Source organism: Coffea eugenioides, chromosome 4 (assembly GCF_003713205.1).
Source record: "Coffea eugenioides isolate CCC68of chromosome 4, Ceug_1.0, whole genome shotgun sequence".
Lineage (NCBI taxonomy): Eukaryota > Viridiplantae > Streptophyta > Magnoliopsida > Gentianales > Rubiaceae > Coffea > Coffea eugenioides.
Genome location: NC_040038.1, coordinates 36215738 through 36287826, shown reverse-complemented (window position 1 = coordinate 36287826; position 72089 = coordinate 36215738). Strand labels below are relative to the sequence as shown.

Sequence of the window (72089 nt, the reverse complement as noted above, 5' to 3'; positions counted from 1 at the left end):
ATCTGGCTTTATTTCTTACAACAACACCTTTATCATCCAACTTATTTCTAAAAATCCACTTTGTGCCAATGATAGGCTGATTTTGAGGTCTATCAACAAGTGTCCAAACTTCATTTCTCTCAAATTGATTAAGTTCCTCTTGCATGGCCAAAATCCAGTTTTCATCCTTTAAAGCATCATTGATATTTTTAGGTTCAAAAAGAGAAACTAAAGCAAAATTATCAATCAATTTTCTCGATGAGGAACGAGTGTTTACCTTCTCGGATGGATCACCAATTATAAGTTCTTTTGGATGATTTTGGCTGAATTTCCAAGCCTTGGGAAGATCTTTGAGTGGATCATCATTTTTGTCTTCATCTTCAACTTCTTGATCATTTTGAACTTCATTTTCCATTTCAGTTGCTGCTGGTTTAGAACTTCCTTCATTCCCAATTGATAGCTTTTCCATTCCTTCTCGAACACCTACATCATCATCCTCACACAAACTTTTGGAATTATCATCATTGGCTTCATCAAATGTTATATGTATAGCTTCTTCAATCACAAGAGTCCTTCTATTAAAAACTCTATATCCTCTTTTATTTTCACAATATCCCAAAAATATTCCTTCATCAGATTTTTTATCAAACTTGCCAAGATGTTCCTTTAGATTCAAAATAAAGCATTTACAACCAAATACTTTGAAATAACCAACCGTAGGTTTCTTATCAAAAATCAGTTCATAAGGAGTTTTCTTCAAAATAGGTCTCAAGAGAATTCTATTCATTACATAACATGCAGTGTTTACCGCTTCAGCCCAAAGGTATTTAGGCAATCTACATTCATTCAACATAGTTCTAGCAGCCTCTTGGAGAGTCCTGTTTTTCCTTTCTACAACACCATTTTGCTGTGGAGTCCTTGCAATAGAAAACTCATGAGTTATACCATTATAATCACAAAATTCTGGAAATTCACAAAATTTGAATTCAGTTCCATTATCACTTCTAATTCTAACAATTTTTAAACCAAGCAGATTTTGCACTTTAGCAAACAATGAAGTAAAATTCTTGAAGGCATCATCTTTATGAGCAAGAAATATCACCCAAGTGTATCTAGAATAATCATCCACAATCACAAAACAGTATTTCTTACCACCCAAGCTAGAGATTTGAGTAGGGCCAAATAAGTCAAGATGCAAGAGTTCTAAGGGTTTTGAAGTAGATACACACTTCTTTGTTTTAAAAGAAACTTTTGTTTGCTTACCAAATTGACATGCATCACATATTTTATCCTTTTCAAAAACTGATTTTTGGCAAGCCTCTAACTAGTTCCTTTTTCGAAATTTCCTTTAGTAAGTCCATGTTAAAATGACAAAGTCTTCTATGCCACAACCAAGGATCTTCATTTGAAGCTTTAAGACATTTTAAGCTAGAAGAATCAACTTTATCAAGAATCACAATATATATGTCGTTAAACCTCTTACCTTTGAACACAACATTGTATTTGGAATCAAGTACAATGCATTCAAGCTTTTTAAACAACACATACAAGTCTTTATCACACAATTGACTAACACTAAGCAAGTTATAACCTAAGTTATCAACCAAGAGCACATTATGAACAAAAGTTTCACCATCCTTACCAACATCACCTATTCCAATTGTCTTAGCTTTCACATCATCACCAAATGTTACCTTTCCACTTGATTTTGATTTCAGCTTTATGAACAAGGAGGGATCACCGGTCATGTGCCTTGAGCAGCCGCTATCAATAAACCATTTGGACTTGTTTGATCCTTTTTCCTGAAAAGATAAGGTGTTTGGTACCCATTTTAATTTTTGGGTCCATAATAGTTAGCATTGTATCTAACTAACCACATGCATTTCATCCCTTTGTTCAGATTTCTTTTCACATAGCAATCTCCTTTCAAATGCCCTCTTTGACAACAGAAATCACACATAATGAAAGAGTTCTTAACATGTACTGGTTTGATATATCTCAATCCACCTCTTCTATATGTTGTGAAGCCATGTGCAATTTTGTTGTGAGCAAATGTTCTTTGACAAGCAGTAAGATGGGTAGATGATATGTTTCTTTTGAGAAAATCCTGTTTTCTTGATTTCAAAGTTTCATCCAAGATGTCCATTCTTTTCTTCAAATCACCATGCTTTTCCTTCAGCATTTCACAAATATTAGTCTTTTTGTCAAGCTCGTTTTGAACATCACATCCGGCTCTTACAAGGCATTCATTGTCAGTCTTTAGATGTTTATTTTGTTGAACCAGACTTGTATTTTCTTGAATGAGAAAAGCAATTTTCTGTTTTAACAGCTTGTTTTTATCATAAGATTCCTTCAAGGCATTATGTAGCTTTTCAACAAAAGATTCAAGATCATCATCTTCATCATCATCACTTTCAGATTGCGAGTGAGTGGAAGTTACCTCATTATTTCCAATAGCCATGAAGGCCATTTGAGCTGATTCCTCTTCTTCTTCAACTTTCCCTTCGGAGTTGCATTCATTCCAAGTAATCTGAAAGTTGTTGAATCTTGGCTTTCGATCAGCTTTTCCATCTTTCATCTTCTTCATGGGGCATTCATTTGCATAGTGTCCAATCTGTCCACATTCGAAGCATTTGTCCAACTGTTTCTTGTTGAAATCTTGTTTTCCTTTGTACTTTGCGGTAGATGGTTGATTCTGGAATTGATTGCTAGGACCTCCCCTTCTAAACTTTCTTTTATTCAAAATTCTTTTGAAGCCTCTGGTGATAAGAGCAAGATCATTATCATCACCATCCGAGTCTTCATCATCCAGGTGAGCTGGATCATCTTCACCTTGAGTAGTCTTTAGAGCAATGTTTCTCTTTGCTCTAGCATCCTCTTCCTCCTGCACTTTAGATTTCAGTTTCAACTCATAAGAGGTTAGTGAGTTAATGATAGATTCAATAGGCACAGAACTTAAATCCTTAGCCTCTTCTATTGCAGTCACTTTATTTTCCCATTCTTTGCCCAATGCATTGAGAATTTTTCTGTTCTTCTCTCCCAAGGTGTACTCTTTGCCCAACACCTCGAGATCTTTGATCAAGTCAGTGAACCTGCAAAACATTTTGTCAATATCCTCAAGAGGTTCAATCTTAAAAGATTCATACTTTGTGACCAAGATGGCCTTTCTCTGTTCTCTCACATTGTCATCACCCTCATGGATTTCTCTTAACTTATCCCACATTTCTTTGGCTGATTTACAGCCTTTCACTCTAATTGATTCATTTGAATCTAAGGCACTATAGAGAACATTCATGGCCTTGGCATTCAATGTGAGGTTAGTCCTGTCTTGAGCATTCATTTCAGCTCTCATTTTTGGCCGAAGCAGCCCTGTATCTGCATCAAGAAAGTTAGCTTCATGCGGTCCTTCACTCACGATAAACCACAGTTCAATATCAATAGATTGCAAAAAGATAATCATTCGTTCTTTCCAGCTAACATAGTTAGAGCCACTGAACATGGGAGGCCTAGTAACAGATTGCCCCTCAACAAACATAGCATGACTGGTTGTCATCTTTACTCCAAGCCGTTAGAGCTTAATCTCAAGGAGACCAAGCTCTGATACCAATTGTTAGTCCCACAGACAACCAAGAGGGGGGGGTGAATTGGTTTGATTAAAATCTTAACCAAGTTTATGCACTTTTTCGTTAATGAAAATTTACCTTCCTTTTTAGTAATGATCAACCAAGTAGATTAGAAGACAATAGCAATATTAATCGGAGAAGCAAGTATAGATAAGCAATGAAGATTTTATTAAACAGAAATGTAAAATGGAGAAACAAACCAAGTGTCTACCAAGCTTTACCCAAACTTGAAGACCAAACACAAGGAAGAGCAACTTCTCTTTGATGAAAGTCGATCAACTAGATGTACAATGGAGGGAGCACTTCCTCCTTGCCCTAAGCCTCACTTAGTCAAGCCAAGAAGTTTTACAATCACTCAGAAAACCCTCAACAGAGCTACACTAAAGATCCTTTCACTCACAAAAGAAAAGCTCAACAGAAATTCACACCACTTTAAAACAAATCTGCTTTGGAGACTATTTTCTAGCTAAAATATCTCACTAGATCTTGTAAACAAAGTGTGCAAAAGTCCCTACTTCGTTCAGACCAGTTTGATTTTAAAGAGAACCAGAAATGGGCTTCATCAATGCTTCCAACGGATAGAAGGCAGTTGAAGAGTCAACTAGCCGTTGGGGCTGTCGGACGTCCGACGATCGAATCATCGTCCGAACCAATCGTCCGATGATAGCCAAGTTGAGGTTCGGACGTCCGATAAGTTCTTTGTCGTCCGACAGCACAGCGTCCGACCTTGGGCCGAGAGCTAGCAAGTTATCTTGGAATTTTTCGGACGTCCGATGCGATTGATTAGCGTCCGATGGCAAGCGTCCGATCCTTCCGGACGTCCGATGCTTCTATGTGAGCGTCCGACGGTGCTTCCTTCCTGATGTTCTTCATCCTTTCGGACGTCCGACAGTTTCCTTTCGGCCGTTCGACCTGATTGTCCTGTTTTTGCTTCACATTTTGGTTGTTTTGCTTTTGATGACATATTCGAACCTGATTCTTGGATAGACAAAAACACTTGTTTTTGAAGAAGATTAGATAAACATTTCAAAGTGCCAAGAATGACACACTTAAAAGACAATATCTTTGATCGGAACAAAACAATGCTTTCTTTGTTCCATCAGGCCTGATCAAAGTATTCACTTTCTTGGACTGTATTTCAAAGAACTTTTGTGATCATTAAAACCAAGAATAACACTGTATATCTTGTGTATCTGGTTAGCTACCTGGTCTGCCAGTGCATTCGCCTTCCTAAACCTATTTGTGGTCCGCTCAAACTTCTCAAGGTACAAATCTCTATATAACCTTTACTTCTTCATAATATAGGTCATATCGCATCCCGTCAAGTAGATTAAATAGGCAAAATCCTAATTCTCTGCCTGCATTGGATCAACTATTTTTTTACAAAATTACAATACTACCATTAGTAATGACTTCAATTTAAATCAAATGCATGGTCCCTTCAAGTATAGTTATTTTAGCTACCCTTATCGTTTTCATAGTATATGATTTTTCTAAATTGTCATTCATAACCTAAAGTATGATACCACTAAAAATGTCACGTCCCAAATTCGCACGTGTTAGACACTAGACATTCATTGTATCCTCCAGACTCTTTTAAGAACACAATGCAATTATAATAATCTAGAAATGCTACTTTAAAAGGTAAATAAAAGAAGCTACTTATAGTGTGGTTATCAATAAAACTTAGAATATAATATTTAAGGATCGAAGACAACCAAGTGGAAGAGATAAGCAGTGTAAAGATCACAAACGTAACAATAAATAAATAAAAAGGAAAGAATTGCAAACCAATTAACTACCAAGCTCCTCTTAAGTTTGTAGATTAATTCAAATAAGCTTCTTCAAGTTGATGAATTACAATCACTCTTGCGTACAAAGGAAGGTTCACCTCCTCCTTACCCCGAACACCACTCGGTCAAGTCAGGAAGTTTTACTATCCCTCAGGACAACCCTCACAGAACTACACTCATGAAGTATTCACTCACAAATGAAAAGCTTACAATGAACCTCACACCACTAAGACTACAAATCTTCTTTGAAGAGTATTTTCTCACTAAAATCACTCTAGATCTTTTGTATCTTCAGTGTGCAAAAGTTGTTTAAAGTATCTGACCAACCACTATTTATATAGGACCAAGAAAGTGCCTCATTAATGTTTCCAACGGATAGAAAGTAGATGAAGAGTCAACTAGCCGTTGGAGTGTCGGACGTCCGATAGTCCTGTTTTTTGCGTCCGACAGCAGGCAGTGAGTTTAAGAAATTTTCTTCAATTCTTTCGGACGTCCGATGGAAGCTCTTTGTGCGTCCGACAGTAAACAAAGAGATTTGAGAAATCATCTTGTTTCTATCGAACGTCCGGTGGAGACATATTCAGCATCCGATGGTTTCATCGACTTTGAAGGATCCTATCGGACGTCTGATGCTTGCGTTCGATCGAGGTCAGTGATCCAGGGGAAATGTCTTATTTCTTTCGGACGTCCGGTGGTGGAGTTCTTCATGCATCCAAAGTTACGCAATGATTATCGGACGTCCGATCCAAGCGTCCGACAGCTTTTAGCAGCCTTTGTCCCTTTCAATTGCATTTGATCTTTGAGTCTGATTGCTGCATAACTGAAAGTATTTCTAGAAAAGATATTAGTATTATCCATTTGTTTTGTAAACATTAAAAGTTAGGAACCAGGGTCAGTATTCTCCCCCTTTTTGATGATGACAAAACAATGGATAAAGGAAAGAAAAAGATTGTGCATATGAGCATAAGCTTCCCCTCACCTATTGCATCAGAAAAATTTAAGAAACAAACATATAATCTCAGAATAAACTGCCCCTTTCACAAAGCATCCATTTCTCCCCCTTTTTGTCAGCATAAGATGAGAGTAAAAATACCATAATCCAGCAACATATTACAGAGAGTTGATACAAAAATAAATACCAACATATCACAAAGAGTTTAACAAAACAAATCATCATTAGATCAGAATTGTTCTTTTCTCTCCCTTTTTGATATCATACAAAATCAGTAATATTCAAGAACATCAAGGAAAAACTCAATTCAAAGCATCAGATACATCAAAAGAAAAATACAAAAAAAAATATTATGAACAAAAATCTCATCAATCTTACCAATATCTCCTACTTGTTAGAGTTAGTATCATGTCTAACTATCCACATGCATTTCATGCCTCTTCTCATGTTCTTTCTCACATAACAATTACTTTTCATGTGACATTTTTGACAGCAAAAATTACACATAATCAAAGAGTTATTTACATGAACAGGTTTAATAAACCTTATTTGTCTTCTCTTATAAATAGCAAATTCATTTGCATTCTGATTCAGCCTTATCTGATGAGTACCAAAATTTATCTTCTTCTCATAAGTGCCAAAATAAGATTTTGTTCCATTTTTTTGAAAGCAGTTTTGTTTCTTATATTGTAGTAACTCATTTAAATCATTCATTCTTTTTTTCAAATCACCTTGTTCTTTTTTGAGTGTCTCACAAAGACTTGTTTTTCTATCAAGTTTATTTTGTAAATCAATCTCATTCTTTTTCGAAGAATCATTTTCAGTTTTCAGTTTCTTATTTTCTTGAAAAAGACGAGCATTGTCTTGAAGAAGAAAACTAATTTTATATTTTAATTCCTTGTTTCTAGTATAAGATTCTTTCAAACTATCATGCAATTTTATAATGAAAGATTCAAGATCATCATCAGTTTCATCATCACTTTCAAATTGAGAGTTGGAAATTGTTACCTCATCATCTCCAATGGCCATAAAAGTCAATTGAGCAGATTCTTCTTCCTCTTCAATTTCACCATCGGAGTTGCACTCATTCCATGCGAATTGAAAGTTGTTGAATCTTGGCTTTCTTTCACCGTTCCTCTTCTTCATTGGACACTCACTCATGTAGTGTCCAAGTTGGCCACATTCATAGCATTTGTCACCTTGCTTTTTGTTGGCCTCATATTTTCCTTTGTTTCTTGCATTGTTGAATTGATTAGAATCTGAATTGCTAGATCCTCCTCTTCTAAATCTCCTTTTGTTGAGCATCCTCTTAAAACTTCTTATTATGAGAGCAAGATCACTGTCATCAACTTCCATATCTTCTTCATCCAAGGAGGCCGAATCATCTTTATCTTGAAATGTTTTTAGAGCAATGCTCCTTCTTACCTTTGCGTCCTCTTCCTCTTGCACTTTGGACTTAAGTTTCAGCTCATAAGAGATTAGAGAATTAATAAGAGATTTAATAGGCATAGTATTCAAATCTTTAGCCTCTTCAATAACAGTCACTTTACTTTCCCAATCTTTAGACAAAGCATTCAGAATTTTTCTATTTTTCTCACCTAGAGAGTATTCTTTTTCCAACACTTCTAAATCCTTAATGAGATCATTGAATTTACAATACATTTGATCAATATTTTCATGAGATTCCATCTTAAACGACTCATATTTAGTGACTAAGATAGATTTCTATTGTTCTCTAACATTCTCACTACCTTCATGAATTTCTTTCAATTTATCCCAAATTTCTTTAGTTGACACGAAACCCTTGACTCTAATAGATTCATTGGAATCTAAAGCACAATATAACACATTCATGGCTTTTGCATTTAAGGTGAGATGAGCTCTATCCATAACAGTCAGTTCACTTCTTGTTTTTGGTTTAGATCTATGAGTATTTTTATCTATAAGAGAGGCATCATATGGACCTTCACTAATAATAAACCACAATTCAATATCAATTGATTGCAAAAATATAATCATTCTTTCTTTCCAACTCACATAATTTGATCAATTAAATATAGGTGGTCTAATGACAGAATGTCCTTCAAAAAATATGACATTATTGGTTGTCATTTTTACTCCAAAACCGATTGAGCTTAATCTCTAGGAGACCAAGCTCTGATACCAATTGTAAAGATCGAAAACAACCAAGTGGAAGAGATAAGCAGTGTAAAGATCACAAACATAACAATAAATAAATAAAAAGGAAAGAATTGCAAACCAATTAACTACCAAGCTCCTCTTGAGCTTGTAGATTAATTCAAATAAGCTTCTTCAAGTTGATGAATTAGAATCACTCTTGCGTACAAAGGAAGGTTCACCTCCTCCTTGCCCCGAACACCACTCGGTCAAGTCAGGAAGTTTTACTATCCCTCAGGACAATGCTCACAGAGCTACACTCATGAAGTATTCACTCACAAATGAAAAGCTTACAATGAACCTCACACCACTAAGACTACAAATCTTCTTTGAAGAGTATTTTCTCACTAAAATCACTTTAGATCTTTTGTATCTTCAGTGTGCAAAAATTGTTTAAAGTATCTGACCAACCACTATTTATATAGGACCAAAAAAGTGCCTCATTAATGTTTCCAACGGATAGAAAGTAGATGAAGAGTCAACTAGCCGTTGGAGTGTCGGACGTCCGATAGTCCTGTTTTTTGCGTCCGACAGCAGGCAGTGAGTTTAATAAATTTTCTTCAATTGCGTCCGACAGCAAACAAAGAGATTTGAGAAATCATCTTGTTTCTATCGGACGTCCGGTGGAGACATATTCAGCGTCCGATGGTTTCGTCGACTTTGAAGGATCTTATCGGACGTCCGATGCTTGCGTCCGATCGAGGTCAGTGATCCAGGGGAAATGTCTTATTTCCTTCAGACGTCCGGTGGTGGAGTTCTTCATGCGTCCAAAGTTACGCAATGATTATCGGACGTCCGATCCAAGCATTCGACAGCTTTTAGCAGCCTTTGTCCCTTTCAATTGCATTTGATCTTTGAGTCTGATTGCTGCATAACTGAAAGTATTTCTAGAAAAGATATTAGTATTATCCATTTGTTTTGTAAACATCAAAAGTTAGGAACCAGGGTCAATATAATATAACATTTTATTGGGGCCCGCAGAATGTAAATTAAAAAGTATTCAACAATTTAATACATGTCCAACACCACTTAAACATTAAAATCCTAACATTAGGGTCTATTCCCTATAACCACGCAAAGTTAGTAGAAGTCATTTTCGGGGTCTTCAATGTTGACAACCTCGTAATCCTTAGAGGTCTAAGAAATAGTAGAAAAAAATAGATTGAGCAACACAACGTTCAATAGACAGCAATTACTCATGTGTCGGATCATATAACTATATATATACACTATATTCTAATAACAATTGTCACACTATATTACATATATAATTAATCGAAAAATGTTGGCGTTATTTCTTCATATATATAAATATATTATTAAGAATTTGAGTGGCATCAAAATATATAACATAACATGAGCAAATTTATAAAAAAAAGCTTAATCATTGAATAACATGTCAAACATATCATTTCAGTTCATAAGGGTATTCACAGTAGATTACAATCCACAAGGTATAATAATATGGGTCCACATCAGCATGCCATATCAACATTCCACTATCTCGTCTTTTATTATACTCTCACTCACCCTGGATTACATTATACACGGTATAATAGCATGGGTTCACAATCAAATCAAACATTTATTTTAATAATATACAACTCATATCTCGTAAATAAATAAAGTAATTTTTTAAAAATAATTTCATTATTTTTAAAAAATAAATTATTAAATTTCACTAAATTTTTTACCTTTTGAATTTTTTAATTCTGAGTTTGAACAATATATCTTTTTCTAAAAACACTCATGCATGTTGGTTGATCTGATTATCATTCCACCTGTTATGATGTTCTCCAACCAATTTGTTGTAGTATTGGTTGAATTCATTGACCATCTGACTCAACTAATGCCAATATGATTTCACAGCTTTATATTTTTTTGGTGGCCCAAATTGCCGATTCTTATTAAAGTAGTCAGTGACTCGTTTCAAAAAACTCTTATCATTTTGGGAGTTACTCAATGCTACAATTGAAAATTGTGAGCTAAGGACTTGCAAGCATCTTATCATCATCCAAAGTCCATGAAACGCCTTTACAATCAAATTTTTCCTCCACCTCATTGGTGAGAGTAATGTTTTCCATCCCACGTTGTGTTGAATACGGTGAAAATTGAGAGTCCGACATTGATTTCATTGGTGTTTTATTTTCTTACTTGCTGACAAAATTAAAATCCTTTCTCATCTCTGACGAAGTTTTTGAACCTCCACAACCCATACCAAGGTTATGATAGTCTGATGTATAGTGATTTTCCATAGTCAAATTAAAATAAGTAGGTGGTAAATACATGGGAATTGGATATGAAAATATTGGTAAATTTTAGAAATTTGATGGATGGTTGGAAGTGGATAAATTTAGGAGATACACATAATTTTGCACATTTATAGGAATAACAGAAAATGAGAAATTTGGGTAATTTGAAAATTTTTTGTGGTTTTGATTTTGTGAGGAGGATGAATATTCTATATTTGGAGCATTTAACATAATTCTAAAACTACTAAAATTCTCATCCATAATCACAAAATATTGAAATTTTAGAAAATTATGCAAAGAGGTTGAGAAAAATGAGTGAGAGAGTAAGAGAAATAATAGAGTAGGATAATGAGATACGAAAAAGAAAGGTGTCTTGGGTGTTTATATAGAGAGAACCAAAAAATGACTATTGAAAACAAAATTGAACATTAAGTTGCCCATGAAATTTTAGCCATTGTCTATATTTAACCAAATTTATCTGCTATAAAAACGGGCCCACTGTCTTCTTTTTTCAGTAGCATTTACACGCATCATCCTGATAATGTGTGCAATGAGTCCATGTCATGGGAGGTATAAAACACGCTATTGGAGTTGTTCTAAGTATAGTTCATAAACAAATATATGCAATATCCGCTGCTGAGTACTCAACTTAAAGTTTAACACCTTTTAGGAGAATAATAGATCAAACATTTTTCTTGATCTTCACTTGATCTATCCATACATGGGTCAAAGACAGGGCACATGGCTACAATTCATCATTCATAACCAATCAAGCATTTTCCTTGATTTTCACTTTATCATTATACATGGTAGGACCATAGCTCTTACCATCTATTTCATGACAATTTAAAACTTTTTATAACATAAATTTATTTCATGCATCCCATGCATTTTTCTTTCATTTTATGAAAACAGGCCAATTACTCATATTTTATAGTATAGTAAAGTATTTTAAATAAGTATATATGATCTACTTTATATATAACAAAGTAGGATTTTCATGTAAAAAAGTCATATTTAACATTATAAAAAATACAATGGGTAAGCACCACTTACCTTTGTGCTTACCTCAGACTGCTCGCATTACATTACCTTAGCGCTTCTTAGAATTACCTTGTACCTATAGTAAATACATTTTTGTCTTAGTTAGTTTGCATTCCATACTCATAGAATACAAACAAATTAGGATCCAATACCTATAGTAAAAAGTTTTATGAAATTGTATAAAATTGTATTTTATGAGCATGGAATGTAAACTAACTGGGACCCAATACCTATAGTAAAAGTTTATTGTTTATGTGGAAATAGTATAGTTGGATCTAAGAAAAAATACATTTTTGGTTTGGTCAATTTAAATATAGGCCTAGACAATAAACTTAAATTTTCATACCAAAAATAGTATTTGGTCTTTATGGTTTAACCATAGTAAAATGTTTGCACTTATTTTTTAAACTTGTTAAGTAAGTCCAATTACTCTTTTGAACACTTATTAGGCCCATTCAATAATTTCAACCCAAATAGACTATTTTTTTCTAAATTCGGATAAATAACCAAGGTTGGCCCTTTAGTGTTATTTAGACAACTTATATATTGGTCCAAACATTTTAGTCAACAGCCCAATTAAATAACCCATCCAATATTTACCCATCTCAATTAAGTACACCTGACTTGTCTACGCCAACCGACCCTATCCGTTTTCAAAATAGGTCTTTTCTTTTCGAAAAATAGAAAGCTTAATTCCTTTGAAACCCTAATTTACAAAACCCTAATTACTACTACCATCTTCATCGTCATCATCCCTATTTACACCACTGTTAGCATTTACTATTGGCCCCCAGGAGAACGGCAATAGCAACCGCTGCTACTGCTACCACGACTGCAAAGTGTAGCAAGTAGCACAACCACTAGTTGTGTGCTGCTACAACTACCATCCTCCTCACCGATTCTAGCCGGCTATTACTATGGAAGATGGTTGCCAACATTGCATCGGCGACCTTACAATAGGGGAGGATCAATCAATCTTCCCTCTTCTTTTCGTGATCTATCTGCTCTTTTTCCTTTTTTTTTTTCTAAATTTCACCATTCCATTGATAGTTCCTTCTACCATAGCCCTAACTTTTCTAATCTTACCGCAATTCAACCTTAGAGGTCATAAGTTGTAAACTTAATTAATTTTTCCTTTATAAAGTCATCCAAAACATGTTTGATCAACATTAACCAAGTTCTAGAACAAAAATCTTATCTAGACACGAACCAACATAATTGATACATGATGATCTCATATGAACATTTCCTAAGCAATTAATAATTAATATAAAAAATTGACAAATTTTGAAGTAGGAAGGAATGAAAAATACTAAATCAAGTACTTACTTGTTTAAGTCTTGGAAGATGTTTATCCTAATTGGGATTCCAGTTGATCCTCAAAGTCTCTCTCCTCCTCACCAATACTCCTACTTTCTCATAATTAGAGATAATGAGAGAATTGAAATATGTCTTAATTTTTATCTAAATAAGAGAATTAAAAAAAAATGTCATAATTTTCATCTAAATGAGAGAATTGGAAAAAATGTCGCAATTTTCATCTAATGTTTGGTAATATAGCAATGTTAAGAAGTTTAGTTTTCTTGTAATCACTCTATCCACAACCATTCACTGGTCACATTTAATGCTAAAACTTTGGTGGTTAAGAGATAATGGAAGAACCACCATCTATCCTTTTACCTAACGTTGTCCTATTAAATTTACTCTATTTTACTTTTATCCCTAGTAAGTACAACTTATAACATACTACTTAAAATAAATAATAAAAAAATCAAATACATTTTATTTATTATTATTATTATTTAAAAGTTGTTACAATGTTCAACATCCTTTGTGTTGAGATTCTCAACCTCAGATTGCAACTTATGCTTCTCTTTCTCCAGCTTCTAAAACCATGAGGTCAAGTCATGGTGCTTACCTTTAGATGTTTTAACTTTTGGCTAACCTTATTCTATTTATTCTTTTATGTAGCACACTTAGCTAAGCTATTGACTATGCCATGCTTTTTCTATATATAATCCTCTACTTGTAAACACAAACCAGCAATAGCAGTTTGATACTACAAAACCAGAAAAGAAAGGAAGTATTATTTATTTAACAACAAAAAAGGAGAAAAGAGGGAGGAAAAATAGCAGATCCATTTCAATGCTTAAAACCTCCAAATCCCTATGGTACTAGGCGCTCCGTTAAAACTGTCCAGACTACTCCAATATTTGCTACCCTTAAGTTGAGGGTGCAATCCTAGTTTGGGCAAAACGTTGCCACTCGGTGACTAATCAATCCTTCCGGGAGTGTGGCTTTAATGGAGTTCATCCCCAAACCATGGCCTCCATCAACTTTAGTTTTGAATATTGGGTCATTTCCTTTATCAATTGAGGAAGGGGAAATAGTAGAGGACTCGGGATCAACCATGATTTCGATGCCATCAATTCCATCCAAAGGTTGGGATACGCCTTGCAAGATATCTATTGAAACTGCTTGAGATGTGCCCTTTGTCAAATTAAAGACTTAAACCAGTCCAGACTCCAGTAAGGTTGGATTCATTTTTTGTTCTATTTTTCATGGAAAAGTAGACTTCAACCTCGTGGCAAGAGATTGGACCTCATCCTCTAGGATCTTAGACTCATGACGAGCCATTTGAGTCTCTTAGAGAAGTGTTTGTGAGGTTTTTTAATCAAAACATTTGGGTTTGGACCTATATCCCCTAAATTGTAGCGGCCATTTTCTGAGTTGTCTTGATTTGAGTGGCCACAGGGTGACCTGACCTTGACGAGCTGCATTAATTTTCAAAGCCTTTTTGTCTAGGGATTTAGGGATGGCCTGCATCATATCAAAGATGTTCTTCACTATAAGAATCAACTAACATGAATTCAGAAAATAGATGGGCGGCAGAAAAAAAAGATAAGTAAAAAAGAAAACTACATGCGGCATCACCAACTATGACATCTTTGATAATTGTCCCTTAGCACTAATAAGCTCATTTTAGTTTCGACAAGAACTCGCTCAAGAATAAGCAACAAATGAATGGTTTCGATAAGACTACTCAAAATACGCGCATCCTTTTTACTATACTTTTCCTTCGTTGAAGAGAAATCATAAAATTTACCAGTCAAATCTCGGAGCACAAATGAGACCTCATTCCCACAATATAAAAGAAGTCATCCTACCATCCAAAATTTGATGAGAGAATGCCAAAAAAAAATTGCTCCTTTTTGGTTGGGAAACAAAGTATAAGGTTCCCTAATGCTTCCCTACTTTCCTTTGAAAAAAGAATCGAAATAAATTAAGAGTACAAGTGATCTTAGTATATCTATAGAGAAGTTCAAAACCTACAACTAGACCTATGGAGTTGGGAACTATCTTACAAACCTCCAACTTGTAATATTGGAGGACTTGTTTTTGGAAAAAAGTTGATGGAATTCTAAAATCATATCAGAGGTGCTTGACACATATTTTCATATACCCGCTGGGCGGAACTAATGAGTTCCATGTGGCCATTACCAAAATTTCATCCGAAATATGATAAAAACTATTTACCTCTTGCACTTTAACCTCGCTAAACCCATTGTAAGCTATGAAAGCCAACAAGGAAAAAAGATAAACTGAACAAGAAGAAGACAAGGGACTTATTTATCTTAAAGGAAACAAGGGCAACAAGATGGAAGACAAAAGTTGAAAGCAAGATTGGCAGTTTGATCGACAAATTCCTCAAGCACACAGGGTCAAGTGTAGTAATACATCACCTAAAATATTCTAGGGGTCGAACCCACAGAAACAAGTTAACTTTTTACTTTAATTATTCTAGCAAAATAACAAAGCTAAATTGAAGGAGTTATATTTTCTAATTAGGCAAAAATAATAATCAATTTAAATAAAGTAGTGGTGAGAAAATAATAGACGCAAGTCTAGAGTTTGAGGTTTTAATCCAGAATTTGAGTCAATTATCTAGTTAACTTCTTAATAAACCATGAACGCATCAAACAATTGTACTTTAGATTATCTCTTGATACATCTAAAGTATACCTATTTAAATCCTACATCTCTTTTGAGATCGCAAGTATTAACCTTTAAAAACTTTAGTGATATAAGTACGTTATACAAATTCTAACCTAGGGGTGTCAACGAATCGAGCTGCTTGCGAATAGTTCGCGAGCAGCTCGTTCAAATGATCGATTCGAGTTCGGTAGAATCGAACTCGAATCGAGCTCAAACTATTCGAATATTGAAACGAATCGAATTCGAGCCTAAAAATGTTATGCTCAATAAGCTCGCGAGCTTTTCGAGCTTAGGGTATATTTAAATATATATAATTTTATATTTATAAAATTACTTAAATATATAAAGTTGTAAGTTTAATTACATGTTGTATCTATTAAAATTCAAAATATAATAGGGGTATTATTGTCTTTCTAGATAATTCTTAAAAAAAAAAGAAATTCAAATATTAGAGTGTAATTAGGTCAAAACTTCAAGCAACTTCAGAATCTTCGTCCGCCGTCTTCTTGAAGAGCTTCCTCACCTCAGTTCTATTCCCTAATCCCAATTTCTCACCTCAATCCCTAATCCCAATTCCAAATCAAACCCATTTGGATTTCTAATTCCAGCTAGCGGAAGGTGGATCTTGAAGCAGATGCTGAGGTGCAGGCGTGCAGAAGGTAAGATGTAATCCTTTTTGTGCTTTGTGGCTTCGGATACTTTTCATTCTTTTGTTTATGAGCTCCTCCAGTTCTATTCCAGAATAAATATCTACTTGTGATTAAGCTGCAGGCAATGCTCTCGGCTTTCCTAACTGGTACCCTGTCCGCTTCAAACCGATCAATATTTAGCTCAAGAAGAAGCTAATCAGGTAATTTGCATTTTTTTTTATTTGTGATTTTGTGATATTTTCCCATGAAGAATTAGTTAGTCTTGATGACCAAGATCCTAAGAAATAGCTACTGTAGTTTATATTGTATTGTTCTGTTTCTTAAAGACCATACCTTTAGGAATTTCTACTTTTCTTGTGTTGAAAAGGGTGTGCGCGCAAGCGCGCATGTTTTTTTTTTTTTTTTTTTGTTGGATGAAATTCTTGGGAAAGACAAGAATAGAGACTGATTGTAGACTTAGGCCAATATTTAGCTCTGATAAATCCCTCTATCTTTTTCTTCGGTTTTTATTCGGTGGGATGTGAAATTTTGGATTTTTAGGTGAAAGGTTGGACTGTTGGAGTTTATGGACTGAAAATTGGCAGCCCTTTTGAGTATTCCTACTTATTTGGGTGACATTAACATTATTCTAGAACTTCATGTAATTGTTTCTTAAAAAAGGAACAGGTGTTTTTTTTTTGTGTAGAATCTAAGCCCATTTGGCCCTGGAAGGATTGTGTAGAAATCCAATCCTTGAGAGCATTTTGAACATGATTTCATGACATTTGAATTTCTAGCTTAAAAGAGAGAATAAACTAAGAAAAATGCACATAGCTACATTGGAGGTGATCTTGTATAAGTTCCAGGTATTCTAGAACATAACTCATTTCAAAGGCTGATTTAACTGTTCCAATACTTTCAGTGGAGTGCCAGCCATTGGAGCTTAATTGAAAGCATTTAATCATGGTGTTACAACTGCAGAGGTAGTTGGCATAGATTGAGTTAGATCAGAGACATTTAGTTACTCAAAGCCTTTTACAGACGGATTTAAGTCTCTTTAATATTCATGCTTTTTGATCCTCACTGCCCCACCAGATTCTTCCTGCTGTGTCTCTACGGTAGTAATTGCATTCTGCTACATAATTAATTAATCTTTATCCTTTTCTTCACTCTTTTCTTATTGAGTTGTCATTGCCTTTGGCTTCTGCTTTTAGTGATCATTTTAGTGCCAGAAGTCAAAGGCAATAATACTCACCAGGTGCAGGAGAAGGATGCTACCAGAAAGATGACAGACAGACACACACACAGAGATATAGAGAGACAGAGAGAGAACGTAGGAAATGCTTATGTGTGCCGGAGATTGGTGTCGAAACCTTCATGGAGTGAAAAAAAGATAAAAATAAGTTAAATTCAAATTCATGTGATTGATACAAAATTAGTTTATTACTTATTGTTATTCTTATTATTATTATTATTTTGCAGAAAGTGAAGGCATCAAAAGAGATTCTACTTCCCATAAAATGAATGTGATAATTGGAAAGGTATATTGTTTGTATTTAACATTTCGATTCTTCTTCAAATATCTTATTTTAGATTTTATCACTACTATTTAATTACCTAAATTATTTATTTTATGTAGGGCCTGGAGTTGAAAATTTGGAATCCATAAGCAAAAGCTGGAAAAGATTATTGTGGAATGGACAACATGCTACTGTCTTTAATTGCAGAATTTGTTTCACATTTTTAATTTGAATGTTGACACTATCTTTGTATTTCCTGTTTGTGTGACTTGGTGGATGTTGGTTGTGTGACTTATCTCTGAATTTGGATGTTAGATTTGATGTTAAAATACGGATGAATTTGAATATTGGTTGGCATAATGGCTGAAAAGTGTTGACAATTTGATGCTTTAGACTTTAAATTGGTACTTAAAATTGGTTTGTCTCAAACCAGTTTATCATATAGATGAGTTTGGATTTTGAAATTTTTGATTTTGTAAATTTCTGTGGGAATGCTTGAATTTTCGAATGCAAATGACAGATGAAAAGACTGAATGAAAGAGCAAATTTTGCTTGCTAAGAATAGCAGATTGTTTGATTCAGTTTAGACTTTTATAAAAGAGTACAGTATTTAATCGAGCTCGAATTCGAACTCGAGCCCGAGTTCGAATTCGGGCTCGAACACATATTCGAGCAATTTCGAGCACGAGCTCGAGCCTCACGATTTTCTTACGAATCGAATTCGAGCATGTAAAATTGATATTGGTCGATCTCGAGCTTTAGACACTTTGTCGAACTCGAACTCGATCAATCTTCTATTCGAGCTCGATTCGATTCGTTGACACCCCTATTCTAACCTACCCTCAAGATTAGACTAAGTATGTTTATTTATCTATCTAGTGTATAACTGTACATCTCTTCTCAGTTCAATACAAACCATAAGAGCATGTCTATAGTGGCTAAGTATAAACACATAATTAAAATCAAAATAGATAAATCATAGCAAAAAGTAAGAAATTAAACTAGAAAAATTAATCAAATTCCTTCATAAAAATCCTAACCTTAGAAACAATTTAGTTCAACATGATTTGGAAATTAAAACCATGAATTCAAAGAGTTGCTACAAAAATAAGAAAAAGAGTAAGAAAACTTCTCAATTGTTTGCTCCAATCTTCTCCTTCTGTGTTCCTTGATTCACCTCCGGTGATCTTGATCTCTCAAGAATAAACTATGAAAAGATATTAAATTAGGCTAGACTAATATTTTTCACCCCTAAAAATGTCCTAGATAGCCCCCATATATAGTTTCTTAAAGTAGTATCGAAAATGGGGTAGGATTGGGCTTATCGGAGTTAAAAAATGACAATTTCGCACATTTTTCCGATGACCACTGGTGCAACCATCGACCTAAACACCAACGCGACCATCGACCTAAATACCAACGCCTATGTTTCATCAGATGACTTGACAAGAAGAATTCCGGCGTGAACATCAATGCAAGCCATTAAAAATCTATGAACGGATCGTTTCAGATTCACGTGCAGATCCCTCAAATCTCCATCAACGAGGCTGAATCAGCTCTTACTCAAAACACGAAAGTTGTAACTCTTTGAATTAACTTTTCAACACCAAAAATCATGTCATTTAGAGATCTGGACGTTGTGATATGTCCAAAATACTGAGAACTGGTCAAAACAATATCGCAGCACAACTAAGAATGGCAATGGGGATGGGTGCCCGCGGGGGTACAAATGGGGGGGCGATGAGGCGGGGCCGGGTGGAGGCAAAATATTTCCTTGCGTCTTAAAACTGGGTAGGGGGTGGTGCAACATACATCCACTCTATCCCCGGCCAGTCCCCCGCATACAATAAATATATATATAATACAACCCTAAATTTCCTAAAGTTGCACCCTTACTTACAAGTACAACGCTGGTCAGTGCCAACGGCTGCACCGCCGCAACTATTGAAAGAAATTTCTTAGACTATTGTTGATTTGTTTCCAACACCCCCTCCTCTCCAAGACTACGCTATCCAATTCCAACCTGTTTTGCTCCTAACCTTTTTTTTTTATTTCAATTGGTTCCCTTCCTCCGCACTTCAACTTTCGCTTTAGTTTTTCTTTTTTCATTTTTTTTCTTTTCTCCTCACTCGAGCCCAACCTGCAGCTCGAATTTTGGCCATTCTGTTCTTACAGTCTCCAAATTGGCTCCTTGCTATTCATCTGCCGCTAATCTCAATTGGGTACGTTCTAATTTTTTCAAAGTTGCTATTTTACTTATAGTGCATCTTCCTATCTTCCCAAATTTGGTATAGAATCCATAGTTAGAGAATTCACATATGGAAGAAGTTTAACACAGGCAGCAATAGGAGGCTATTTCACCTTCTTTTTCCAAACATTGACCTTCCAACAAAAGCCACTGTAGATTTGGTTTTCACTAATATATGCACTTTGAAAGTGAGACTTGGATATTGTTGCTTTTTAGAAGAATGAAGTTTGTAAAACAGCAGGAAAGTGATGAGTTGACTACTAATTACTTATTTTTGTTCAATTCTTTCATAACTTCTAGTATTGATCCATAGGCATGTGTGTTTTTCTGCTGCAGACAGTGGTTATGTTTGGGTAAAGACTGAAGTATGTACGGAGAGTATCTCCACTAAGCTTTCTTATTGAGCCAGTGGTATTTGCACAAAAGTCTTCTCTTGAAACTCTAATATCTGGTTCCAATCTGGTAACCTCACAGTTTCTATTTTGATTTGTGAAGAGGTGATTTCTGGTTTGGTGAGCTGTGCTGATAAGTTGGGGACTTTTTCCTAAGCGGAGCACAGCTACCTCAAAAGTCACCTGCTAAGATTACAAGAGACGGGGCTGTGTCCCCCGATTCTCCTTCGACGATCTAGTCAGTTTAGATGAGAGTCAAAGTGGAGGGAGCTACTATAGAAAGTGGTTCTTACAGAATATTCCATCGGTCCTTTTCTGAGTGAGAGGTTCTGATATTTATATGAGACAACTTGGAGGGAAGGATAGTGGAGTCTAAGCTCCCAAAATCTGACTAAGACAGAGCGTATCAGCCTGATTTGATAAGCCTGTGCAGTGGATAGGTCCCGTCATATGTCACGTTCATCCTGCAGGTGTCAGGATCTTGGACAGGACCTCGTTTGTCGTGTCAAACATAGTGCCAAATCTAGAGGACAGTAAATGTAGAAGTCACCTCGGTTATCCGTATGCAGTGAGTAGCCGAGGTGACTAGAACGGATAGGGGCCGTCCCAAGAGGTGAGGAGATCATCTAGGTACGGCTGAGTCGATGTGACCATTATAAACATCCGTAGGTAGGAAGGAGGGCCGGCTCGGCTACCGAGCCTGGATGACCATTCTCAATTTGTATGTGTCTAAATAAGGGTATGAGGTTCTCTTCATTACATACGTGCAATCCACATGGTTTAGTAGAGTAGTTAAAGAAAATATGCTCACATGATTAGGCCTGTGTGAAATGCTCAATTCAAATTAGAAAGTAAAGTTAATGTTTTCTTCTGAATTAATATTCTTCTAATAGTTTAAACCTGTAAATGATTTGACAACTAAATAGGGTATTAGAGAAGGTAGAGATCCCGAAACATTTTTTTTATCATAAGCGATACACTTGCTATATCTATGATTGACATGTGAGATTATAAGTGGGAGTATAGTGGAAATATATCAAGACTTTAAATCTTGAGTCTTCTTCCATGTGTCATTGATTGAGAGCAGGATTTCATATATCAAGACTTTCTACGTATAAAATTGGGTATATGTGTTTATTTCTGTCCATTTCATGATATGATAGCTGAGAACAGGGTTGCTCTTGACAACAGGGCCAGAATTTCTTAAAGTGTCAAGTCTCGCAGATAACCAATCGTAGTTCTTCTTTGCTAGTACTAATCTCGAGCATCAGGATTTTGATACTTGCATTTTGAGTTTCTGTTTCCTCTCCCCACATTTTTAGTCTCTCTATGCTAGTTATGCAATTTTACGTACTACAAAAAAAAACAAATTTTTATCCAAGTTTGCTGTATTATATGATTTATTTTGAAATTCATCATTGTGAGCAGTCTATTTATTGTGCCATTTTCTTTCTTGCCTTCGTAGAATTCTTATTACAATGAATCAGTCTGAAAATCTAATTACATCTGAACAACGGGATAATTCACCAACTTCACAATCAATGAATGTTGAATCAATTGACTTGACAGATGCAGTAGAAGAAGATGAATATGAAATTGAAGGAGGAAAAAGAAAATTAATATAAAAAATTTAGGCACATTTTGATAGAGAGAAAGGTGAAGAATGCATTTTTTATGGTGTGTGCAAGTATTGTAAAAAAAATACAAGATAGGTAGCACTCATGAGACGAGTACTTTGCTTGATCATTACAAAAGGTGTGCTAAAAAGCCTATACAAGATATTATGCAAATGTTACTTTGAAGTAGTAGTAAAAAAATGATGGCAAACAAGAACTGCACAATTATGTGTTCGATCAACAGCAGTCACGCCATGAGCTTGCATTTGCAGTTATATTGCATGAGTATTCATTATCTATTGTGGATCATATAGGCTTTCAAAAATTTGTTAAGAGTTTGCAGCCATGTTTTAAACTTGTTTTAAGAAATACAATTAAAGAAGATATTTGAAGATCTATGAATTGCAAAGATTGAAAAATTGTAATAATTTGGAGAAACTTGGAAGTAAGATAGTAATTACAACCAATATGTGGACTTCTAGCAATACAAAGAGAGGCTTCATGGCTATCACTGCACATTATTTTGATGATTCTTAGATCTTACGAAGTCAAATTTTGAAGTATGTTTTCAAAAGTTAAAAACTTGAATTATGTTAATTGCTTGTTATACATGAGCAACTTATTTTTTTCTTGTATTTAGGTTTTTCTATGTTCCTGCTCCACATACTAAAGAAGTGTTAAGTGATATGTTTCTTAGTTCATTGATGGATTGGAATATTGATCATAAGATATCTACAATTACCTTAGATAACTGTTTCACCAATGATGGTATGATTAATTGTTTGTTGGAAAAGTTGAATGTGAATGATTTGTTGATAAATGGTCTAGTGCTTCAAATGCGTTGTGCTGCCCATATCTTAAATTTGATTATCAAAGATGGTTTAGAAATGATATCGGGTGCTACTGAAAGAATCCGTGATAGTGTAGTGTATTAGATTGCTTCTGTTGTTAGAATTGAAATTTTTGAAGAAGTGGCTCGCCAATTGTCCATTTCTTCTACTCAAAAGTTATGTTTGGATTGTAAAATCCGTTGAAATTCGACTTTTCTAAGTTACAAACAGCTGCAATTTACAAAGCCATATTTCCACGGGTTAAAGTGCATGAGAAACACTACACTAGTTTGCCAATGATGATGATTGGGTAGTTTGTAATGCCATTTGTGAGAAATTAAAATTATTTTACCGAGTCACTGAAACGTTCTCCGGTACTCGATATTCTACATCAAATAAATTTTTTGCAAAAGTTTGTAACATTAAGGTATCATTGGTTCAATGGATGAAAAGTTCAAATTGTTTAATTAGATTAATGGAAGAAAAGATGATGGCAAAATACCAAAAATATTGGGAAGATTGTAATGTGATACTTGGCATTACTGCAGTTTTGGATCCTAGATACAAAATGAAGTTGATTGAGTATTATTTTCCTATCATTTATGGTGATGAATTATTCATGAAAATTGAAACAATTTGTCAAAATTGTTATTCTTTGTTGCATGATTATCAATATCGATCTAGTTTGGACGGAAATAGAGTTGATAGTCAGTGCATGGCTTCACATAGTGAGCATGTTAGTGGGAGTCATGATAAGAATGAAGTTGAAACGGATCATCTTTCTGATTTTGATAAGTTTGTAGCTTCTAACTTTACTGCTGTTACTTCTAAGCCGGAATTGGATTTTTATCTTGAGGAAAATGTGTTACCAAGAGTTTCGAGTTTTGACATACTTGGTTGGTGGAAAACATATGGGGTTAAATACCCCACTTTACAAAAAAAATGACTAAGGATATTCTAGTTGTACCCGTCTCAAGTGTGGCATCTGAATCTACATTTAGTACTTGTGGAAGAATAATTAGTCCTCATCGATGTAAACTTCACCCCAATACTTTGGAAGCATTGATGTGTACTCGTACTTGGCTCTAGCATGAAATAAATGGTATACAAAAGATTTAACTTCTACTTTTAAATTTATACAATTTTTTTTTTGCATTTCTTTATTTAATAAATCTGTGGCTATTTTTTTTATTTTGGTGCAACTACTTGCTCTACTTCGAAAGGGATATCATGTAATACATTGTTTGATGAAGAAGATGATGTTGATTGTGTTACTGAATAAGTATTAAAGAAATTTGATTCATCTAAATTGATTTTCTCCAATTGTTTGTTATACACTATAGCCTGGTGACAAGTTTCTTCTTTTATTTTAGCATCAAATGTCAGGGTTGCTTTATCAAGTGAGTTATCACATCTCGAAATTGATGAAAAACAAATGTTCTGAAGTTGTTGAGTTATGTTAATGAAAAAAAAAGCTGGACTTATTGTTGAGTGTTTTTAGTTTGTTGAATATGAGAAATCAACTTGACTGAGTTTGTTGAATACGGGAATATAACTTGACTTGTTGTACTTTATTTCCATCTTGACAGCCTTTTAATCTTATTTAACGTTATTTACAATTGTATTATTGTAAGTAAACATTTATGATAAATTGATTTCTTCCCTCATGGGGAAAACGGGGCTGGGGCGGGGCTGGGGTTGGGAGGCAAGGGTCGGGGGACGGGGGAAGTTAATTGACAATGAGGCGGGGAGGTGGGGGAAGGCCCGCCCCATTGCCACCCTTGAGCATACCTATACTTCAATAACTTGGACTTTTTGGCTATGAAGTAAGAACCGGACTTTAATGTCTCATAAGAATTGTAGAACATTCTCTTAGTTTCAAAATAAATTGAGAATCATTTCAATTCGATTTTGGTAGATCAAGTTATCTCAAAAACGTTGAAATATGTCAATCCTACCAGCCCTCTTACTGTTCATGTTTTGTTCTTTTATTGTTTTTTCGCGCCACGTTTTTTATTGATTTCTCTCCAATTGAGCTTTTCACCTATTAGAACACTATAACAGTAAAATTAAATAGCTTCCATTCAAAACAAAATTCAAACAATATAGTTAACTAGCGACTTATGCACATAAATGCACTACATTTTATACCTTATCAAACTTCCCCACACTTAGTCTGTGCTTGTCCTCAACCACAAGAATAAACCTATTAACTACAAACAATAGCTATATTTAAGACTATTATTATTAAAGCAACCATAATAAACAAGTGTCAATAATGAAAACCAAAGGGATATTTCTTTGATTAACTTTTAATAGCATAGACCCTTTCAACTCCGACTAACCAACTTAGGTATATAAAATACTTAACAAGCATTTCCTAGGAAAATAGACCAACCATTAATCCAAATCTCAAACATATAATCCTAGAAATCCACAACCTATTATTATAATCCACATCTTTGTTTCTTTTTTTCCATTATTTTTCTCTTTCTTTTCACTAATACCCCCATACTTAAGCTTTCTTCTCATTTTAACAAGAGGAATGTACTTACTTCTTAGCCATGTAAGTCTTTTGATGCGAACTTCAACATCTCCTAAATGAAAGAACCCGGTTATTCAACTTTTCACTACTAAAGAATTACATACTCATAACTATCGCCACTTTTTGATGCGAAAGTCAACACTTTTTGGTGAAAACCTCCGGTTACTAGACAACGACAACCAACAAAGTATAGTTCAATTAAACAATAAGCATATAAGCACAAATAATAACACAAAAGTTTGTTTCATATCCCAATAATATGGAGAACTAAGATTAATAATTAGGCCAAATTCACAAGAAAAATATTTACAATATCTAGAAAAATTAGCCAAAAATTGAAAAAGTTTCAAAATATCAAAAATTCACCAAAGAAGCACACTAAAACAACATCATTTAACACTTAACACATTCACACAAATAAATTTTAACAATAATAATACTTTAAATATAAGCCATTGGACATCAAAAAAATCAACCACAAGAACAAAAATTTAAAAATTTTAACAAAAAATTTCACTTAACTCTTTCACCTGTCCTCCACACTTAAAACACTATTGTTCTCAATGTTGGAGATAAAATAAAGAAATAATAACAAAAAAAGAATTGAAAGTGAGACTCCCCTGATAATAAATTAATTCCATTGACCAAGCAGAGTGGGATGAAAGTTGCTAATTATCATCCAATAGTCAAGTTCAGGAACCTATCCTACCAATCTAAAAGAAACAAAAGAACACCATAAATAGGGGTTAAATACACCATCAAATATCCCAAACTTGAAAGCAATAAAATCCTAAGGAAATAAATACCACCATTAATCCCAAAAATAAGAAAAATATTAAATGAAATTAAAAAAAGTCAGGTTGCCTCCCGATAAGTTCTAAATTTTATGTTTTCAACCGGACAATTCTAGATGGAATCATAGATGATGAAATGGCTCAGATGATTTCACATTCTCTAATTTATGTGCCCACAATACTTCATAACTGTTCACATCAACATTGCACTTCTGGACTGCCGAAGAAGAATATTAGCGACGATCATGTAAAGGCATACAACCTATATCCTACTCTAAAACATATTTTTACCATACAACTCGTCAGGAGCAGCAATATAGGAACAAGATTCCTCATACGAAGGGTACTTTAAGGGTTCAAAAACATTAAATTCTTCTTTCTCTTTATCAACCCTTAATTTTTCTTCAAGTAAATTTATATTAGCTCCTCCCGTAGCTAAGAACCTTCTACCTAGGATACTAGGCATAGAAATATCTTCTTCTATATCAAGAATAATAAAATCAGCAAGAAAATAAAACTTACCAACTTTAACCAATAGATCTTCTACAATACCCATTGGATAACGTACTGAATGATCAACTAATTGCAGAATCACTTGAGTTGGCACTAAATTGGCAAGCTTCAATTTCCTGAAAAATGATAAGGGCATCAAATTAACACTAGATCCAAAGTCACATAAATATTTCTCAACAAGAATATATTCAAATTGACAGGGTACAGTAAAACTCGCTGGATCTTCATCTTAATTAGAAGACAATTTTGAAATACTACACTGTACTGCATTCCTCAGTAAGAGACACCTTTGCAAAGTCTTTTAACTTTTTTTTCATTAGACACTATCTCTTTTAAGAACTTTGCATAAGCATGGATATTTGCCAAAATTTCAGAAAAAGGCATATTGACTTGTGACTTCGTAAGCATAGCCACGAACTTCTAATACAGCATATCAGTTGCTTTCTTCTTAAGCTTTTGCGGGAAGGGAATGGCAGCATGTATACTTTAACTTGAAGCAATTTTATTGGGGTATTATCATTTCTAGCATCGCACCTGAGTTAGATCCATTTTCTCTATTTTTTTCTTGTCCTTCCTCATTTAATATCTCCTCTTGTTTCTTTGCTTTATTTTTGGATCTTTGCACCGGTTCATCCAGCACTTTCCCTATTTTTTTTGAAGTGTAACTGCCATTGTAGCTTTGTTGGGGTTCATTTCAGTAGTGTTTGGCAGTTTACCTTAACCCTTCTCAGCCATTGCCCTTGCTAGTTGGCTAACCTATTTCTCGAGACTTTGAATGGATACCTATTGGGATTGGATCATTTGATTCATCTTTTACATATATTGAAAATCATCTTTTCCATATTAAGCCTCTTCTCTTGGACTGTTTGAGGAGGATATTGTGATTTTTGCTGCTAGCCTTGAAATCTCAATGGCCCATAGGTTGCTCCATCCATGATAAATTAGGGTGATTATGCCACCCTGAATTATAAGTGTTTGAGAAGGGATCATTCCTTTGCTGCATCTTTTGACCTTCATAGGCTCTAGCAAAATTCATATCTTCCACCATAGTTGAGGGTTCTCTATTATAACGGCCCGCAGTGGAATGCCCATACATATTGCAATTTGTACAAGACTTTGATTGCTGAGTTTTCCGGGTGAGTAACGACTGCATTTGTAACGATTGTTGAGTTTCACATAAATGCACTACATTTTATACCCTATCAAAGCTATTGGAAGAAAAAATTGTTATAGCAATTTTGTCCCCACTAATATGAAGAACAGAGTGTGGAGAAGAAAATCTTAGGAGCATATGGATCATCTAGATGTATCGGAGATAATTGAAAAGGTGAAAACCCTCAAAGAAAACAAAAAGCGCCTTCAAAATAGAGGCTAACATGGTAGGCCATAAACGCTAGCAGCCTCCAAGAAATTTATCATCTTCAAATCACCCAAACCTTATAAAATTGAAACTCTGTAAGCTGCAGATTGAGATCTCAAGTCGATCTGTGAGATCTCAGGTTTTAGATCGCACTTCGACTTGGGGGCTGATTGAAAGAAGTAAGTATAAAAATGGCAGGTGGTAGTTACTCAGGGAGTGAATTGACACGTGTATCCTAAGTGTCAAAGGCTAACGTGGAAATGCACCTTAAAATGTGAAGCCAAATGCTGGAGTGGAAGGACGAAGACACCTCACCTGAGACCTTAGGGTCTGTTTGGTTCATGGGATGACACAAGATTGAATTAATTATCTTGTGTCATCCCATGTTTGATTGTATTTTATACATGGGATAACACACATGCTACCTAACTGAATTATTCTCCTATTCATGGGATAAAATAATCCCATGGGAGGTGGTATTAGTCATCTCGGAATGACTAATAGATAGGATAATAAAATTTGAGACTAATTTATTCTTACAAAAAATATAAATTTATACTCTTATAATTATATAACCCTACTCCCACACGATAATATAATATGAATGGGCTAATTTGCCCTTACTAATTAATTTTAAAGTTTTTTTGACTAATTTGTTCCTACTACCAACATAACAATATTTGGACTAGTTTGCCCTTATGAATGATTCAAATTCATACTGATTATTATATAACCATATTCTCACATAATAATATGATAATAAATGACTAATTAGCCTTTATTCATTATTTTAAAAATTTTGACTTATCCCTATTAATTAATTTAAATTTTTTGACTAATTTGCCATGCTAACATCATAATAGAAGGATTATATTGCCATTGGACTAAATTACCCTTACTAAAATTATTTTATAAATCAAATTCTATAAAAAATACACAATCTTATCAATTATGCTTTGTGAATGAGAACTTCAACATATTCAAACCCAGTCCAAAGAAAAAAAAAACTGTATTAGCTTGAGTTTGGCTCATTTAAAGCTCTTAAATGAGTTAGATTTTATCAATTTAACCCTAATTTAGCCAAAACTTAGCCTATTATTTAATTGAATTTCAAATTTAGGTTCCAAAACTTGGTCAAAATCTATTTTTAAGGTTCCAAATGGGTTGAGTCTGAGTGAATGCGAAGTTTTATATATCAAAACTCTTAATTTACTTTATAATTCTAAATTTCAAACTACATATAAATATTAAATTTTTTATTAATATTTTATAAAATATTAAATTATTTTATTAAAAAGAATTTACAAATTAAGGGGTGCTTTAGTCATTAAAATAGTAATCATATCTTATCCAATTTCCAAACAAACATAGGATATAATTATTTTTCAACATATCCTATCTAATGCAGAACCAACCAAACACTAGATAACTTGGACTATTTATCCAGGGATGACTCAACCCAAAATTAATAATCTGAAAATGAGTCATTCCATCTCATCTAATCCGTAAACCTAACGGACTCTTAATGTCTCAGGTTGCAACTATGCATGTAGCACTGTAGCTACAATGTCTGCCTGACCCACTATGCAAATATAGTGATAAATACCAACCTACAGTCAAAGAGGTTCTTTTCCCTTGATAATTTTTCATGAACTACGTATTCTCTTCTTTCTCACACTACGTAGTGACCATTAGAGATACATCTAGGGAAAAAGTCGCGTCCTTTTTTTTTTCAGTTCATTTGCCACCTGAATCAATTGGAGCTTGTCGGTGAATTATTATTATTAAATTGTTTATTGTTATTGCAGATTCAAGTATCTGCAATGAGATTTTCTTTTTCATATTTTAATTTTGTTAATTTGGAAAAATTAATGTTAAGAACATATATGAAAAAAAGTAGAAGTCGGGTGAGAGAATGGAAAAGTGTGTATTAATCCTTTTGAGCTAGTTATTGCTATGTGATTTGTGATTAAAATAAGTAGGAAAGAGAAAAGATAAAGGGATAAATAAGAGAATACGGCTTTGTTGTGTGTGTATTTCTTGTTTTTGTTCTAATTTATTTATTTTTTCACAAATATTCTGCTTTAGTTGTAGAGATCCAAAAATTAAACTAATTCAAATAAGGACAAGGTACTATGTCAAATAGAAAATAACATTAATATAAAATTTAATTTTATTTGTGCACCAGTGGTATCTCCTAATCTCCGTGACCCATTATTAGAATCGCCTTGTCACTAAATAATTATGAGTACTAGATTTTGATTTTTAAATTTGTTACGTATTTCATATCTAATTTACCAAATTTTTCCTTGTGATTATGTCGATTATTGCCACACCTTTGGTAATAATAAATAGGGAAAATGACATGTTTCATCCCTCACATTTCACAAAAATATTCTTTTCGTCCCTAACTTTTAAAATGAAGCAAATTCGTCCCTGACATTTAAAAATTAAAACTATTACATCCCTAAACCTAATTTTCAATTTGAATCAAACCATCCAATAACCCAGTAATAAATTTCAAAAATAGAATTGATAGATCATTCAGTCAACTTCATCATTTTCACATGACATTTATTAAACCAAAAAAATAAAAATTATAACATAAAAAGGCCATTCTTTGTCTTGGAATAGTAGAGTTTTTTTTTTTTTGGTAAATCTTTTCATGCACCGTTAGTATATCCGCTTGCGAATCTAGATGTGTATCATAAATATAAAATTTGGTGTTTAAATTTAAATTAAAATGATATGGCGGTACATAAAACTTTCAGTATATACAATGATAATGTAGAAAAGATTAATCTTTCTTTTTTATGTTATAATTTTTTATTTTTTTCTTTTAAGGTTCATTAAATTTCACATGAATATCAAGTTGAGTTAACCAAGTGATCTACCAATTACACACCCAAAATTTGTAATTAGGTTGATTGGTGGTTTGATTCAGATTGAAATTTGGGTTCAGGGATGTAATAATTTCAGTTTTTAAATGTCAAGGACGAAATTGCTTCATTTTAAAAGTGAAGGACGAAAAGAATATTTTTGTGAAATGTGAAGGATGAAACCGATTATTTTCCCTAATAAATAATAATAATGGTAATTACTCTTTAAATGAAAAATCCTTTTTCCAGCCATTTCTGTTCTATCTCCAGACTGCAGCCCGTTCACCGCCACCTCCCGCCACCGCCCATTTTTTTTTTATTCTTGACTTCCTTCCCCTTGATTTCTTGCATACTGCCTACCAATCTCCCCATCACTTTTTTGTTTCCTTTCCTGTTCTTGTTCCTTTTCTTTCTTCCTCCTTTTTGTCTTCTGGTGATCCTCTTCAACCCTTTGCCACTGCAACCAGCGCCACCGCCACCGCCACCGCCACCGCTACCGCTCACTGACTTCGCCACTGTCATATACGACAATCTCCGGTATTACGCACCAATCCAATGAATTTGAACTGCAAAATGGTTACTTCTATTGTTTACTTGACTGAATTTATCTACTATATGCAAATTAGAGACATACATTTTTAGTATCTTTTTACCACCCGTGCATATTATATGAAAGCGGCCTCGTCTTCACCCTTTTATTTTTTCTTCTCCTTCTTTTGAATCTTTGCCACCCACTTGCTGTTTAGTGAAGAGCCTCCAAGGAGAGAATTTTGGGTTGAAGATTGGTATGAAGATTGATTTATTATGACTGTCTTTCGTGTAATTTTTCATAAATTGGATATGGTTAAGATTTTTTTTTATTTGTTTATATCCTCGAAGTCTCTGAAAATCATCGTGAAAGCCTCCGTTCATGGATATCTGATGAGTCAATATGGGATGACTAGGTAGAGTCGGCCCCTTTTTTGAGTCCCAGAGTTGACTCAGCCCTAATTTTCCGAGTCTGGGTACCGTCTCTGGGATATGGCTGTCTGCGACCGGAAGCTGAAGTTCTAGTGACGACTCTGCCTGGTCAACTTGGACTTGGCCGGTTCTTTGAACCGTGGTCGAATGGTGATTTTTTTGGATCCAGAATAGGGGGCTATACTTGTTTATTTGAGTTTTTGTGATGGAGTAGAAAAGTTGGTGTTAGAACTTCATATGACCTGGATATTGTTTGTGTTACTGAAATGCAGAGCAAATGGGGGACCTGAGGGCATGGGTCTCGGATAAGTTGATGTCTCTTCTCGGATATTCACAGCCTACAGTTGTTCAATATGTCATTAGTATAAGTAAGTTGGTGGCTATTGTATGTGGCAAAAAAAAAAAAACACAAGTATACTTATGGTGAAGCTTATTCATGTTGTATATGCCCGTATTGCTGCAGCTAAAAAGGCTTCATCGCCTGCAGAAGTTGTGAATACGCTTGTAGAACTGGGGTTATCATCTTCTAGAGAAACTCAGGCATTTGCACAACAAGTTTTTGCTCGAGTGGAGCATAAGGCTTCTGGGCCAAGTGTGAGTGCATATTTGAGCTTTAGTAAGTGAACTGGTCTATTGTTATGTGAACTCATGCTTACTGGACCAATGGTACTTGATTTGTTGTCTGTTCTAGCTTTATCAGCAAAGAGAGAGAGAGGCAGCAATGTTGGTCAGGAAGCAGAGGGCTTATACGCTCATAGAAGCTGATGATGAGGAGGATGATGCTGGAGGTTCAGTTGGCAATAAGTCTGCTTCTATGGCCACCCAATCCCGGAAAGAAGATAACCGTAATAAAAAGTTCAGGAAGAGGGCTGAGCCTCAGGAAGATGATGAGGGTGATGACGAGGCAAAGTGCTTCTACTCTTAGTGATAGAATTTGGTTTTGTTTCTTAGGGTAAGCTGCTGTATCAGTACTTCTTGCATTAACATGTATTTTGTTTTGACTTTACGAGATGCTGCAGGAAGTGGGAAATGGGAAAGAAGAAAGATCTGTGAGAAGACGGACTTCCAAGGATGATAGTGACGGTTCTGAGGTACTCCTATTGTTTGCATGTCATTTATCTGCTTAAATTTCACATTATCAATATGTACCATTTTGTGTTGCTCTTCTGGCTTGATGTTTTTCAGGGGATTTCTATGATGCTGTTTATTGTAAATCGGCACAACCTTGAAAAGTTTCTTTTGGCAATCAAACTTAGCTCAAGTAGATTTACCCAAAAAAAATTCGCCCATGTAGCAGATTATCTTATCATATTTTTTGTGACTTAAAAGCGTTGTTGAAATGATTTGCTGTTCTGCTTCAGTCAGAAGAAGAAAGATTGCGTGATCAAAGAGAAAGGGAGGAACTGGAGCGGAACATTAGAGAAAGGGATGCAGCAGGGACCAGAAAGGTAAAATAAGAATGTCTGATGGCAGGGCTTATGGTCCATTGTGTGTATATGTGTGGTTTTTCCTTTTTCTTACTTAGTTGGGGAAATTTTTCTTTTTTTATTTTTTTGGTGTTCATGTACTAAGACAGTCTCTTTATGTGTTTCATTATGCAACAGTTGACTGAGCAAAAATTAACAAAAAAGGAGGAAGGTAACATTTCTTGTGTTGTATATGTGATTCTTTCTTTCTTTATTATCATGTCTTCTCTACTTATATGTTTTCATAATTTTTGTAGACCAATTTCTTGACATATTGCATCAATATACTTCTTGTCATTAGTTGTAGTACATGTTTGTGATTCTGTACTTACATTTGTGTGTGTGTAATGACATGTGGCCACAATAGAAGAGGCAATCCGGAGGTCACAAGCATTGGAGAATGATGAAATTGAAACTCTGAGGTTTGTGATCATTTTTGGGATCTGTTGTCCTATCATGTTAGTCAGAGTATTATTCATTGTTTGGCTTTTAGTCAAGCACTGCCAATTTATGTTCTTATTGTTGCTGTCATGATTGCAGTGAAGGTATTGTGATCTTTATTTTAAGCTTTTTTATTGTGAAGTTACATGAATTTAAGAAATTTGATTTCATTTCTCAACTAAGAACATCAAGATGGCATAATTAGACCACTGCTTTTGCAGTTTCCTTGGATTGAATGGCATAATTGAACCCTTTCTTTTGCAGCTTCCATGGATAGTGTGTTTGCTGCGTTGCACCAAATGTGTAGATAAATGAGTTTTGTTTCTTTTCTTCACATTTTGAACTGAAAATTCAAACTTGATGGCTTAGCAACAAAGATGTAGTCAAATTTTATGTTGCTTCTATTCATTGACTACTGTTATGTTCCTCCATGCTGTTCGGCCTACAACGAAAGGATGTGTCCTATTTACTCAGAGAGGTCTAGATGTATGTGATTTTTGCAGAAAGGTCTCACAAACTTTGAATGCCTTTGCATGCAATGGACACGGTTTTGTACTTGCTTGTGTAATGAAAATTTTACTCTCTTTTGCACTAAGAATATATGAAGAATCAATTTAGAAAACAAACTGATGGACTTTTAATGCTTGAAATTTACCTCCTCCTTGTTTTCATTCAATAGATACTAATTCCTTGTGGGCATGTTTCATTGTTAATGTGTTAAGAGTAAGATATTATTGTTTGATATGTCTCCCGTGGCATCTGCTGATATTTAAACTTATCTGGCTTCTTATCCCTTTTCAGAAAAGTTTCAAGGCAAGAATATTTGAAGAAAAGAGAGCAAAAGAAGCTTGAGGAACTCAGGTATAACCACAGTAACTTCTTCAGTCTTATGCATTACAATGTGGATTGCTACCTGACAAGTGCTAAACTTTATCAATTGATATATCTTGTATGGTTAGGTGTTCATCTTCTAACCTTGTTGTTTGACTTTTTCAGAGATGATATTGAAGATGAGCAATACTTATTTGATGGTGTGAAGCTTACTGAAGCAGAATACCGTGATCTAAGGTAATTAAAACTTGCACTTAAGCTTACATTGGCATCCGTAAAAAGCATTGTATTTGCTCTCTCTCTCTCTCTCTCTCTCTGTCTTGCGCATTTTTCATTTACATATTTCTATTATTTTGTGATTTACGTTAATCATGTTTAACATTAAAAGAAACAACTGATGGTTACATTCTTTTCTTTGTCTCTTCTATTAAAGTAGATTCTCAATCTTGTCCCCTCGACAGGATCTGATTATCCCTAGGCATTATTTTATTTGAGTTTTTCCCTCTCAAGCTGATCACTTTACTCTTTATGATCCTGTTGAAGTTGTCCCTGAAGAATTGACCAAGAAGATTTCAGATTAAGGACCGCCTCAAAGATTTTTTGAATAGAACTTTGTCATACCAGATTCTTTATGTCTTTGAATAAATTAGCCTAAAGAGATTTGCTGGTTGTGTAGTAATATTATCATGTTCACATTTTCTTCTGGTCATAGTTCTTGGGCTCTTTTATTAACCACAGTTTCTACTGCTCTTACCTGACTGTGCTACGTGTCAACATAGTATCTAAAAGCAGTGCTTTCTCTGGCCACTCGATCTAATCTTGACTTCTTAAATGCTTAATACTGATTTTATTTTAAATTGAAATTACATAACTTGGTAACATGGGAAAGAACATATGTTGTGCGTGTCTGCTGGTGTCTACATACGAGTTTGTACATATGGCTACATAAGTATGGTCGTGTTTGTGTCGGTGAATATGTCTATGTGAAACATGATTTCAACGCTCCATACTTTGGTTCAGCCCCGTCCACTTTATTCTTGAGATTTGATGGACAGATTTATGATTGCTCCATCATTTGCCATCTTATACATAATTTGTTTATGCATAATACAGACATGCACACCCATTGTAATATTGTTCTCTAGCCAAATGTATCTCTTGTAAGCATTATATTTTGGCAGATACAAGAAAGAAATATATGAGCTTGTCAAGAAGCGGACTCAGGATGCTGACGACGTTAATGAGGTATTCACCATACCCATTCTTTTCAGAAAGCATTAGTTCACTGGTTTGCATATATCCATTTGTTATGGGTTTGGGGTATCCAACTCTTTCCTTTTTTAGTGTATATCTGATTCCGTTTCAATTTGGGCTTTTTACTTAATAATCGCTTTTCTCATCAAGGTTTGAGAGGAATTATATAACTATCAACTGCATGACAACATTTTGTTTTTCTTATCTCAAGTTTTGGATCTAAACCCCCCCCCCCCCCTTTTTTCTCTCTGTGTATGCTTATGTCCATGGGGCTTGATGCCCTGATTACTTCATAACGAATCACACAGCCATTGTACACAAGGTTCTTTAGGGTCTGGAAACCAAGTTAAAAAAGCTAAGAGAATCAAAAATAGAAAAGGAAATGTAAAATGGTTTAGTGGTTCTCTGTCGACTTTTGTTTCTGCACTTTTCTCACATTTTATTTTTATTTAATTTTAATTTTAATCTTCTTGAATCAGAACAGAGCTCCATTTATACATTTTTCTGTGTCTGCAGTATAGGATGCCTGAAGCCTACGACCAAGAAGGTGGCGTAAATCAAGAGAAGAGGTTTTCTGTTGCTCTGCAGCGTTACAGGTTAGTACATGTAACATTCCCTTGCTTTACTTATGGTATAAAGACTTGAAAAGGGTATATCTAATACTTTTTTCTTCAGGGATCCAAATGCTGCAGAAAAAATGAATCCATTTGCTGAACAAGAAGCATGGGAGGAACATCAGATAGGTAACTTTTGCCAGTGGCTTCTCCACTTGCTATATTACAATTGTTACTGAAGGGGTAGATTTACTGAACTGAGGATCATGTTGATGCAGGAAAGGCAACTCTAAAATTTGGGTCAAAAAATCGAAAGCAAAAATCTGATGAGTATCAGTAAGTTGTTTGCTACTTTGTTCGGAAGCTTCTCTTCTGATTTTCTTCTTATGCTCATCCCATGCAATGAATTAATTGGTTTCAATTTTGCATTTTTTAGGACTCAACCATATGCAAAACTATGGCTTTCATAATGGTTGATAAGTTGGTCCTTATAATATTTGTTTTTTTCCGATAGATTTGTTTTTGAAGACCAAATTGAGTTCATAAAGGATACAATAATGGATGGTGAAAATGTAAGTTCATTGAGCATCTACTACTGTTATAGATGTTCACCTAGATCTTCCGAAGTTCTTCGTGAAAGTCATTTCCTGTTTTTCTGCAGGTTGATCAAGAGTCTTCCATTGAGGAACTCAACAAATCTATTGCCAAATCAGCATTTGACAAACTTCAGGTTGAGACTTGTAGAATCACCCTTTTGATAACAAGTTCATTTCTTTATTTAATCATGTTATGCAGATTGGCCTGATCTATTAGATGTATGGCTTTTTAGTTAAAGTCAGAAAGGCATAAACATCTGATTGTTTACTTACTGCATCCACTATTTTTTGTGACCTGGTACTGGAGAATGAATTAGATATGCTGATTTTGCATGGCCTATTGAGATTTAAAAATTGTATCATTAGTCTACTCTACTTTTTCTTATGGCTATGATTGTGCTGAAAATTGTTTCTCTTAACTGTCTTCATGTGGTTCTGCTTCTTCAGGATGATAGGAAAACGTTGCCTGTGTATCCATACAGAGATGAATTGCTTCAAGCTATTAATAATCATCAGGTTTGCCTAATTGATTGTTGGCATTTTGGTTGTAATAATCTTGAACCTATTAGGTATGGCTGTCCATATATTTTCACCACTTTGATTGGTTGTAAATCAAGGTTCTCGTTATTGTTGGAGAAACTGGTTCTGGAAAGACTACTCAGATACCTCAATATCTTCATGAGGCAGGCTATACCAAGCGCGGAAAGGTGAATATCCTCTTTTTCCTTCAATTTCATACATGTGGACACCAAATGGAAGTTGCAATTGCTTTTAACTCTAGACTGAGTCTTTTTATTCCTTTTAAAATATATATATATATATATATATATATATATATATGGGACTGCACTTTTTGATTTTTTGTCCATAAGTAAGCAAGCTTTATTTACCAGTGCATAAATGTATTGCACATTTGTGAAATCCTGAAATTGCTGCTTGTGGGTCTAAAAGCGGGTCTAGTTGCCCTTCACATTTTTAAATGTTTTGTTTTTCATTTACAAGCCTTAGGGACAAGTGTTTGTTTTAATTTTTTTTCAGTTTGACTTTATTTGGTCAATGCAGCTACAATACGTCGTTGATCAGATGGATCTCATACTTAGGACTTTTGTGCTTATTGATACACAAATACGGTCTTGTTGAGATTTAATTTTTATTTTTGAAGAGGGCTAATGATATCATTTGTAGAATAAATTTTGGGGGGTTCCACACACCATCTGTTGTCATGCACAACATTGAATGTGAAGAATGATGCTCGGTAGATGATAGTGGTGTGGAGATGACTTAAAGTGACTAAAAGGTTTTTAACTTCTTAGGTACCTTGAATATTGTTAATTTTTGTTTCTAGAATAGTTTAAAAAAGGCTAAGGTATTGAATTCTTCCATCCAGAAAAAATCTGCTGCAATGGAGATCAGTTAAACTGAGTAAAAAGTTTCAATAGGTTAGCGTCCTTCACAAAGGGTAATATCTTTCAGCATCCTTATAAAACCACGCAAATCTAGTCCAAAAATGTGGTTAATATTTTTTGTGAAATTTTCTTTCTTTTTTTTTCTTTTTCTATTTTCCCCTCTTTCAACCATGCATGTTATCTGAGGCCAATTTTTGGAGTTCATCATGTTAAGTATCTTTTGAAGTTTCTTTATCATGATTAGATAGAACTTTTCTTGCTGTTGACTACTCCAGCCAAGGTTCTTATCTCCTGTTATTGTGGAGCCAAAACTGTTTTGCTAATGACTTTGATAGATGGTATGAGCTTCCTTTTAGCTTTTACTTATGGGAGTGGCTTGATTGCTTGAGTCTGTAGCTTAACATAATTGGTATTTGGATTGCAGTTGTATTAGCTGCTTGTGCTTTTGATGTACAATCTCTTCCTGTAGCGTATTATGTCATATATTTTGTACCTTATTCTTTGTTGTCATCAGAAACTTAATTCTTTCTTGCATAATTTTGTTTCACTGGATTGTGCGTGGTACATTTTGTCACCAAAGTTTGCGGATTACATTTTTTTTTTTTTTGAAAATTTTGATATGTTCTCTTCCAGATCGGATGTACCCAGCCACGTCGAGTTGCTGCTATGAGTGTTGCTGCTCGAGTTTCTCAGGAGATGGGAGTCAAGCTTGGGCACGAGGTACTCCACTTATTGCACCATTATTCTGGCATTGCCATGTTATTGAGTAGCTTGTTGATTACATGTTATTAAGTCGTTCAACAATTTGAGGTACCACAAATTTGTTGCAGGGAAACTTGGTCTCTTGCTCTAGAATTGGAAATTACTTAGACTAGGAGTTTATGCTGTTAGCATTCATTGAGACATACAGTGATAGTATGATTATCTTTTTGGCTACTAATTTTCCAATCTAAGTATTCCCCTGGAACGACCTAACCTTATTTTGGTGCAAATATTGTTGCTTTGTTTGTTCTTCATCATGTATTTGTCCGATTGCTGTGTGTTTTGAGAACAATACTAGGCTATGGAATAGGCTGCACACATTTCGTGTTGATCTGTATATGTACCTTTGGTGGTAATCTAAGTATATTGCTTCCTCATGCATCAAAGTTAACCTCAACGTCATCTGCCTACAGGTTGGTTACTCTATTCGTTTTGAAGACTGTACATCAGAGACAACAGTTTTGAAGTACATGACGGATGGAATGTTGCTGCGGGAATTCCTGGGTGAACCCGATCTTGCTAGTTACAGGTTCATGCCGTGTTAATCAGTATAACCAGATTTCTTTTTCCTATTTTTGAATTAACAATGTAGAATTTGATGTCTCTTGGCAACTGATTAATTTTCAAAATTCCTTAGTGTGGTGATGGTGGATGAGGCCCATGAAAGAACATTGTCAACTGATATTCTGTTTGGCTTGGTCAAGGCAAGTATTTTCCCTTTGATCTCTTGTTCAGAGATTTTCTTTTTTTGGGGGTGGGGGGGGGGTGTTGTTTGGTGGGGCCAGGGGGTGGTCAGGGCTCGGTGGTATTTCAGTAGTTCATAACCATAGCAGTGTTTTATTTTTGTGGAGTTTTTTCCCATTTTAAAACAAGTTGCTCATTCCTGTTCTAGCATCTTTGTATCTACATTGTAGCATTTTTCTTTTAGTTGACTTGCTGCTGGCATGCTGGATTTCTGATGTGTACTGTCTGAATCTCATATTGCAGGATATTGCTCGATTTCGTCCTGATCTCAAGTTGCTTATTTCAAGTGCCACTCTGGATGCTGAGAAATTCAGTGACTACTTCGATTCTGCTCCAATTTTTAAAATTCCAGGACGGCGATTTCCTGTTGAGATACATTATACTAAGGCACCAGAGGCTGATTACTTGGATGCAGCAATTGTCACAGCCCTTCAGATTCATGTTACACAACCACCTGCTGATGGTGATATACTGGTATTCTTAACTGGGCAGGAGGAAATTGAAACGGCTGAGGAGATTTTGAAACAAAGAACAAGAGGATTGGGTACAAAAATAGCGGAGTTGATTATATGCCCAATATACGCCAATCTACCAACAGAACTGCAGGCCAAAATATTTGAGCCAACACCTGAAGGGGCACGCAAAGTTGTTCTTGCAACAAATATTGCAGAGACTTCATTGACAATTGATGGAATAAAATACGTTATTGATCCTGGATTTTGTAAGATGAAGTCTTATAACCCTCGCACAGGAATGGAGTCATTACTGGTCACTCCTGTCTCTAAAGCGTCAGCAAATCAACGGGCAGGTCGATCTGGACGAACTGGTCCCGGGAAGTGCTTCCGGTTATATACAGCACATAATTACCAGTATGACTTGGAAGATAATACTGTTCCTGAGATACAAAGGACAAACCTGGCTAATGTTGTGCTTACACTCAAGAGCCTTGGCATTCATGACTTGTTAAACTTTGACTTTATGGACCCACCACCGGCTGAGGCCTTATTGAAAGCCCTGGAATTGCTGTACGCATTAGGTGCACTGAATAAGCTTGGTGAGTTGACAAAGGTGGGAAGAAGAATGGCTGAGTTCCCTCTTGATCCTATGCTGTCAAAGATGATTGTTGCTTCTGACAAGTACAAATGTTCGGACGAGATAATTTCTATTGCAGCAATGCTTTCTATTGGGAATTCAATTTTTTACCGTCCAAAAGATAAACAAGTTCATGCCGACAATGCACGGTTGAATTTTCACATGGGTAATGTTGGAGATCATATTGCACTGCTTAAGGTTTGTTGCCTTTGATTATGTTGATCTTATTCAATTAGTAGCTGCCCAATGACGTTCCATCCGTTGGATGTGGTTAACTGCGGTCAAACTTAGCTTTGTATCCTATATTGGATCGCAACGGATCTTCTGTCCCACTCCTCATGCCACTGTCTATCCCACTTTTTATTATATTGCTATTTCTCCTTCATAAAGATCATATTTTGGTTCTTTTTCGTTTCCTTAAGATCCAACAAATATTAACTGAGTAATACACAAAATTTAACCAACTCAAAAAATCAAAATGCATAAACACGAGTCTCAAAAAATAATTTATAATAGAAAATTAAAAAATACAGCAGAAAATTCATAAAAAATCTCATTTTTTATGCATTTTGATTTTTTGAGTTGGTTAAATTTTGTGTATTACTCAGTTAATATTTGTTGGATTTTAAGGAAACGAAAAAGAACCAAAATATGATCTTTATGAAGGAGAAATAGCAATATAATAAAAAGTGGGACAAAAGATCTGTTGTGATATTGAATCCTCATAAAAGCTTCCACCTTAAACAAAACTAGAAAGTAAACAGTTACTCCAAGGAGAAATAGATTGGTGCAGACAAATATGCATGTGCATGGTAAAGATATCAGATTTTAGTTTTAGTGAGTTGCAGGACTGTTAGGTAATGAACTTTAAAGACCACCTGGCTGCTATTATGCCTTTTTTCTTTCTAATCTGGTGTACTGATAATATGCCTAAAATACTGAAGTAGTGTTGTTTATTGACTTATTAATGACAAATGAACTTTGGTGTTAAATCATCTTTGTGAAGTTCTCAAGTTTCTGTCCCCTTCTTTTTCAGGTGTACAGTTCTTGGAAGGAAACCAACTTTTCAACTCAATGGTGCTATGAGAATTATATCCAAGTAAGAAGTGAGACTTCATTGCACTGTCTTAATGTGAAATGCTGAAATGTTTAGCTCTCGGTTAGTGGGCAATGCCATAAATCCACATTGTACTACCAAGTCTTCAACGTGACATATCTTGGATAATATTCTTCATTCTCTCTGTAAGTAATTAGTGTAGGATGTCAAAATGAGTATTCTGACAAAACTGTCTAGAGATCTGGAAAAAGTTGAAAAATGAATGTTGATGCTGAGTGTGTCTGTATCTGAAAGAGTTATTTAAAAAGAAAAAGTTAAGCAATGAATATGTGTCTGTACATAGTACTTGAAATCAGATTGCAATATTTAAACCATTTTTTCAACAGTATCATCACCTCTTACTAGAAAATTTTTTGCTTTATATGTTTGCCTTCAATTAGGTCAGAAGCATGAAGCGTGCTAGAGACATAAGAGATCAGTTGGAGGGGCTATTGGAAAGGGTTGAGATTGAAGTGACATCCAATGTCAATGATTTGGAAGCTATAAAGAAGGCTATAACATCAGGCTTTTTCCCCCACTCTGCAAGGTTGCAAAAGAATGGATCATATCGAACTGTCAAACATCCGCAGACTGTTCATATTCACCCGAGTTCAGGTTTAGCTCAGGTAGCTGCTCAATGATTTTGATATTCACAATTGGACGTTTTCTTTAAATGAAGCTTTGAGGATTATATATTTGACCCATGTGCCAGTACAATATTTTGGCATGATTTAAAATTTCTGCAACTCTTTGTTGATCATATTCATCATGTCTCTTGAGTTATGAACATTAGGTATATCTGTAATCTTTTGGAATGGAAATTTTAATTTTCTAAACTATTTTTCATACTATTAAGGTATCAAACTCATAATCGAATAAAATTGATTCCATCCTGTCATTAAACTGTTTCTATGCTACACCTTATTCTGATCATTTCAAGTTGGCGTCTGATAGCTGTAGGTGTTCCTGTCTGTACCTTTGTCTCCATCAATTTTCTTTCCATGTTTGTCAACACAATTACACTAGCAAGCTAGGGATTATTATCACTACTAATGGTATTGCTTTGGCCACAACTTGAAGAAAGAATTTTAAAATAATATAGGCTAGGGGTCAGGTAGTTTTGGTGTCAATTGATATCAAGCGTTCCTTTAAGCATGTATTTGGAGCCTTGTGGACGATTGTAGTCATTTGTACTGGGATAATAGCAAGATGTTTCTCCCACTTTTTCAAACTTGATGTCCTTATTCCTCTTTGTTTTATTCTCTTGTGGAAGTTTAAAGCATTTGACATCTTATCAAACTGCGTGAAAATGTTTGATAATGTGAGAAAACGTTGAGATGCAAGATATTTGATCTGATAAATGTCAAAAACACCTATGATGACATTTTGACAAAAAACAAAATGTCAAAAACACCTAGGGATCCCAAGTATCTCTTTAAAGGAAAGATCACAACAAAAATAGTCTCCTTGCCAACTCTCAACTAGTTGGAAGTACTTACTATTCAGATGAGGTCTTTTCTTATCTTCATCCTAATTGTATAACACACCCTGAGGCCTTTGCCAGTTCCTAATGGGTTGGAGAAAACAGAAAATTTCATACTTACCTAACTATCGGTGTATATTGAAATAGTTTTAGTTCTTCTTAATGTGTACATGACTTTAATGTCTTCCCCTTATCTATGACTATGAAAGCGCAAAGCAGGTATAACAGTTGAAATTGAGAGGGCTTATATTAGTATAAATAAATAGGATACATTACTTGATTTAGAATTGGGGAAAAACTTAGAGTCAAGTGTAAAATGATGAAAGTGTTGGAAGGATGTGAAATCAAATGTTCCAGAATGTTTTTTCCATAATCAAATCAAACTCTATTCTGTCCCCAAGTATCTAATGTTTTCTGATTCTACCATGTTTATCCATGAAATAGGCTAATGTATAGCGCTCAGGTTTTAAAAGAATGGTAAATACTGTACCCAAGTTATAAGCATTAGCACTCTTAATAGTTTCAAACATTATGGATAGATGAATCTGACAATATGATTAGAAACAAAAGATTGCAAGTTGGAAGTAGGAATAAAAAGTCACTGCTCTCAACAAAACAGGATCATGAGCCTTTGGTGTTCAAGGATAAAAAGGTGCATATAGCAATATACTATTTTTTATGAGGCCTGTTTCAGTAACAAATTCTCTCTCACATGATAAGAATTTGGTTTGTTGTACTATATAGTTCATCCTCATCACAGAAAGAGCGGCATTTAACATGTGACATCCAGGCGCAGGGTCATCAAAATAGAATTTTTGGTAATTATAACATTGATTTTATTGAGTTATTTTACTTGTATAGGACGGACAAATGGCTAATTTACTGAGACTGGGGGCTAGAAATCAAAGAAAGGTTTCTGGCAATCTTATTAGCATGGAGCAACAAGAGCTAATTTGCATAGATAAACAAGAATAGTGAAAATATTTACCAGAAGAAACCTACTAAAAATGAGTTCATATACTCTGATTTACATCTTTGAGAATCTAAATGGAAATCCATAGGGAGCTTGAAGTGGAAGTCAATCATAGGCATGCTTTATTAGCAAAATCAGAATGTTAAAACTCCAGTAAGAGCTTCAACACCTCCTAGTATTTTGTATGTGATCTCATATCTCGAGTTGAGGCAAATGTGAGGACATGGCAGTTAAAAATCATGAGTTGGAAAATAATTTTTTCTTTGATTTTTTAGGTGCTTCCAAGATGGGTTGTGTACCATGAACTGGTGTTGACAACCAAAGAGTACATGCGGCAGGTAAGAGATCTTGATTTGATTTTGATTTGAGTTTGCCTTTTCTTGCCAGTGAATATGCTGTGCTATTTTATCTTTTGATGTCTTGCATTATATAGCTTAAAATTTCTTGCATTATGGAGCTTTAACTCATATGCTGCAGGTAACCGAACTAAAACCAGAATGGCTGGTAGAAATAGCTCCTCACTATTACCAGTTGAAGGATGTTGAAGACTGTAAGCCTCTCTCTCTCTCTCTCTCTCTGAGTGTGTGACCGTGGAAGCATTTGCCATCCAGTCTTGTTTTTTGTGTTTGATTGGGTGTGTTATGAGTACCTTTCTATCTGTAACAACATAAGAGATAATTGTGTGGGCTATACCATAATGTCTTTTCTGCATATATTGTTCTCTGATTCTGTGTAATCTGATGAATGCTACGAGTCCATAAGCGGTTGTGCTGCCAAAATATCACTTAGTTTTCAAACTGCTCTAGTTCTATATGGATTTTGCCCCCATTGTTGAGATCATGTAGTTTAGGCTGATGATTGATTGCCAATATTTGAACCCTTCTCCAAACACTTCAAAACAAAACAGAATATCAGTGTCTTATATGCATGATAATGCTAGTGGTGACTGTTTTTTAGAAAGAACTGTATGACCTTTACCTGGTAGCTGGTGAAGCTCATCTCATTTGCAATGATGAACCTAAGCAGTCGCCTCATATGTGCATTGGACGGAAACTAGTTTCTTTTTACAACAATCATTAAAGGATGAACTTGCAAGGAGTACTTACAAAAAATAAATAAATAACTTGCAAGAAGTGTGTGACCATACATGAAGATTGCTGCATCTATTTAGTTATTTGTGCTGATTGCTTGTCAAGGTTACAGATTAGGCCAAATACTAGTATTTTGGGTAGATTACAAGCTGAAAGCTTCATAAGATCAATTTTTTTTGCCCTGTCAATGTGCTTTGAACTTTGCATGGTAACTTCTTAAGCCATCTCTCTCACAATAGTGTGCGATGATTAATTCTGATAACTTGCCATCGCAGCTACATCAAAGAAAATGCCTCGTGGAGAAGGCCGCACATCGTAGGATTCGTATTCTTTATTTATACTAACATGACTTCTGGGTTGAGAAGATGATTGCTCATCTCAACTTTACTTCTGACCGTACTGAGGCAAAGAATTTTAAGAAGAGTTGTAAATTGTAATCGATCACAAGCTGTTGTGCTCTTGTATATAACAATTTTGTAGATTTTAGATTTGTTTTTAAATGCAAGATGGCTTCTTTTTTGTCATTCTCAGTTTTGTATGTTCCTTCAGCAAAAGAACCCTTGTATATCGGATTTTAGTAGAGTCGCGATTCTTGCTTGTTCCACATAGAGGACCAAATTTTAAAATTTTGCTTCTGGTTTTCTTTGAAATCATTTTTATATATTCGGAATGTGGCTCCCTCAATTGCATATGAGAATGATGTGACAGCTCCAAGTGGATTTTAAAGCAAACACTGATCTATGTGGGACGCTTGAACCACTTGCTGCGAGGCAAGACAACATTGCACATTTGCATCTCGCATTTTTACCCTATTTTTTTGGCTTTTTGGCATGTAATGATTTTGTACACGGGGTGACAAGGGGTTAATGATTGACTTGATAATACTGGTGCCAATAGGTCTGGGTCTGCCATTTTCGTGTTAAAAAATCTCAACTCGGATCTAATTCGTTAGGCTGTTATGTCATAAGTTAATCATTAAAATTTCTTTTTGCACTTTATTTTTTAATGTTATTTTTTTCTTGTTTTATTTCCTAAATCGTTAGTCAATTTTAATCTTATGTAACAGACATGTTTAAAAGACATTTATAGAGAGGTTAGATCTTTTTAAGATATAACAAGTTTTGTATTTTACTCTCTAATATTATTTTTCTCTTAATTTGTTTGTTTATCTCTAAAACCACTCAAGACAAATCATATTCAAAAATATCAGTTTTGTTAACTTAATAATGAAAATTATTGTATATTTATAGATTTATGTCTTGTTAAGTTTTATCTATATAATTACAAGGTTTTAGATAGATGAAAATATCTTGCCCATTTTACATGACAAAGGGGAAACACAAAAATTATTGGTGAAAAAAATAAACTATAAAAATATTATTAAAGGTCTATAGATTGGTTTGTTTGGGTTGAAGATTCTTTGGAAATTCTTTTAAAATAATATTGTAATACATTTTTGCAATTTGATGTTTGTAAAATAAAAAGGTGGCTGAAAAAAATAAAAAAATGATTGAGAAATGTGTTTATGACGCAAGAAAAAAAAATATTTTAGAAAAATTTAGCAATCCAAACAATTTTTAATAGCATGATTATATTAAAAAAGGATAAATCTTTCCTACACTGACAGTGTATATACTATCAGTGTTGGGTGAATGACAATTATGCAAAAACTGAAATTTAAATTTTGCACACGTCATGAATCAAACGGTGAGTGTATAAACCAAAAACTTTGAAACCAAAATCAACCATGTTTCTCTCTTTTTTAAGTGTTACTAGAAAAATTTATACTCCTATATAAAGAAAATATCTGGCTATTAAAAGAAAAGTGCAATCATATGCACATTCATAAAGAGAAATTGACAATATTCTAGCATTTTTAGACTTTCAATAATAATTTCACATATTAATTTTTCAATAACAAATTTTGTTATTTTTTCCATTATTACATGAAAATAGCAAGATATTTCTCTCAATCTAAAAAATGTATAATTATGGGATGAAATTTAATTAGGACCATATTTATAAAAATACTATTTTTTCATTACTATGTTAGAGATATTGATTTTTTAGACATTATTTATCCTTGGTGTTTTGAAATATTGGAGTTGACTAATGATTTTAGTGGCAAACAGATAAATTGAAAAAAAAATGATATTAGAGGATAAAGTGCAAGATAAACTAGGGGAATTACTGCATTTAACTATTAAGCATATAAATATCTTTTCGACATTACCATTACACAATGTTATAATTAACTAATGGTTTAAGAGGTAAAATGAAAAAAATAAATGTTAGAGGGTAAAGTGCAAAAATAGATATGCCTTAGGGAGAGTTTTTTGTAATTAACCCCATGTCATATGATGACTTGTTCATTAACCAGTTGATTAAATTCGACAAATGTAATCCATTAAACATTCTACGCAGTTTATAAGATGACTTGTAATATTATTTTACAAGATTCACTCATTAACTTAAATAAACTGAAAGAATCTTAACTCGTTAATCACATATCTTATCCCCTTAAATCTTGTTATTGATGAGTTTTCATACATTAGATGCACAATAAAGATTTCAAATTATAAAATGAAGTCCAAACTTTCAAGAATTAGAATTTTCAATAAAAAAGATAATTTAATACTGGACTAGAAATTGCCGCCCCTACTTGTTTCCTATCCAATTGACCTTGTAACAGACCATAAGCAATTACAACCATTAAAACCAAAAGCAACTAGTATTCAAATACAATCAGTATCTTATTGGCCGGTGAAAATGTCAAAGCACTTGTTTTCTTCTTTTTTCAAAATAACAAGTAAACTTTTTTGAAAGTGAATTTAATCTTTGACCAGTTGTTGATTAATTACATTAAGTGCTAGGCAATGTCACCTGCCATTTACCAATTGATCATGAACAAAATGTGATTTTGCATGTTGAAACTTAAAAGTGTGATAAACTTCATTGATGATGTCTGTTAATCTCTAATCAAACTAGTTCTCATCAAACAGAAAAACTTAATCAATCTTGGAGCAGTTTCAGAGTTTTTGCTAATATGTAGAAGTCACCTCAACACATTTCTGTGGATGCAAATTGGATTTGTGCAATGATTACTTTCTCTAATTTTCCAACCTTTGACAAAACTTTCTTCAAAATAAAGTACCCAACTCCCCACCTTTTACGCCATGATTCTACCATTTTTCCACCATCCGCTGAGCCCTGTGTGCTGATTGCTTTTTAGTTCCTACTCCAGCCTCTGAGTTGCTATGCCTTCCCTGATTGGAGAAATACTTCGGATTTAGTCGGCCCTAAAGTCTCTTGGAAGACATTCTCTTGATTTCCTGATGACCCAGACCGAAGGAATAGAAAGAGTCATTAGGCAGGAAAGCAAGATCTATGCTTTTAAGTGTAGCAATCAAGGAAAGGAGTGTATTCTACAGCTGAAAATAGGTGAGTATAGCTGTTGTGGTGAAAAAACTGGCGCACATAAGGTCTCAAATGTGCAGCACATTAGGTCCCTGAAAGGGTTGGAGTAGGAAGTATTTGAGGAAGAATAACAAGATAAAAAGGGTTAGAAAGGAAAAAGGATGAAAAACAAAATGAAATCCTGTTCCTGGTTCATGCATCTTATCTGAATATGTTAATACTGAAAGCTACCAATGTCCAAGGAAAAAATATACATGAATCTGATGTACTACTTAGACTTTAGAGAAAATCCATCTTTTATTATCATATAAAACTGTCATAAGCTCACAAAAATACGAAGTTAAACAACAGAACAATGTGAGGCCAAAGTAATTGGCAAGAAAGATACTAGACACAAAAGGAAAAAAGAATTTAAAGAATTGGTCCCTCTCTCATAATTTTCAAAATTCTAGCCCTTGATCTATGATGAGAAACACTTCCTTATGCCACAGCAGGCAGATCCTTGAGCCATGGATCTAATGGTTTGCCAATGGAGTAGACAATAAATCCAATCTCTCTTAGCTTCTCCACATTCACAACATTCCTACCATCAAAAACAAATGCAGGCTTCTGCATGTTGTCATAGATCTTTTTGTAATCAAGAGCTTTGAATTCATCCCACTCAGTCAGAATGCAGAGACCGTGAGCATCCTTTATTGCCTCGTAAGCATCCCAAGCAACACTGACTTGCTTTACCGTGGTAGGGCTGAGTGGTTGGAGGTGAACTGGGTGATCCCAGTCAAACTTGTTCAGTGACAGATCCCTCTGAATCTGCTCTTCATTGACCTGCGGATCGTATATGCTCAAGTGAGCTTTGTCTGTAAGCAGCCCTTTGCACACATCAATAGCTGGAGTCTCCCTTGTATCACCTGTATCTTTCTTGAAGGCAAATCCAAGAATGGCTATCTTCTTACCTGCAACAGTATTAAACATGGAGGACACAACCCTATTAACAAAGCGGTTTTTTTGGTAGTCATTTACCTTGATCACTTGTTTCCAATAGCTAGCAACTTCTGAGAGGCCATTGCATTCACAAATGTAAACTAAGTTCAGGATATCCTTCTGAAAGCAAGAACCACCAAAACCAACACTGGCATTTAAAAATTTAGGCCCAATTCTGGTGTCCTTTCCAATAGCATGGGACACTTGTGAAACATCTGCTCCAGTTGCTTCACAGAGGGCTGACATCGCATTGACAGATGAGATCCTTTGGGCCAAGAAAGCATTGGCAGCAAGCTTTGAGAGCTCTGCTGACCAGAGATTGGTGCAAAGGATTCTTTCTTCAGGTACAAACTGAGCATAGACATCTTTAAGTGCTTGAATTGCCTTCTGCCCCTGAGGTGTTTCTCGTCCTCCAATAAGAACACGGTCAGGATTAAAAAGATCCTGAATTGCAGTACCCTCAGCAAGGAATTCTGGGTTGGAGAGAATCTGATAATTGATACCCTTGCTGTTGTGAGTTAATATTTTCTCAATTGCCTCGGCTGTTTTCACTGGAACTGTAGACTTCTCAACAACAATCTTGTCAGATTTTGATACATCAGCTATCATGCGAGCTGCACTTTCCCAATATGTAAGATCTGCAGCTTTGCCAGCACCAAGGCCTCGAGTTTTGGTTGGGGTGTTAACTGAAACGAAGACTATATCTGCTTCTGATACATGCTTTTCAACATCATTACTGAAAAAGAGATTCTTCCCTCGGCACTGCTTTACTACTTCTTCAAGGCCAGGCTCATATATGGGCAACTGATCACTGTTCCAGGCTGTGATCCGGGAAACTGAGATATCAACAACAGCTACTTCAATTGAGGGGCACTTGAGGGCAATGACTGCCATTGTAGGACCTCCAACATATCCAGCTCCAATACAACAAATCTTCACCATTGTTCCTGTTACATAGAACCAGGATTAATAGTTTTGTCCGAGGTTAGGCTTTCTAGTACCTGAATGAAGATATACAGTAGGAAAAAGCAGAATCTAAAACTTTTCCTTTGACACATGTATAGACAAATAAAAGCTCCAGCTAAACTATCCAGGAGAGACAATCTCTTCATTTGCATATAATTGAGAACACATTAAATCCGAATAAAGTTGCAGCCTTGCTGAAGCCTAAAAGAATCACAGTGCAAAGAGAATATTTTTATGCTCCCATTGCAACTTATCATCTTCCCTCAATGTTTTAGTGTCTTGATTCGACATAGAAAATTCTTAAATACTATAAACATCTTATACAGTTGGTTGGTTGTAGATTTGGACTAAAGAAATCAACAAGAGAAAAAAAGAGGAAAAAGTACATAAAACCAGTAATTGGAAGTCAATAAAAGCAGAGGCTTATGGCAGCAAGAGTGACTAATTCTCTGAGACAAATGCAACTGCAAACAACAAACTGAAGTTTCTTAAGAATGTTACGAACTCAACATTTTTCCACTCAAATATTAGCTGAGCTCTTCTTTTTACACCTGGTGCAAGTTACAGATTTGATGTCTAATCCATCAATCGTGTATCAACTATGATAAATATATTTTGACATTAGCTTGCAGTAAAAAAGGGCATTAACACACACAAATCAAAGCATATGTATAACAAATTATGCAGGATAAACAATTCAGAAACTAAAATAATTTGAAGGATTACAAAAAAAAAAAACCATGAAAAGGCGCAGCTAAATACAAGTATTTCCATGTCGGAGAAGAGAAACCACAAGTTTGGCTACAAAGATGGACTTCAAAAATTATGCTAATTCATATTGTTCCACTGCATAAAATAGGTTTCAACACAAATTAATTACCTGAAGAGATTATCTAACGAATTGAGTGTCAATAATGGTGTCAATAATCTCGAAATCTAGAGGGAGACCACAGTTAGTATGATGGCCAAAATGGCCAAGACCTCTTTATATACTGGAAGTATAATCAACCTTGGATGTGTTAGCACGAGGGACTCTCACAAATAAAGCAAAGTGATAATAGTCAGATTTAAAAGCTGAATTGGAACTTTTTAACACGTTTCCAAACATTACCTTTCAGTAACAAACAAGGGAAAATATCAACTTTTTCCCCCCAAACTGTTAAAAAACCAATTAAATAGTCCTATTTGTAAAACCAGTATCCAAATCCACTGCAGCACCTGAAAGAAAATAGATAAAATAAAGAAAAGGAAAAGAAAACAAAATTCTTATAATCACTTTGTTGCAAAATATATACTCCACCACAGTATAGTTGACTTAAAATGGGGGAACAAAATCAAATAATCCATCGTTACAGACATTTTTAACAACCAATAATTTTTTTTTAAAGTCAGATAAAGAGGAAAAACATAAGAAACCCGTTGGACAAGATTGATTTTTGATTAAATCCCGTGTCGTGAAATAAGTTAACAAGTCACAAAAGTGACTGTTTTTGCTGAGTATGAAACATGTGATGAAGAAGCAATCACATCAAAAGAGCACAGTGAGAGGGGCACTTCTCATGTGAAATTAAGTGCACTAACCACACATTAGCCAAAAATCTGCTGCCATTTACGGTCAAAAACTAAAAAAGAAAGAAAGCTAGCTTAGGATTTCAGAAACAACGTGACTGGTTGGTTCAAAAGGCGTTTGAGTAAGATGGAAGACAAGGATTAATGATGACAAATGCATTAGTACATAATACAATTCAATACATGCACAGTTTTCTTTTCATGTGAAAAACAGCTCATAGTTTTAAACTATATTACACTTGTTTCTGAAGGCAACAAATGTATGTATGTTAGGGTGATTAAAGTGTAAGTACCTGATGAAATGGTCTTAAAAAGAGCGAAAAAACGCACCAGAAGGTGGTGAAGCAGCGTGAAAAGCACTTCTTGATGCGTTGTAGGAGAGAAAAGAAAGGGATAGCTGGCTTGAGTAATGAGAAAATTATATTGACAATTTAGAATTTGTTAATCAAAGTTTGCTTGCATATACCGTTGAAGGGAGTCCCTTTATATTAAGATTTATTTTACATGTGAGTCTAATGTTTATGGAAGTTTAATAAATGCACTAAGATATTTTGTTATGGAATATTCTCAGGATCTACAACTTACAATGTATTAAGAGGAAATAATTAAGGGGTCTGTATTGAGCATAAATACAGATGATAATATGCAATTTTGTCTTTGTTCATTTTGTACTTAGGGGGCTGGTGTGGGGGATCTAAAATATCTCTTTTCATATTTGTTTCACATATTAAATTTATTTTACATGTGAGTCGTGGGTTTATGGACGTTTGTAAATGTATTAAGATTTTGGAATGGAATATTCTTACTATTTAAAATGGATTAAAGGGAAATGAAGCGTATTTGTTGAACATAAACATAGAAGCTAGATATGGAATTTGTCTTTGGATTTTGGACCGGGGGTGGGGGGGGGAGGGGAGGGGAGGGGCTCTTGGTTCCAAGTTTCTGTGTGAAATAGTTTTTACATATTAAATTTTGAACTCCTAAAAATCTAGGGCTTTAGAGGATATCACGTTTCTAGTGCATAATAAACATTTTCTTGCATGAATAGTTTCCAAACCCTTAGGAATGGTCATTATTTTTTCCATGATCTGGACAAACAAAGTCGGAGCGTACAAAGAAAAGGATAATTAGATAACTAAATATGAAAAGATAGTCAGATCAGGCAAAAAATGACATGAATTTCTTCAATTTTCATGTGAAGCAACAAAAGACGCTACATATTTAGTGCAATCAGATTTGTCGCACATCAGAAATATTTTCCCACAAAACAAAAGGAGAACATAATAGTTAATTACGATGACATTATTTTATCTACGGATGCATTAGTTTCTATAGCTGAATGTGCAGAAATACAATGTAAGAAGAAAAGGGAAAATCGTTCAAAACGTCTCTCACATTTTGTACGGTAACTTTTTTCATCCCTCATTTTTAAAAGTGTAATTTTATATCTCTTACAAATTCGTATTGATCAAATTTAGTCCCTACTTAGATTTCCGACTAGTTTTTTGTTGGAATCCATCACGTACCTTGCATGCGATCATTTTTTAAGGGCAAATTTGTCAAATCAAATTTTACATAATTCGATTCATAGTCCCTCATATTTCACAAAATGAATTTTTTCATCTCTAACATTCTACAAAATGAATTGTTTCGTCCCTCACATTTCACAAAATGAATTTTTTCATCTCTTACATTTTTCAAAATGGATTTTTTCATCCTCATTGATCATATGTATGAATAATTTTTTTTTTCTTTAAACTCATGCAAATATTTATTTGATTTCATCTAAACAGTACGAATAGCATGTAATATATTTTTATTTGATTTCACCTAAAATGGCTAATCATAGTTATACATATGCTATTTAATAGATATATACAAGGGTTTAAAACTAACAATTTTTTTTAAATCCATATATATATCTATATGATTTTACCATGTGAACTTATTCAATATTTGTGACCTTTTTCTTTTGGTAATAATTTATTTATTGAGTTGTATAATAAGGCCATCTAATTAATGGGTTCTAATTCGAATTCTATAGTTGTGCTAATAAATTATAGTTTAAATCTAAAATTTCTATTCGCCACTTTAAGACCAATAGTTAAATTAGTTGTCTTGTGATTGTTTTAAAATTTGAAAGTACCAATCACTTATTTATTTTTATCATTCTTTTTCTTTGTTTATTTTGTTCTGTCCAAATTTAATTCGATATAAACACTCGATAATGTTTAAGATTAAATGTCTTCTTTGTTTTCAATTTTCGAGTAAAAAGAAATTAATGTGAGTGAAAAACTAATAATTTTTTTAAACTCATGTATATATCTATTTGATTGCACCTAAACAGTACGAATAGCATGTAATATATCAGGTGATTATATATTACATACTATTCATATTGTTCAAATGAAATCAAATAGATATATACATGAATTTTAAAAAAAATTATTCGCATACATGATTAATGAGGGACGAAAAAATTCATTTTGTGAAATGTGAGGGATGAAAAAATTCATTTTGTGAAATATGAGAGATTATGAATCGAATTATGTAAAATTTGATTCGACAATTTTGTTTTTAAAAATGATCACGTGCAAGGCATATGGTGGATTTCGACCAAAAATTAGTCGGAAATTTAGGTAGGGACAAAATTTGACCAATGTGAATTTGTAAGGGATGTAAAATTACATTTTAAAAGTGAGGAACGAAAAAAGTTATTTTACAAAATGTGAGGGACTTTTTGAACGATGTTCCCAGAAGAAAAAAAAATCAGTTCCTAGTTAAAGAAAGTCCTTAAAGGATTAAGAAAATGGTTAAAACGTGAAATTAAAAGATTAATGTTTTTGCTAGAGTGTCAAACTACTCCAATATGAACTAGGAAACAGGAAAGGGTCAATTGCCATTTACCACTTTGAACTTTTATTTGGTTCTGATTGACCCCTAATTTTTCATTATGTCATCATGATCATTCTAAATTGTTAATGTTTCTTGTCGTAAAAGTTGATGGTGTTAACTATCGTGCTCAAGTGGGATGGATTTGAGAGTTTAGAATATATTATATCTAAAAATTAAAGTTTAAGGTGTAAAGTGAGAATTAGATATACATTGGGTGTGAACAGAGAATAAGTTTTTTTTTTTTTAAGTATACTATGTATTCTGGAGAGCGTTCAACTAACAAATGAGAAAACTTAACTGGAATTTCAATTGCTTAGAATTCTCAAACTTTTTCTGTCTAGTCTTTTTTCATATTTCAAAAACTTGATGGGTTAGTTTGGTTTTCCCCCAACATTGGGGACCAGAATTGTATTTTCCTTTTAGTTTTTTGCGGGACATTTGTCTAGATTTTGACTAAGTTGTTCTTGACCCTAAGGATCAGTAGATTGAATTTCAACGTTAATTTGGACAATAAACTACTGCGCGTGTCAACTGCAAATCAAACTATGAACAAAAAGAGTCCAGCATACTATGGTCTATGGAAACAACAACCAAGGAGCTCTCATCAAATTTTGCCAAATGATTAAAAAAAAAAAGATTAAAAAAGAAGTTTTCCTTTTCAAGAAAATGGTTAATTGTGGTCTAATAGGAGGGGAAATTAATCAAAAGACCTTCAATTTTTTGAATACTTTGTTTTCTTTATGCAATAGATGGTCAAAACTTTCCATCATTGTTAGAAATTGTTAGGTGGTACCGTTTTCCGCATTTTAGTAAGATATGGGCGGGCAGCAAAGGCATATGGTAAAGGGATGAAAGACCGTTACAACTGTCAATGATAATTGCACAGTTTAATGTAAATATTAAGTTATTAACATAACAAGTATAGATAACAAAACAATAAATGTAAATACTAACGCATCAACATGCAAAAACACAATAAATTTTCTCACTTCTTGAAATTTTTGTCCAACAATTCTGGTAGTGACAGTAGCGTCTAGATTCATTACTTTAGTGTTGACATTTATAGTTTTAATGTCTACATTGAACAATTGTAGAAACCTTAATCCATGATAAAGTCTCAAAAGCATTAGTATTTGGTTGATTAATTACTCAAAAGCTTTGTTGTGAACGGCTGCTGAGTTGTACTTGGAAGATGTATGCATGTGCCAACTGTGGCAATTAGGTGACTTAATTGCACAGAAAAGATCATTTGTGCATATAAACATTGTTGACTTGGAATATCACCATGCATTCAACTTTTTACACAATAATGGCAATTGAAAGAAACTGATGAACGCATGCTTTTGGAAACCGCACAGAAAAATCATTCCGACCAGCTTTACTTAAACTAGAAGACTAACATTCATCTACTATGGAGATCAACGGTTCTTGACACACATCTAGGGCTTCTGTAAAGTTCGGCATGTGGCTAAAGCCTAAAAGTATATGTAGACAATGAAATTTTAATTAATTCTAAAAATTACCATCGGTTTATAAATTATTTCTATGACTTATTTTTATCCAATTGGATATTGTCACATGTCATGCACACTTGAAAATTTGACTATTCGGCATCCAATCATGTCTCTCCATATGTCAAATTGAGGTGTTCCAAGTAATTAAAAATACTGAGGTATCTCTACAAATCAAATTATACCATGTCACATGTTTTCATGATTTGACAAAATTATGGATAAATATTTAAATAAATATTTCTTTATTAGAGATAATATTTAGAGTTATTTAATCTATGTATATGTCTTATATACTGCGATGATTCGTCCAATTAAATGGTGCCACATCATATATTTCTAAAATCTGACCAATCAAGGGAATATTTATTGATATTATCTCTTGATTAATAAATATTAAATGAAGAGATAATATTTAAAGTGGTACAGTTTTGATATGACTGCATGTCTTGCAAGACAAGCAAAGCGGCATACATGTTTTTAGTTTCTACCCTATTCTACAGTTATAAATAAGGGGGCCTCTCCACCAAAACTCACACATCACATATTTCATACTCTCATATTTTCTTAAACCTCCAAGGTTGTGAAGGTTCTGCATCTTCATGTTCTTCAAGTCTTACTCATATCAAAACTCGAATTTTTAAGCGTTCGAGTTCATCAAGTTCTTCAAATTTTTTATATCAAGATTTGAAGGAATCAATGATAGATCCAAGAAAAAGTTTTGAAACTCTTGGATTAATGTTTAAGGAGAAGAATCGAAGGAAACTCTCTACAAATTGGAGAAAATTTCAGAAATTGTAACTCATATGTTTTCTTAAAAATTCATGTTCTTCAATTGCTTATATCAATGAATGGTTCCGAAGAACAACAAATCCACGGTTGCTCGTTCGAAGGCTAATGAGGCTGCACATGTTGCTACAAATACTCGAGCTGTTGGACCTGTGACAAGAAGCATGACAAGAGTTTCCACCTAAGTGTGGAGGTTCCATCTACATCAACTCCCATCTTTGCTCATTATCACTGATGACTCCTCCTGCACTACCTGCCTCAATCGAGAATATCCTTGCATTGTTTGAATTTAGATCTGGATCCAAACTTTCTAAACATGAATATGATTTATCAAGTATTGGATCGGCATCTTTCCAAGAAATTGCTCAATCGAAACTTCTTGTTGAGGCAGATATTGGAAACAATGATGAAACACATCAATGACCAAGATACACTTATCGCTCGACTTCTCAACCAAAAAGATTGCACTCCTAAAGAAAATTACATGAACTCCAAGGAACAACAAGAACATGAGATTTGCTCATCCAAAGGCAAAAATAAAATGAAGGAAATATACGTCACCGCTAAGGGAACAAATCCGATGGAATAACTAAAGGAGTTTGTTGAAAATGTGATCAAAGTCAAGAAAGAGAATAGCTCGAGGTCTAGGTTTACTTATTCCAAACCTTATACTACAAGGATTGACAATCTTGTAATACTTGCTTGATATCAGCCACCTAAGTTTTAACAATTCAATGAAAAAGGCAATTCAAAACAACATGTAGCCCATTTCATCGAAACTTACAATAATATTGGAGCATATGGTGACCTCTTAGTCAAATAATTTGTCCGATCATTAAAAGATAATGTCTTTGATTGGTACACTAATCTTGAACCTGAATCCATTGATAGTTGGGAGCAATTCGAGTAGGAGTTTCTCAGTTGCTTCTATAGCACTCAGAGAATTGTTAGTGTGTTAGAATTGACTCATACCCGCCAATGGAAGAATGAGCATGTCGTCAACTCTATTGATAGGTGGAGAAGTTTGAGTCTCAACTGTAAAGATAGACTTTCTGAAACTTCTACAATAGAAATGTGCATCCAAGGAATGCATTGGAATTTAAACTACATTTTACAAGGAATTCGTCTAAGCACTTTTGAAAAGTTAGCCACTCGAACTCATGATATGGAATTGAGCATCCCCGCTAATGCAACTGATGATCCTCCTATTTAAGGCCTTGTTTGGACAGCAATTTTTCTTGAAAAAATTGCTACGTTTTCCGTGAACACATTTCTCAATCATCTTTTTACCTCACATATATCAAATCGCTACAATCATTTTCCTACAAAAAATCTAGAAAAATGCAATTCAAACAAGGCCTAAGTTTCCCGTGTTCAACCGTCTCGACAAAATGAGAAGCAAGAGAACAAGAAGAGGGGCAAGTCTCATCCAAAACTCAATGGTAAGGAATTATGACAGTGAATTTGATACCTATGAAGATTGCTACAAAGGTGAGTCGAAAAGTCACCAAGAAATGGATTCCTTCCAAAATAGATCAACAAAAAAGCCCACTCTAATGGAAATGCAAGAGAAAGAATACCTTTCCTTGACTCTAATTTACAAGGAATATTAAATGATCTTTACAAAATAAAACTCATTGAATTTTCTGGGATAAAACATCCTGAGGAAACTGGCCGAGTCAACGACCTAAGTTATTGCTGTTATCATCATTTGATTGGTCATCCTCTTACAAAATATTTTGTTTTTAAAGGCAAAATCATGGATTGAGCCCGTCAAGGTAAAATCCTTCTTGAAGATGACAAAGTATCTGCAAACCAAGTCATAATAATATTTGGTTCTTTATGTTGTCCAATAGAAGTTCCTCCTAGTCAATATTTGTCAAACAATATTCCATTTACAAAGTAGAGGATTACAAAATCTTTAAGCCAAAATGTCAATGAAAATGATAATGAAGGATGGACCCTCATTACTCGAAGCAAGAATTATAGGTTGAAAATGCAGAAAAGCGGCCTTCTACCAAAATTCAAAATCATGAAAAAGCAAAATACGATGAAGAAATTGAAAAAGGTGATTAAAGTTCCAAGTCTTTCAAAAGATCCACTGTCCAAAAGATCTATCAGCCTAAGAAATATTTTAAATGATGATAATGACTATGCATCTTGTAATATCACCAAATCCAAAAATTTTCAAGTTGCACAAATAAATGCTAAACTAGAAGAGAAACTTAAAATTGCTATTGAATGCACAACAACCATCATCTTTGATACTGCTAATTGGCTCCAAGTCCCATAATCGCACCTTATTTGTCAATGGATATATTCGAGAATAAAAAGTAAATAGGATACTTATCAATAAAGAATCTACTGTCAATATCATGTCTATACATGCCATGAAAGAATTTGAATTTTCAAGTGATGAACAATCTCAAAGCCATCTCATGATTCAAGAGTTTAATCAAGGGAGGCAAAAAGCAATTAGTCTTATAAGGTTTGAATTGTTTGTTGGTGAGTTATTTTCAAGTGCGCTTTTCCATATTATTAGCACTAAAATCTCTTACAATATGTTTTTGAAAAAACTGTTGATTCATAAGAATGGATTGTACCATCTACTCTATATTAGCACTTTAGGTATTCTTATGATGGTATCGTCAAGAAAGTTGTTGTAGATGATAAGTCCTTCACTGAAGTCAAGACATATTTTACTAATGTCAAATTTTGCCTCTAAGGTGAAACTAGAATAAAAGAATCAATGGAAGAAGAAATTCAAAAATCTAAAGTACCTATTTTGCGTTATGTTCCAAAATAAAAAAATAAGGGTCAATCTCTATTTGTTGGATATGATACATTTAAAAGATTAAATGTTCCATTCACCAAAATTGAGTTAGTCAATAATGAAAAAGTTGTCCTTGAGGGATTTGTTCGTCTAAAGGAGGAGTCTACAGTGGAACATAAATCATTACCAATCACTCGAACTCAAGAAGGTTTCAATCAAAGTGCATACAATTTTTTTGTTAAGGCTAATTACAACCCAAATGAGAAAAATACATTGAACAAAGTTCTTCCTGAAATAACTAGCGAGAAAACTCATAGATTGACTTCTACTCAAAAATATTAAAAGAGAAAGGTTACGTTGTTGAAAGTTCATCCATGGGTCTTGGCTATCAACCACCTTCTCCTGTTCATATAGCAATTAAAAGGACAAGTTGTAATTATGTGAATGTAGAAAGAGAGGTCACTAGTCAAAGAAGGTCTGTTTTCGATAGATTAAGAAATAAGTCAAAGCATGTTTCTATCATTGATAGACTTGGTGTGACAGCCCCACCTCCCCCTAAGGCGAACCAGAGGGTTCGGCGGGCCGCCTGCCCAGCTCTCGCCGGGACTCAGTCGTTCACTACAATCCTCAAATGAATTACAAGAATAAACCTCAAATATTACAATCTAAATCTCCAATATACATCAAATTCTCCAAAAATTACATGTTATAAGCGAAACGGAAACAATTCCCAACTATACATAAAATGATTCTCAAATCCAAACTGTACAAGACATAGGCCATCCAGTCACGTGCACAAGTACTACAAGTCCTTCCTTCGCTACGAGCCCTGTGGAGGGGAATAAAATATTTTTGGGGTGAGCTAGAAGCTCAGCGAGTAACCAGTAAAATCCTTAAACAAATATATTTCACAATGTTGCATTTCGATCATTTCGATGATGTCATGATTCAGAGATCAAATGTTCGTTTAGTGCTCTCGTGAGCCAGGGAAATCATAGCACTTGAACACCCAACGCTCAAATAGATCATTTAACATTAACATTCAGAGGGAGCCCCTTCTTGAGCTCCAGATAAACATGAACATGAACCATAAACAGAGTGGAGACGTTGGTGTCCAGCACAAGACTTTCCCAGAACTCATTGAAGCCAAATCATGTCATGAACTCACATGCAAGCACGCATGATATGCAATCGAGTACATAATGCAAGAAACATTTCACAAGTACTTTGGAAATAGTTTAGGGTCACTCACCTCCATGGCTCAGAAATCATCCATCAAATATCATTGCCTTGCTCAAATCCAAGTCTTAAATCACAAACTCAATGCAAACAAGTTCCTTCAAAGTTCGGACAGCACTTCTCCTGAATTTGTTAACTTTTCCAGCCATCATGGCTTCATTATTTCCTCAGCCAGTCCCAAAGGTACACACACAACAACAAGTTCATCCAATAGCCATTCAGCAAGCTCCAAGTAGTACTAGTACAAGTCAAGTTAGGGAAAAGTCCGGAAATGAAAGTTAAGCTCAAAACCAGAAAAACAGTTTTGACGTCATTTTGCGGTAATGGTACCAAAGGTACTACGATGGTCGTATGAAGGTGTAAGATACACCGTTTCGAAGCTAAGAGATAGGGCTACAATATTACAGAAGGTCACTCAACCCAGTTTCGAGTGTAACCTGGTCAAAAATGCAAGATACCATACCAGAATCACAAAAACAGATTCACAGAACGCATTTTAGCGGAAACATCATAAAGCAGGCTATCCAAGTCCAAATCCAGAAATTTCAAAACCAACTGAAAGCTAAGAAACAGGGATAAATTTCATCAGAAGACCTCAACAACCAATTCGGAAGCAATTCCAGCCAAAACAACCAATTACAGGCGCAATTCTTACATTCGGGTAAAACCAGAACAGCAATAGTAATTTCGACTTTTCTCATTATACACTACTCTGATTGACCTGAAATTTTGTAGGAACCTCTAAAATGTCATTCCCTACAACTTTTATGTTTTAAGCCAAGGCCAATTCGGCCTCTAACTAGGAGCTATAAATTCGGGCAGAATGTTCCTTCACAAAACCTAATTTTCTGAAATTTCTTCCAAAACAGAAATTGATTGCAATTGTCCACTTTTTCCACCTTCTAGAATCATTATATACCATTTCCAATCATCATAGATAGCCACACAACCATGCTTATTTTAAAACAGAAAAATCCCCAAAAATAATAAAACTTCATCAAGTCAACCACAACTCAAGATATAATCCATCAAACCATCTCTTTAGCCATCACAAGTCACTAATTTAGCATAATCAAGAACAAAGAAAGGATTGATAGACATGAACCTTGAAATATCAAGAAAGTTGATGGCTTTGTCCTTTGCCTTCTCTAATCACTCCACCACTACCTTCAATCTTCCTAAACAAGTGACTTTTGTGGAGGAATTTGAAAGTTTAACGGTTGATTCACAAGATTGAGCAAGAAATGGAGTTGGAGTTGAAGGCTTTCTTCTTGTATTTTTGTTCCAAGAGGTTCGGCCAAGACAAGCTTAAAATGGAGAGAAATTGGTCAATTTTTGAGGTTTAGTAAAGGTGATGCAAATTAGTCAAAGTCCAACTTTGAATAAGAAGGTGACACATATCACCTTTTGGTTTAAAACTTATCTTTTTGTCTCTCCAATACAAATATCTTAACACTTTGTAAAATAATATCACTTAATACAAAATTCCAACAAGTTGTCAAAAATATAATGCATTTACCGCACTTGCGGGTCCCACGTTCAAAATACGCTTTTAATTTCTCAAAAATTAACCGATACTAGAAAAATCATTTTCAAACTATCTTTGCTCATAAACTTTATCTGGGGAATTTTTCTAATAAAGAAAATGTAGAAAAGGCGGGCGATTAAATAAAATAAACACTAGAAAATTAGAAAATTTCCGGGTTCTCACAGTCATTCTTTTCGGGGCGTCACACTTGGCCCACAAATAAAGAACTTGAAACGACCTATCTATGAGAGATTAAGCATGCCAATACAAGAATAACAGATTATTAAGGAAGAAAAGAGACTTGCTCCAGTAAAATAAAGTGGTTCAAGAAAATGAGTCACTAATTTTTTCGTACATTATGATGATTTATTTAAGGAAAAATGATTAGTTTTATCCCTCACATTTTGCAAAAATATTTTTTTCATCCCCCACTTTTAAAATGAAGCAAATTCGTTCCTAATATTTAAAAATTGAAGTTATTACATTCCTTAATCCAACTTTCAATCTGAATCAAACCATTCAATAACACAGTAATAAATTTCAAGCAACTCCATCACATTCACATGACATTTATTGAACCAAAAAAGAAAAAAAATCTTGGAATAGCAAGGTTTCTTTTTTGGTTAAATCTTTTCATGCACCGTTAGTCTATACACTTATGAGTTTAGATGTATACCATACATACAAAATTTGATATTTAAATTTAAATTGAAATAATGTCACAGATATCTAGACTTGTTAGTGCATACAATGATAATGTAGAACAGATTATTATTCTTTTTTATGTTATAATTTTTTTCCTTTTTGGATTCATTAAATTTCATATAAATATCAAATTGAGTTAATCAAATGATCTACCAATTACACCTTCAAAATTTGTAATCAGGTTGCAGGACGTTGGATTCGGATTAAAAATTGATTTCAGGGGTATAATAGCTTCGGTTTTTAAATGTCAAAAATGAATTTATTTTGTTTTAAAAGTGGGAGATGAAACAAATATTTTTGTGAAATATGAGGGATAAAACTGGTCATTTTCCTTTATTTAATACAAGAATTGAAACCATTTTTAAAGAACAAGATCAAGAAAGTATTACTTTCTATCATCATGTTACAATCAACAATCCCGAAAAAGAAGAAGATGCGAATGGTGTTTCTTTTGAGTTTGAAGAATGAGTAAAAGTCATGATTGATGTACTAAAGAAAATTAATTTTGGCACAAGTGATGATCCTCATCCAATCTACATAATTTCATGGATGACTCTTGAAAAAGAAAAGGATTATGTTGATTTGATACGTAAGTTCAAGAATGTCTTCATTTGGAACTGCACAGAGAATCCTGGTTTGGATCCAAAAATTATCATTCATCACTTGTCTATCAAGAAAGGTGCAAGACCTATCAAGAAAACCTGGATGTGCTTTCAACCCAAGTTCTTTAATACAAAATGAAGTAAACAAATTGATCGAGATTAGATTCATACGAGAAGTGAAGTACCTAACGTGGATTTCAAGCATCATTCTTGTGAGGAAAAGGAATAGACAAATTTGAGTATGTGTAAATTTTTGCAATTTGAATGAAACTTATTTGAAAGATGACTTCTCACTCCCCATTACTGAATTGATGGTAGATGCAACAACTGGACATGTGTTATTTTTTCTAGATGGATTTTCTTACTATAATCAAATACACAAGGCACCAAAGGACGAAGAGCTCACAGTTTTTCGCACTCCTAAAGGAATTTATTGTTATAAGATGATGCTAATTGGTTTAAAGAATGTTGAAATAACATACCAAAGGGCAATGTAAAGAATCTTCGATGACATGCTACATCTAACATGGAATGTTATGTTGATGATCTTGTGGTGAAGTCCAAGAAGCGAGAAGACCATATTCAAGATCTTCGAAGAGTTTTTCAATGCCTTTGAAGATATCAACTAAAAATGAACCCTTTGAAGTGTGCATTTGGAGTTGCTTCCAGCAAATTCCTCAGTTTTATTGTCGATCAATGTGTAGTCGAGGTTGATCAATTCAAAACTGATGCTATTATGAAGATACCTAAACCAAACAATATACACGTGTTGAACAATCTTCAAGAAAAATTACCTTATATTCAAAAATTTATTTCTAATTTGATTGGATGATGTCAATCATTCGGCTATTTAATGAAAAAAGGGGTACTCTTTGAATGGGATAAGATGTAAAAATGTCTTTGCAAGCATGTCCTCCTGTATTAGTAGTGCCAATCCCTGGAAAGCTATTGATCCTTTACATTTTTATTCAGGAACAATTAGTGGGGACATTGCTCACTCAAGAAAATCACGAAGACAAGGAAAACGTCTTATACTATTTGAGTCGAATGATGACATCAAATAAATTAAAATATTCACCTATCAAGAAGTTGTGTCTAGCACTCATATTTGCCATTCAAAAGTTGAAACATTACTTTCAAATACACACTATTCTATTCATATCTAAGACAAATCTAATCAAATATGTCATGATAAGACCTATATTGTCTAATCTCCTAGCAAGGTGGTATTGTCAAATTCAATAATTTGAAATCATTTATGTACCTGTAAAAGTCGTCAAGGGTCAAATATTGGTTGATTTCTTAATTGATCATCCTATGCCTACCGATTGAAAGTTGAATGACAAATTTTCTAATGAAGGTATGTTGACGGTTGAATCTCCTTAGTCGATGTATTTCGATAGGACTACCCATCGTGATAGAGTTGGTGCTAGGGTCATCTTCTATACTTCTCAAATAGAATCTTACCATACTCCTTCACTTTGACACATCGATGTTTATTAATTCTTGGTCTTGAAATGGTGGTAGATATGAAATAGTTACATCTTAAGGTCTACCACGATCCTAAATTAGTGTAAATTAACTTCTAGAAATTGAAAAGTCTGAATTGATTTCATATCATAACTATGCAAGATAACTCATAGGTTATTTAGGTGATGTAACTATAGAACATGTCCCAAAGAGGCTCAATCAACAAGTTGATTTGTTGGCAAATTAGCTTTGATGCTCACTCTATCTTCTCATCGAAATCAAATTTCAATATGCCAATGTTAAGTTATACCTCCAATATTTGACAAAGAAAATAGTGGCGAAGGGGAGAATATTTACCACATTTTTGTCCTTGAAGTTGAGAAGGAGAATTGGTATCAATCAATAATTGATTATCTTAATTATCAAAAATCGTCAGAAGATCTGAAAAGAAAGGTTGGTATACATTTTTGAGCACCTCGTTTCATCTAATACAAGAAAGCGCTTTATCAAAAATCATTTGATGAATTATTTTTACAATATCTTGAAGAAAATGAAACCATGCAAGTAATAGAAGAGACTCACTCTAAATTATGTGGGATTCATCAATTCGATCCTAAACTACATTTTCATATCAAGAGGATGGGATACTATTAGCCAACAATGGTAAAATATTGCATTGACTTTCTAAAAAAATGTCAAATTTATCAAATTTATGGCAATTTTATTCATCAACCTCTCGAATATTGCATCCAACCGTTGCTTCCTGACCATTTTATGCTTGGGGATTAGACATAATTGAGTAATTACCAAAATCTTGTGGTGGACATATCTTTATCTTGGTTGCAACAGATTACTTCTTAAAATGAGTTGAAACAATTCCTCTAATAGAGGTGAAGAAAGAAAATGTAGTGGACTTCATTCATCTTAACATCATCTATCGATATGGAATTCTACGTTATATCATCATCGATAGTGGCAAGCATTTTTGCAATGCTGCAATGAATAAATTTTGTGAAAAAATTTAATTTTAAATAGTATAATTCTTTCATGTACTATGCTACTGTAAATAGACTTGCTGAAGCATTTAACAAGATTTTATGTAATTTATTGAAAAAGATTGTTGATAAATCGAAAAAAAACTGGCATCAATAAATTGGAGAGACTTTTTGGGCATACAGAACTATATTTTGAACCCCACGCAAGCTACTCGATATGCACTTGTCTATGGTATTGAAACTATTCTTCCACTTGAATAATAAATATATTCATTAAGGATTGCAATTCAATAAGAGTTCAATGAGGAAGATAATGTTCAACTTCGTCTTGAGAAGTTAGAAGCACTTGATGAAAAGATATTGAAATCCCAACAATGAATTGAGTGCTACCAATCTGTTCTCTCAAAAGTATTCAACAAGCGTGTCCGACATTGCTCTTTCCAACTTGGCGAATTAGTATTTACTGTTCCAAGACCGATTATTTTCACTCATGGTAGACAAAGAAAATTCATCTTCAAATGGGATGGTTCATATGTTGTTCAGGAAATATGTTCAAATGTAAAGTATCTAGAGAAACATTGTTCGATCGCGATGACCACCAAGCATCATAGTCCTTTGTGATCAAGGGATATTCCTTTATATAGGTATAATCATTTTGGATTGTATTTGCAAACGAACTAACAAATTTCATAGTTGAATAGCCTCTCCCAAAATATGAGTATGAGTGACCCCCTTCAAGGTGTTCGATATGTCTTGATAGAAGCCAAATTACCGACTGAATTTGCAAGGATTGTAGCTTTCAACAGTGAAGACATTGTCCCTTCGAAAAGTCAAATAACAAGATTGCTGACTGATGCAATAGTTTAGAAGCCTTGATGATAAGGATCCATTGTCAATCAATATCATCTCTTCCTTCTCAGTCCAGTAAAGTCTCGAGAGGGTTATTGGATCTACTTCTTTAAACCTATCCTTAGCTTTTGATCTATCGTAGAATATTGCCATCTCCTCATCACTAAATCTTGTCATGCGAGCACAATGATCGCTTACTTGCTTGTTTTTATAATACACATCAAAGCGTTGGTCAATCCAAGTATAGACATAATGGATGGGAAAAATAACTTCACATTCTCCTAGGTTAGTTGCATGGACGATCTCTCTCAACCGATGATATATACTTACAAATACTGGAATAGCAAGACAAAACTTCTTTCCAGCGGCCATTAAACATGCTATCTTGAAGACATTCGAGCGAATGCAGTCGACTTTCTTGCTTAGCTAGAGAAATTTGCAGATCAACATGCAATGAATAGTGCAATATAAGTCTCTTTTCTCAACAATTCTTGAATATTCAAGGTATCAAAAGGAATGTCATAATCTTTTGTATCTGCAAGGTGATAAGATTCCACGCTCACAGGAGAATTGTGCGTCAGTTTGGATTTTGATGTTATCTTTCTTCTATTTTCCCTATCTAAAGGAGCTCTATATCTCACCTCTCCTCTGAACCAAAAGTAGATTCAATCCTTAATCTACACTCCTTGGTCATTCATCCAAAGATGAAAATATGCCGAGAAGAGGTGCTTGCAGCTCTCAGTAAGAAATGGTTTTCCTTCTGTATCAACATTGAAAAGCTCCTTAGCTGATGTGACAATTTCGTCAAAGAATACCCCTTCAAGTGCAAGCCCGCCAAGTCGATAAAGATCCCAAAGTGTGATGGACAGCTCCCTGATAGGCGTATAAAGCGTGTTACTTGAAGGACACCAATATTTGAAGAAAACTCGCAAGATATTTTCATATGAGAATCTAGATGCATGGACAGTTTCGAATATTCCAACACGTGTGAGCGTTTTCTTATGTCTTCCAATGATATCCTCAGTCCATTCCCAACAATGAGAAGTGTAGCATACCTCACCAAAGAAAGTTGAAAGAACCTTCCATGTAGTTTTATCTAGGTTGAAACTCAAGAATGGAAGCGTGAACTTTGACTATCTCTGGATCTCCTTTAACACACACACAGAATTTTACACTACCATGGAAAAAGTTGATGGCGCTACAACTTTCTTAGTCCACTTGTTGGTCCAATCTTCAAAATGAAAGGACCCTTCGAGAGGTATAAAAGATTCAGCAAAGATATCGATTCTTGGTTTGTTAACATATAACGACAAACTCTTCGATTGAGATTCTCTCTGCATCTATCAATGAAATATGTGACATTGGCGTTGTATAGTTCTTAATTTGCATGGTTGCTGAAATTTTATAAAAGAAAATATTAGACAATGAAAAGAATTTTTTCACAAAAAATATAAAAAAATAAAAATAAAAATAAAAATAGCAACCACAATAAGAGAGTAGCAGTAATAACAAGGAAATGTTGTTTGTAGCTTTCAGTGGATGAATCTATGGGCCTGACATCAATTATTTATACTGATAGTATTATATAGAGTCCAAGAAGAATTTGGGAAGTCGAATTCCTTTAGAAGTTGGGTTTATAAGAGGTTTCCAAAATTGGTTCAGCAAATGATTGAGTTTACAATGAAGTGATTAATTAATTTGTAAGGGAAAAGATTCTTGTTCAGTTTTCGAAGTTGAGGATGCACAATCAAAGTTGATTAGAATTGGGAAAATGAATTTGATATTGACTACAATTCTGGCCTCGGGGAATTGAGTATGCATTTTGAAATCAATTAGAAACAGAATGTGACTAGTCATGTTGGAAGTTCAATGAATCTAAAAATGAATCGATTTCGAAGAAATGTCGAATCTTATCCATTCAAATCTTGTTTCAATTTTCAACATTCACAAACGAGTTTTGAGGGGGCATTTATAAACAATGAAATTTTAATTAATTCAAAAAATTACCATTAGTCTAGAAATTATTTCTATGACTTATTTTTATCCAATTGGATATTGCCACACGTCATGCACATTTAAAAATTTGACTATTCGGCAACCAATCATGTCTTTCCATACGTCAAATTGAGATGTTCCAACCAATTAAAAATACTGAGGTATCTCTACCAATCAAGTTATGCTATGTCATATGTTTATATGATTTGGCAAAATTAGGGATATATATCTAAATAATTATTTCTTTATTAAAGAAATAATATTTAGAGTTATTTAATCCATATATGTATATCTTATATACTATGATGGTTCATCCAATTAAATGGTGCCATATCATATGTCCCTACAAGTTTGGCCAATCAAGAAAATATTCATTAATTTTATCTCTTTATTAATAAATGTAACATGGAAAGATAATATTTAAAGTGGTACAGACTTGATATGATTGTATGTCTTGCAAAACAAGTAAAATGACATACATATCTTCAGTTTGTATCCTATTCTACAGCTATAAATAGGGGCTTTCTCCACCAAAACTCATGCATCACACATCTCATACTCTCATATTTTTTGAAACTCCAACACTGTGAAGGCTCAGCATCTTCAAGTTCTTCAAGTTTTTCTCATATCAAAACTTGAATCTTCAAGTGTTCGAGTTCATCAAGTTCTTCAAATCTTCTATATCAAGATTTGAAAGAATCGACGATCAATCCAAAAATAAGTTGCGAAGTTCTTGGATTAATGTTTAAGGATAAAAATCAAAGGAAGTTTTCTACAAATTAGAAAAAATTTCGGAGATTGTAAGTCATATATTTTCTTAAAAAATTCATATAATTCATATTTATCGTATATTTTTCTTGTCTTGTAATTTGTTTGCAATTGAATTTTATCGCGTACAGTAAGTAATAGTAGATTGGTTCAATCTAGATCATTCATTTCATAATCTAAAACAAACTTTCATTAGGTGTTTTCAAATTTGACGACTTAGGATGGGTTTGATAAAATTGAAATCTGAAATTTGAATCAATTATGTTATTAAATTGTTAAGTACTAAATCTAATGCATTTGAATGTATATCATATTAAGTGATAAGTGAATAGTTTATCACTTATCTTTGGGAGCAAGTTTTGTCTAAAAAATTTAGTGCCACTTAGTTAATTCAAATGTTCTATTTTTGGTTATCCAATGTCTCCGAACATGTTAAGATGCGAACCCATTAAATTTAAGTGGTGAATTAGATTATTAAACAGAACTTCAGATTTGGACAACATTAAATCGATTGATTTTAATCGCCAATTGCATGGAAACATTTTTTTAATACAAGTAGACCTGAATGCACGTCATACAAGCAAAGACAAATGTTGAAAATATTCAAAATTTGTATCTAGTGATTTTAGGATGTACATACATGTATTGTATATGAATCAAATGATTCTAAGATGTACATACATTGTGATAAATATATATTCATTCATGAATATATTCATGTATGTGGGGATCCTTGAATGTAAGAATATATTCATGTCTTTGATCATAGAATCATGTGATGCATGAATTAAAGTATATGAATTTGTACATAATATCTTGAATCTATTCATACAAGTATTTATTAAGTTCATTTGTTTCTTAAACAATCTCTCATATATAAAGAGGTCAAGTAGAGAGTACTTTGTTGTACAAAATCACTTTCCTACTACCTTGAATTCTCTGAAAAGCACTTCTTAATTCAAGAGGGTATGTCTTACTTTGTGCAAGAGTTTAAGACAAACAAATTTCATCTTATCCTCAAGGATATTTGTCCAAGGTTATTGCACGTTACACCGGATAAATAAAGCCTAAACGAAAGTGATATACAATCACGATTTGAAACCAAATCTTGTTATTTTGTTTGCCAGTTTATTGTAATACTCCCA

General features: G+C 34.1%; 2 protein-coding genes and 1 long non-coding RNA gene across 4 annotated transcripts; 2 read left to right on the top strand and 1 right to left on the bottom strand.

The window, feature by feature from the left end:
* The first annotated feature begins 16562 nt into the window (after positions 1 to 16562).
* LOC113768820 lies at positions 16563 to 18201 on the top strand. The gene is made up of 3 exons (XR_003468146.1): positions 16563 to 16667; positions 17929 to 17987; positions 18086 to 18201. It is a non-coding gene; the product is annotated as an uncharacterized LOC113768820 (long non-coding RNA).
* A 13221-nt stretch (positions 18202 to 31422) lies between these two features.
* LOC113768504 (pre-mRNA-splicing factor ATP-dependent RNA helicase DEAH1-like) lies at positions 31423 to 46418 on the top strand. 2 transcript variants are annotated; one of them, XM_027312893.1, is made up of 27 exons: positions 31423 to 31680; positions 32376 to 32471; positions 32567 to 32697; positions 32795 to 33007; positions 33123 to 33194; positions 33465 to 33551; positions 33708 to 33741; positions 33937 to 33991; positions 34812 to 34871; positions 35007 to 35078; positions 36023 to 36086; positions 36612 to 36691; positions 36771 to 36838; positions 36928 to 36985; positions 37164 to 37221; positions 37311 to 37379; positions 37693 to 37761; positions 37863 to 37952; positions 39285 to 39371; positions 39827 to 39942; positions 40051 to 40117; positions 40401 to 41447; positions 42286 to 42348; positions 42747 to 42971; positions 45077 to 45139; positions 45279 to 45351; positions 46168 to 46418. In XM_027312893.1, exons 2-27 carry the CDS (start codon positions 32381 to 32383, stop codon positions 46209 to 46211), a joined length of 3156 nt encoding a protein of 1051 aa, XP_027168694.1. In that variant the 5' UTR covers positions 31423 to 31680; positions 32376 to 32380; the 3' UTR covers positions 46212 to 46418. The 2 variants fall into 2 exon arrangements, with proteins under 2 accessions (XP_027168694.1, XP_027168695.1); XM_027312894.1 differs by lacking the exons at positions 31423 to 31680; positions 32376 to 32471 and having other exon boundaries at positions 32607 to 32697; positions 32795 to 32996.
* A 3231-nt stretch (positions 46419 to 49649) lies between these two features.
* LOC113768505 (UDP-glucose 6-dehydrogenase 1) lies at positions 49650 to 52216 on the bottom strand. The gene is made up of 2 exons (XM_027312895.1): positions 52137 to 52216; positions 49650 to 51237 (listed from the first exon to the last, which is right to left on the bottom strand). The coding sequence occupies exon 2, from the start codon at positions 51230 to 51232 to the stop codon at positions 49790 to 49792; it is 1443 nt and encodes a 480-aa protein (XP_027168696.1). The 5' UTR covers positions 51233 to 51237; positions 52137 to 52216; the 3' UTR covers positions 49650 to 49789.
* Positions 52217 to 72089: the final 19873 nt, after the last annotated feature.

Bases quoted from the DNA above. Each gene is read 5' to 3' on its own strand.
- LOC113768504 (XM_027312893.1), top strand. From the start codon at position 32,381: ATGGGGGACCTGAGGGCATGGGTCTCGGATAAGTTGATGTCTCTTCTC. The intron at 39,943-40,050 runs GTTCATGCCGTG...AAAATTCCTTAG, and splicing joins CCCGATCTTGCTAGTTACAG to TGTGGTGATGGTGGATGAGG. The intron at 42,349-42,746 runs GTAAGAAGTGAG...GCCTTCAATTAG, and splicing joins GCTATGAGAATTATATCCAA to GTCAGAAGCATGAAGCGTGC.
- LOC113768505 (XM_027312895.1), bottom strand. From the start codon at position 51,232: ATGGTGAAGATTTGTTGTATTGGAGCTGGATATGTTGGAGGTCCTACA.